Source organism: Cricetulus griseus (assembly GCF_003668045.3).
Source record: "Cricetulus griseus strain 17A/GY chromosome 1 unlocalized genomic scaffold, alternate assembly CriGri-PICRH-1.0 chr1_0, whole genome shotgun sequence".
NCBI classification, from domain to species: Eukaryota; Metazoa; Chordata; class Mammalia; order Rodentia; family Cricetidae; genus Cricetulus; species Cricetulus griseus.
In genome coordinates this window covers 19,154,729-19,226,817 of record NW_023276806.1, presented here as the reverse complement: position 1 = coordinate 19,226,817, position 72,089 = coordinate 19,154,729, and the positions used below count along the sequence as shown (strand labels likewise).

Here is a 72,089-nt window from a genome sequence, read left to right as displayed (position 1 = left end):
ATTTATTCCTTCTGTAACAACTTATATAATGTGGGGAAAGTTTTGTGATATGACTTTAACCAAGATGACATAAAAGAGGCTTAAGATAAATCCACTTTCTCATAATGACATCTGGCTTAGAAGATGTGGACAGCATCATCCCATTTGAAGACGGTCCATGATTTTATCAATGTAATCAACCTTTGAAAAATTTGAAATATATTTCTTGGTGAAATGAAATTAGACACTATTTCCTAATTTGTTAGACAGCCTCTGTCCTGCCTTCTTAAAACTCAGAGTGACATTGCAAAATGTCACGACAAATTTCAAACAGAAACTGTTATGAAATCTTACCTGTGAGATAATGATGAGTTTTACCTGAAGGCTTCTCATTCTTCTCTGCAATGGGGATGATATTGCACCATTTGAAATGCATCTATATTGGGATGACAAAACATGGCAAAATATTGGTTCCAGAGAGACTCTCAGTAATTGCTCTGACCCCAAAGATAAAAACATCAGTAGCACCTGACAGCCACTGGGCAGAAACTGTGCCTCCAAGCAAAAGCCACCTTTTTTTTTTAATGTCACCATTTCTCTCTATGTCCCTTCCTATGATCATTGTAGTGCCTCAATCTCACTTTTATAGTTCTAAATAATGTAAATGACCATCACCCACACTTAACATGAAGAATGAAAGTACAATTAGGCACTGATTTACTGCCTCCCTGAATGAACAAGAGCCAAGAATAACCTTGAGATATTCATAGTAGATGTAGGAATGTCATGGAGCTACTGAGACTGGAAACTAAAAAATGGAAAGGAGATTCTTATTTTATTCAATACAATCTGTTTCTTCTTGGCCTAAATGACTGGAGATTATCTAAAGACCATATTGATGTATACTTCTTAACAAGAAAATTTCAATTGTTCCTAAATTTTGATGCCAAATGAAAACTTACAGGTAGTGGATTTATTACATTTTTAATGGTCTGTATCTCCACTCAGAACATTCTATATCTTCACAGAAAAATATGAAAAATATTATTTTTAAAGAATCATATTTATTGTCAAAATATAGCAATATATCCATCTACCATGTTTGTAGAGTGAAATTCTTTCAGGCCATTCTAATATGGAACATAAGCTTAGAGACAGAAAATGTTGTGGTAGCCCCATTGTTTGTGTGGATAATTTAAAAATGCATGGTAAAAGCATTTATCAAATCATATTCATACTGTGACTTTACTAGACATCAACGCATCCACACACATATTCACTCACTTAAAATGAAGATTAATTTATAAATTAAGTCCAGTAAGAGATTAATAATGACTAACTGTACTATTGAGCCATCATAAAACTATGTTGTAAAAAGTTGGGTGAACATGCTCCCTTACAAAAGCTCTTCCTATGACTTTTCCTTTCTTCTAATGGGAAGCACTGTATTTTCTTTGGGCATATTTAAATATCACCATTCAACACTCCTGTGTGTTGAGGACAATTGTTGAATGGATCATTTTACAGATGCACTCCAAACCATGAGTGTTGACTTAGTAGTTTATAGAACTCCTAAGTGTGTGGTAGAAAAGCAGGTCACTGTTATATTAATGAGGGAAGGGTCTATTTTATCTTCGAGGTTACAGTTCATCATCAAAAGAAAAATACAGGGCAGGAACTTGAACCAGAATATATAAAGAATCATGCTTTTGGGTTGATCCCTCTAGTCTACTTGGCTATGTTTCTTCATCCCCAGACCCACATGTCCAAGGTGGGAAGGGCTCTCCTCCAACAATTAGTCATTAAGAAACTGGATCACAGACCTGGTCACATGTCAGCCTATTCTAGGCAATTCCTCAGTTGAAGTTTCTTCTCCCCAGGGTCCTTTACTTTGTATTAGCTTGAGAATTATAAAAAGCAAGAAGCCATGTAGTGAGAGCAGTTTTTTATGGAAAAATTGTGAACAATATTTCAGACAGGAGAGATTATATTTCAAACTGCCATGTTAGTCAGAACTGTGTTCATTTTAAAATTTTAAATGATTTCCATCATTTGCCTCTGTATTTTTGAAACTTGTTTGATGAAGTTACCTTTTCCATAGAAAGCTAAAACATATGTAAGAGGAATTATTTTATATTTACCATGAATCTTTGCTGATTTCATACTGAATGCTTTTCTTAGCCACACCCAGAGCAATTCTTATTTTTCTGCACACACCCAGCCATCCTAGTTAGGTGTTTTCCCTTCTGAGAACCTAGAACTTGTCTACTCTACCCATGCCTAGATCATGAGGCATTCTGTCAGTTCTCCAACTGAGACCCATTTGTCTGTTTCATCCACCAAGAATTTGAATTATTTAATAAGACTCTATTTTTCATAAACTCTAATTAAATCTTTGGTTCTCATATTCTCCCATAGATAAGCATCCCTTTGTTATTTCTACCTTCTCACCACCAGAGTGGACTCATCTCAAAATCATATGCTTTGTTCATTTATTGTCTGTATTTGTCACATGGATCCATATTATACCAAAGTGGCCATGGATAGGGGTCTTCAGTGTATTAAAAAATGGAAAATGAGTTTGAGTGAATATATAGTACTGTGTCTACCATGCCAAATAAACCATAAAAATAAATATTTGTAAGCACCATATGCTGGGATATTATGCACAAATGGACAGTGTCAAATCACTGTGTAGATTCCAAACTGCTCCCATACTTTTTATACTACATTTCTATATGACAAATGCTAATTATCACTTTTGTAGTCATAAGAAATGTGAATTAATAATAACACAATAACAGTATGCCTCCCAAACAATTTAAAATTTGTATCAACTGAAACACCTCACATTTATTAATTTAAATTGCCTAGCCTTAGGGTGATTTATTAATTCATATGCTGATTAAATAAAACAAGAGTTTTTATTAGCAGTGTGTTGAAAATAGATTAGAATCACACCAGCATTTGAATACCAGGTACTAGTAATAATTAGCTTGTCTAGGCAATAGGTATATTTGTCATGAAATGGAAACACTTTCAAATTATTAATGATTTTCACTGCAGTGTTTGATGAACATCATGTTGTTAGTTCCCCTTGAAAGCGATCTCAGTGATGACCACTTGCTGACTAGCCTGGTATTCCACTATTATTTGTGTTGGATAGGATTGAGGAGCTATCTGGTGCTAGGGAGATTTCCAGAGATCTGCAAGGATTACACTAACTGGCAATCTAAGCAATAGTGGAGAGGCTACCTTAAATGCCCTTCCCCAATAATGAAATTAATGACTACATTATATGCCATCCTAGAGCCTTCATCCAGTAGCTGATGGAAGCAGAAGCAGACACCTACAGCTAAACACTGAACTGAACTCCTGGAACCCAGTTACAGTGAGGGAGGAGTGATGAGCAAAGGGGTCAAGGCTGGGCTGGTGAAACACATAGAAATAGCTGACCTGAACAAGGGGGAGCTCATGGACTCCAGACTGATGGCTGAGAGACCATCATGGGACTGATCCAGATCCCTTGAACATGGGTGTCAGTGAGGAGACCTTGGTAGTAGATCAATATTTATCCGTGGTGTACAAATGGACTTTGAGAGCCCATTCCACATGGAGGGATGCTTTCTCAGCCTGGACACATGGGAGAGGACCTAGGTCCTGCCCTGGATGATTTGACAGATTTTGGGGATTCCCCTATGGAGGGCCTCACCCTTCCTGGGGAACCAGAGGGAGGATGGGGTGGGGAGCTGGGGAGATTGGTGGGGGTCAGGGGAGGGAAAGTGATCTGGGATTGACATGTGAAGCAGCTTGTTTCTAATTTAAATAAAAATTTATTTATTTATTTATTTATTTATTTATTTATTTATTTATTTTGGTTTTTTGAGACAGGTTTTCTCCATGGCTTTGGAGGCTGTCCTGGAACTAGCTTTTGTATACCAGGCTGGCCTCGAACTCGCAGAGATCCACCTGCCTCTGCCTCTTGAGTGCTGGGATTAAAGGAGTGTGATGCCAATGCCCGGCTAATAAAAATAAATTTAAAAAAGGTTAATCCTGTATGATGTGGAGGAGTTTGCTAATGCAAAATTGTATTTAACTTTACCCTGAATGATCTGCTTGGCTCACTTCTGGTAGTTTCTTCACTGTGCATCTCCTCTGTGTATGCAACCCTAGTCATATTCCATAGTCTAGTCTTATTAGTGTTCTCTACTAGGCCATAGCTAATGTGACATCATTTGTCTTGTAATTGAGATTGGTCAGGGACTATTTATCAAACTCTTTTAATATTTAGCTGTGCCTAATGTCAGGCTATAGGTTTGTATCTGTTTCTATCAGCTGCTGGATGGAGCCTCTGATGACAATTGGGCTAGGCACCAATCTTTGCAAATATGGTAATATCATTAGACATCATTTCATTGACTTTTTTTCTAGTCATTTTTTGTTCTATCCTAGATCTCTGTGCTATTCAACCTGTGCATCCTAGGCAATGGGAGTGGTGGGCTTACTCTCCTTGTAGGGTTCTTATGCTAGACAGGTCATTGGTTGGGCCTCAAACTCTAGGCCACTCTTACCCTAGCATATTCTATAGGCAGCATACAATATAGCTGGAAGGTCATGTGACTGGGTTGGTTTCTCACTGCCCCTATTTGAAGATTTACCTGTTCAAAGGAGATAGCCAGTTCAGACTATGTATCCACTCTTGCTAGGAGTCTTAGCTGGTGTTATCCTTATATTTTTGGGGGACATTCCCTTATTCCAAGTTTTATCTGACCCTTAAATCTCCCCCTTTCCAGTAGTGTTTTTTAGTTCTCTCCTCTGTTTCTCCCCCAGCCTGATCTCTCATGCTCCTATCTCCATAAGCCTGCAGTCCACCCATGAAATCTCTTCTATTTCTCCTTCCCATAGAGATCTGGTTGTTCCCTCTTGAGCCCTCCTTGTTACTTAGTCTCTGTGTCTGTGAATTGTAGCATAGCTATTCTATATTTTGCAGCAAATATCAACTTATGAGTGAGTACATGCCATGTTTGTCTTACTGGGTCTGGGTTTCCTCACTCAAGATGAATTTTTTTCTATTTCCTTCCATTTGACTTCAAATTTCATGATGTGATTTTCAAACAACTAAGTAATATTCAATTGAGTAAATGTACCACATTTTCTTTATCCATCCTTCAGTTGAGGGACATCTGATTGCTTCAAAATTCTGACTATTACAAATAAAGCTACTATGAACATAGTTGAGCAAGCATAATCAGAAAGGGAGAAGTCAAAGTATCATTATTCACAGATAATATGATAGTTTATGTAAGCAAACCCAAAAATCCTTCCATGGTATTCTTACAGCTGATAAACACCATTAGTCAAGTGGTTGGATACAAGATTAACTAAAAATATAAGTAACATTCCTATATACAAATGACAAATGGGCTGAGAAAGAAATTAAGGAATCAACAATCTTCACTATAGTCTCAAATAAGATAAACATCTTGTTTTAACTCTAACCAAGTAAGTGAAAGATATGTATGAAGTAAACTTCAAGTCTTTGAAGAAAGAAATTGGAGAAAGTATCAGAATATGGAAAATTCTCCCATGCTCATGGGTTGGTAAGATTAACATAAAATGTCCATGTTACCAAAAGCAATCTACAGATTCAATGCAATCCCCATTAACTCCACAAGACCATTTTTACAGAACTCGAAAGAACAATACTCAACTTCATATGGTAAACAAGAAACCCAGGACAGCTGAAACAGTCCAGAGCAATAAAAGAACTTAAGGAGGTAGCACTATCCCTGATTTCAGACTCTAGAACAAAGCTATAGTATAGGTAGGAGTTTAGTTGGGGGGTGGTAATGGAGGAAGGGAAGGAGAAGGGAACTGGGATTGTCATGTAATTCAATCTTGTTTGTAATTCAAATATATGAAAAATAAAATACTAAAGAAAATGGAAGGTATTGGCAGAAATATAGACAGATGGATCAAAGAGACAGAATCAAGGACCCAGACAAAAACCCACATACCATGGACACCTGATTTTTGATGAAGAGGCCAAAATTTATATAATGGAAAAATAATCTTGAAGGAATGGTTCTAGAATAACTTGGTATTAACATTTAACAAAAGTAAACAAATCCATATCTACTACACAGGACAAAAGTCAATTCCAGGTGGGTAAATTACCCCAACATGAATCCAGATATACTGAACCTGGTAGAAGAAAAAGTGGCAAATAGGTCTGACAATATTGGCACAGCAGACAACTTCCTGAACAGGTCACCAAATAGTGCAAACACTAAGATCTACACTTAATATGTGGGACTTGATGAAATTGCAAAGTTTCCATAAGACAAAGGCCACCATTACTAGAACCAAACAGTAGTGTGTAGAATGAGAAAAGACCTTCACTAACTCCACATCTGACAGAGGGCTGATTTCCAAAATATATAAAAAAACTCAAGAACTAGACATGAACAAACCAAATAATCCAATTAAAATGGGGTACAGATCTAAACAGATTAATTCTCAACAGAGGATTCTAAAATGGCCTAGAAGCACTTAAAGAAATGTTCAACAACCTTAATCTTCAGGGAAATTCAAATCACAATGATTCTGGGATCCATCTTACACATGTCAGAATGGCTAAGGTAAAAAAACACATTATAGGTCCTAGGAGAAAACTAGGGAGATTTCCAGGTATCTACAAGGATGACACGAACGGACAATGTAGGCAATAGTGGAGAGGATAACCTAAATGTCCTTCTCCTATAATGAGACTGATGACTATATGCCATCCTAGAGCCCTCATCCAGTGGCTGATGGAAGCACAGGCAAACACCCACAGATATACACTGAACTGAACTCTGGAACCCAGTTGCAGAGAGGGAGGAATGAGGATCAAAGGGGTCGGTACAAGGCTGGTGAAATCCACAGAAACAGCTGGCCTGAACAACGGGGTGCACAGGGACCCCAGACTGCTGTCTGAGAGGCCAGCATGGGACTGATCCAGACCCCTGAACATGGATGTCAATGAGGAGGCCTCAGCACTCTATGGGGCCCCTGGTAGTGGATCAGTATCTTTCCCTGGTGTAAGAAGGGACTTTGAAAGCACATTCAAAGTGAAGGGATGCTCTCTCGGCCTGGACACATCGGGGAGGGCCTAGGCCAGGCCAAGGATGATGCGGTGGACTTTGGGGAGCCGCCGTCAAGGGCCCTTTACTCCCAGGGAGTGGAGGGGTGATGGAGTGGGGAGCAGGTGGGGGGTTGGGGGGACGTGTTGAGGGAAGGGGAGGGAGAGGGAGAAGCGATTGACATGTGAAGCAAGCTTGTTACTAATTTGAACTAATTAAAAAAAAAAAAAAAACAGAAGTGACAGCTCATGCTGGAAAGGATGTACAGCAAAGGGTACCCTCCACCATTGCTGGTAGGAGTACAAACTGGTACTGAAATGTCGGAAATCAATATAATGGTTTCTCAGCAAGTTTGGAATCAATCTACTACAGGACCCAGCTATATTGCTCTTAGGCATATACTCAAAGGACTTTTAAATACATCATTTGCAATTTTACACTCTGAGAATGGCTGTTGAGTTTTGAAGACCTAATTTGAGTCAAAGCATTTGGTTCAGTAGATACAGAACTGTACATACAAGTATGTATACCTGAATCTGGATCCTCAGAACCCACGTAAAATTATCTATGGTATCATGTATCTGTAATTTTATATGGCATTAATTTGAACATATAACCATTTTACTTTCTATGTATAATAGACACATAATTTACAAGAAGGGTTTGCAAATCTCCGGAATTTATGAATTCATGCTGAATACTACTATACTTAAAATTTAACTGTGTATTGGGAGAACCAGATTAAGACAAAAGCATACAGAAATATCTCTCAGTTATCCATGATTTAACCAAAACACTTTGACATTCATAGTTACATAAAAAGTTTCTACTTTAAGACCTCAGTTAGAGATGGTTACCACACTATTTGTATAAGAAGGAATAGCATCAATTAAAAAATAATGACAATGTGACTAGTAAAAAAAATGCACATTTCTCTAGGTAATATAAACAAACTCCTTTAGTTCCAGCATCAGGAGGCAAAGGCAGGCAGATCTCTGTGAGTTCCAGGCTAACCTAATAAAAAGCAAGTTTTAGGACAGCTAGGGCTGTTAAACAGAGAAACCCTGTCTGAAAAATAAAAAAAAGCACCTTTATACAATGATATCCAATTCTTATCCATGAAATATGCAAATGTTACACATTTAGGAAAACATAATATTGTAGATGCAATTACATAAAGAATCTGGGAAAGGACAGGTTTTCCTAGATTTTTTGCAACATGCACACACTTACTAGTGTGCAAAGACTCTGAGCTTTTAGAGAAAGGTCACTTAGGAATGGAACAGAAAAAAATAATTGAAGATTCTTATCTTAAAATCTTGTTTGATGTAAAGGAGAAGATTTGATTTTCAGGTGTTGTGCACAGTTAGGTGGAAGAGGAAGAAAGCAAATTAAGTCCACAGGGAACTTGTGATGACATTGTGGCATTGGCTGAGGGACACTGCTCTTTTCTTGCAATCCTCCCCTGAACTGAACCATTTTTTACACCAGCTTTAGAAAGTTAATTGGGTACTGGTCATGAACACTAAGAAATCCAACTCTATTCGATTTTGAAAAGAAAAAAAAAATAAGTCCTGAAGAATTAGAGAATCAACCAAGGATACAAATCCATTAGCTAGTATTAAAAATTCATCAAAATTTTGGGGTTTGTTTTTGGAATTTTAAGGTAATATTTATGTAAATGTGTGCATTGTAAATATCATTAGCAATGACTTCAATGAAAATTAACTGAAGAGAAAAGATAAAAAAGATTTTTCCTCCCGAACTCTGTAAATTTTTGGCTGTATCATGTTGCTTAATTTTTCCCTTGAGATTTAGTCTGTTAAAGCATGTAATTTAAGTAGTCACCTGTGTCAAATGGGAAAAAAAAGTTAACAGAGCCTTGAATTCTTGGATTTTTGAAGTTACAGTAAAGTAATAGAAAATATCTTTGGCCAATAATGTGATGATATGCTGATAGAAAACCAAAGTAAATTATAAACAGAAGAAAAATACCTAATTTGGCACTTATAGTGAACAAAATCAGTGGCAACTTAAAAAGCAGGATAGAAATTACTGTTCTGACATTACTGTCTTCTCAGACATACAGACACAGACAAATAAAAAATTATGGAATCAAATCATGTCCAAATATCACTTGTTTTACAAAATGTTGAATATTAATCTCAAATGTGTGTGGTGAAAGAAGAAATCCAGAGTAATTGTTCAGCTTGTAACCTGGTCTTCAACTAACACTCATGCTTCTGAATCAACATTGTTCTCATCTTTTACTTAGACACCACTATTACGTAATATTATATTTCTTTATCTATGTAATGATATGTTGCAGAATGTTTGTTTAACTATGTAGAGATGTGTTTCATTTTCTTATACTACATTGATTGAACTATGAAAAGATGTGCTGCTGGGGCTATATGTAAGAAGGATGACAATATACCCTTTGAGCAAAGTTCCCAAGGATCTACCCTAAAGACATTTCTCAACTAGTTTCTCTTCTGAGTTTCTATCATCTATCAATAATGGCATCAAAATTATGTTTTCATCACTACATTAATCCACTGGCTAAGGCAGGTAAGGGACCTCATGATCAACTCCTCTAAAGCTCATGAATGGAAACACAGGAGCCTTTCCTAAGGATATTTCATGTTCAGAGCTGCCAAGATAAATAATGTAGTACCTGCTCCTTGAGAAAATTAAAGGCTTTCTCCAAGAGGTCTTAATTGAACAATCATGGGTGAAGTGGTTTCATGAAAAACATCTTTTATGGGAGAAGAAGAAGGGAGAGGAGGACATGAGAGAGTAGGAAGATATGGTAAGGGGAGAATGGGCATACCATAATAGAGGGAGCCATTGTAGGTTTAAAGAAAATTCTGGCACAGGTGAAATGACCAGAGATCTACAAGTTAGACCCCAACTAACAATTTAAGCAATAGTTGAGAGTCTACCTTAAGTGCCCTTCTCTGATAATGAGATTCATGACTACCTTATATACCATCCTAGAGTCTTCATACTATAACTGATGGAAGCAGAAGCAGAGACCCACAGCTAAACACTGAGTTGAACTCTGGAATCCAGTTGCAGAGAGGGAGGAGTGATGAGAATAGGGGTCAAGACCAGACAAGAAAAATCTACAGAAACAGCTGACCTGAACAAGGGGGAGCTCATAAATAATTTGAGGCTAGTCTGAAAATAAAGAGGAAGAAGAAGAGAAGGAGGGGGAGATACTTTAGTAAGCACAGTCATCTGTAGAGCTGTCAAAAGTTTGGGTATTATTATTGAATGGTTTAACAAGTATATTTGTAACTAAACACATCTCATTTTATAACAGCAGTTTTATAATTCTTTGTTTTCACTTGGTTTTTAATAAAGGCTTTGGGTTTTTTTAGCCCAGTTTTTTCCTAGATATTCTTTTTACTCTTTTTTATTTAAATTCTTAATTACTACTGATATTTACATATCTATTCCCCCATTCCCTCGCCCTCCCATCCTCCCATCTTCTCCACCAACACCTGAAACCCATCCTCCAACTCCTCCCCAGGGATAGCTAGGCCCTCCAAGGGGGACCTTCAAAGTCTGTCATATCATTTGTGGGAGGGCCTAGGCCCTCCTTATTGTATCTGGACTGCAGCAGTATCCCTCCATAGGGAATGAGCTCCCAAAGTCCACTTGTGGTTTAGGATTAAAGAGTGGGTACACTGTTAGAGGTCCCATAGACAGTCTTGGCCTCCAATCTGGCACCCACATTCAGAGGGTTTGGTTTGGTCCAATGCTGTTTTCCCAGCTTTATGACTAGGGTCTCCATGTTCTCACTAGGTCGTGTCAACTGTTGTCTGCAGGTTTCTGCTTTTTTAAGAATGGTAGAAGTTCATGGTAATTTGCAGTATGAACAAGAGTGATATTAAATTGTGATCCTAGAACTCAGTCCACATGTGGTTAAAACTGATTAAAAAGTTATCTTCTAAAAGTCCAGGTGAAATATTAGTAACTGAATATTTCCATGAATTCCATAAAGCCACAGGTAAACAAGCAAAGTTATGGGGAAATTTTAGTTGGAGATCAGAATTAGTAACATTTATATCTCTTTAACAGCCATTTTCAAGTTAAGTAGCAAATAACTTGAAGCAACTGGGACATGTTAATTCTAACGTTCACTAAGTTAGAAAAGCAAGGGGAAATTAGAGCAATTGGCTCTACCTTTACCAACAGAGAAAAGACTAGAACAGGTAATAAAACAGACATAACCTTGCAAAAGATAGAGGAAAAACACACTGCTTTTCTACAAGGGACAAGCAGCTTCTAGCTAATGCCTTTCTCTATGACCTAGAATTCATGGATACTTAGATAATCTATTTTGATCTCATGGGGCTGAAATCCTAAAGTACCCAGTAATCTTGGAAGACCAAATATCAAACTGTACCCAGGAAAGACAATACCCTTATGATCGAGGATTTGACAAATGGCTATGCCCATTGCACATTTAGAACCCCAGGAATCCCAGTCCCTATAGAAATTAGTACCATGCTTATTTTCCCCATACATTTAGATAATCCTGAAACCCTGGCTTGCTGGATCACTCTTGGAAAACTTTACCAGATTTTTTCCTCATAATGTTAAACTTCAGATCAAAAGAGGCTTCAGGGCTATTATGATATAGTGTGATGCTCTCCATTACAGATTGGGTTTTAATGGAGTCTTTTTGTCAAATTAATTGGGACACAGCTGCTAAAATAGTATAGTGTCATACAGGTGGCTCTTCCTTTTCTGTTGGTTTATCTATTATTAACACATGATTTCACATTGTTCCCTAATGGATCACTTACCAAAGCAATAAGATTGTATTTTCTGAAATGGCTTTATGAAACAGACCACAACAAATTTTCTATGCAGCACTAACCTTGAGAACTTTGTGTAGACAAAGAGTTAAGACAGTGCTAAGTGGAAAATACAGGTGATATTTATAAAAACAATTCTACTCCAATTGAATTTCAAGTATTTCCTATATAGCCATAATTACAAATTATGTAGCACCTGGCATTTTTAGTGACTTACTTTTCCTTTGCTAAGAAATTTCAGGGAAATAAATTCCTAGTGAATATATGAGGTGCTACCCTTGGCTACTGATGTGACATGACTTGACTGCAACTCAGCTTAAAGAAACATCTTCTTTTTCTTTTCAAGACAGGGTTTCTCTGTGTAGACTTGACTGGACTGGAACTCACTCTGTAGACGACACTGGTCTCAAACTCATAGAGATATTCCTGACTCTGTCTACTGAATTCTGAGGAAAAATTCTTTTGCCACCACTGTCTAGGCAAATAAATGTCTTGTATTATTAATAATTTTCATAAAGTATTCATAATATTTCACTTTTACAGATAACCAGAGATAATTCTGCCACTTGATTGGAATTTGGTTTGTGCAATAGCTCAGTAAGTAGTAAAACTACTTACATGAAATTTCTTGGACTCAATCTCCAGCATAGCAAAGAAGAAAAGTGTAAATCCACAAAGTCTAGTGCACATGTCATCTACTTACCAAGCTTCAAATAAACAGCAGCTAAATAGAATTATCATCTTCACACTGACATTGAATTTTTATCTGGTCTTCAATCCTTATTCAAGAAAATCATCTTTGTTTTGAAATTATAAAGAGAAAACTGCATTCCCTTCATATTCAATACAATAAAAATTATTATAGGACAAGTTTTATTATCAGAAGTTATTGTTAAAAAATATTGTTTGATTAGAGACCAGTCTGGTCTACAAGAGCTAGTTTCAGGACAGCCTCCAAAGCAACAGAGAAACCCTGCCTTGAACATCCCCCCAAAACCAAAAACCCCAAAAACATTGCTTGAGATTAATGAAGAAGGCTTAGAGTAAGAAAGAAAATTTTAATGTAGACAGTATTGGAAAATTCACCACAGCCTTTGGCTCACTCAGATCCATTGCACAGTATGTAAATACTTGTGGAAGTACTTCAACAATAATTGAACTACTAGATGCAATATTTTAAACCTTACATAATAGGAGTATTTGGACAATTTTGATTGTCATGTTACAGAATATGATTTTAAGCAATATTTTCAAATAAAGGATTTCTGTGACATGAATTCATAGAAATAATAGAAACACAAAAGTGAGATAAAAGTTTAATGCATTCAGATATCTTCTCTATTGCATTACTAAGAACTTTAATTCAAATATTCAGGATTTTCTCCAACATCTGAAACAATTCATTCACATTACATGACACTCTAAATTCCACCACATGCCAGTTATTTCTCAAAGTTCAATTCAACTGACAAGGATGACGCATATCAACGGTTTTGAAGTTAAAATGGAAAGTGAGGGATCATCTAAATGACATTTAATTATGATCTTACATTAGAAGTTATACAATGAAGGAAGGAAATACAGTAGAAAGCAGAGATTCATATTTTGGAAATTGAATCTCCAGAGACACTGTACCAACAAAAGCCATAGAAAACTTTGAGTAAGTCCACATTGTTGTTCTTGACCTCATTAATGAAGTCAGCTGATGATTTTCTTGATCAATTTGTATGCAAATGTAGCAGAAATAAGAATACAGATTTAAGCTAACCTGCCACTTTCACTGACTAAATTTTTTTCTTTCAACCTTCATTTATGTAACAAATGATGTTTACTGTTTTTCTCACAAGATAACCAATTGTACCTGTTCAACAAGAAAAGGAAAATGTAATTTTATAAAATTCAGTCTTATGAGAATTTTTGACAGAGTTCAACATTTTCTGAACACTTTCAGTAAAATTTGTTTTACTCCTAAAATATTCTCAAATATTCTGACACCTTATAATGTAAGTGTTCAAGAGTAGACTAAAGGGATAGAAAGATGGCTCAATGGCTAAGATCATTGGCTGCTCTTTCTGAGTACCTAAATTTAATTCCAAGTACCCACATTGCAACTCATTAGTTTCTATAACTCCAGTTTCATAGTTTCTATTACCCTCATTCAGCCTTCGTTTGCAGCAGACATTCATGTGGTGCAAAGGCAAATACGGAGGTAAAATTACTATACTAAAAAATACAAGTTTACGAAAAGAAAGAAAATGCTACAGGATTTAAACAAACAATAGACTACAAGACAACTAAAGGTAATTCATTTTCTGAGTTGGAAGGGAATCTCATCACAGCAGATTAAATGGGACAAATAGAGATATTTATTACAAATTGAAAATTGAACAAGTATTAATCATAACAACTGTGTCCAGTTGTGAGATAATAGATGAAGTGTCATGTTCAAGGACATAGTTTGCATAGGGTCTACACTTGCTTGATTTCAGTTGTTTATTCCATGAAGCCAAACATGACTATATATTGTGAAGTACCTTTTATCACAGTTTTCCAGGTGTTTTAAGAAGTGTTTGGGGAAAATAAATTTTGGTATTTCCATGTCATTACATTATTGAACTTGACAAATGAGGCCCACCTGAAACGGCTAAACCTAAGTGTCTGAGAAAGAAATATCTGTAAATTTTATGGCTGATAACTGAGCATATAAACAAAAGACTTGTGCAACTCCTATTTGAGAAATTCCTCTAGGATACAGGGAGTGACAAACCACTGAGTATGATGACTTGATGAAATGAGCACAACCTTATGTAAAAAACAAAACAAAATAAACATTTAATTTGGTTTGCATTTCAATAAACTAAAATAGATGACATGCTTGTTCTTCCAAATACCTTACTAAAATAGTGTTAATTAATGATGGAAACAGCAAGACTAAAGAATATCAGATCAGATGCTTGTTGCTTGACTTGGAACTTTTAAAAGATCTTAATTTTTAAAGTTCTTAATTTTTTGAAGACTTTGTCCACGTTTTAGACTGTATTTTATATTGTATTTTCTGACAGAACCATGAATGTGGTGATACCTCATTTTTGCTTTAACAAATAAAGCTTACCTGAAGATCATGGTGCTGAGCTAATCACTAGGTAGCCTTAGAGGATAGGCAGTGTTGGCACACACCTTTAATCCCAAAACTGGGAGGCAGAGACACCCTGGGCTATACAAAATTGAGGAGGTCTAAAAGAGGAACAGAACCATGTGGTGGCAGCTCATACCTTTAATCCCATAACTGAGTCACACACAGTTAATTCCACCACAGAGAAGTGGAGAAAGGAAAGGTATAGCTGGGCAGAGAGAGGAATATAAGATGGGAGGAGACAGGAGCTCATTCCATTCATTCTACACATTCATAGAGAGAGGATCACACATTCAGTTTGAGGATTCATAGGGACAGGATAAACCCTTGGTCTGAGGATTCCATAGAGATAAGGGCTAGTGGCTGGTTGCTTTGCTACTCTCATCTTTCAGCCTTAACCCAGGTATATCTGACTCTGGGCTTTTATTATTTAGACCAATTGAAATTTGCTCAACATCTGGCATCCAACTTTAGAGCACAAATTCACACACAAAAAAAATGCCATTTGCCTGTGGCTTTCTAGACATAGGGAAGAGCTACATGCAGCTGGATTCACTGCACCACTGGCTAGGGAAACGTGGTGACATTTTGTTTGCATTTTTATCAAATAAAGCTTGCCTGAAGATCAGAGTGTGGAGCTTACCGTTAGCTAGCCACTGAGGCCAGACAGTGGTAGCACAGACCATTACTCCCAACACTGGGAAGCAGAGCCTTAGCTGAGTTCTCCTTTTATTTTGGTAGCTGTGCCAAAAATTCTTATAAAAACAGCAAGGGATATAAAAGGTAATTTGCCTTTCATTTCCAGGATGCAGATTCTATTATTTTAGGGAACTCAAGGCATGCAACTTAAAGCATCATGTGCACAGTCAAGAGTACTGGGAGAATGAATGCATATACTCTTACTTGAACTTAGGAAGCTTTCTCTGATTTTATGAGGATCAAGATGCTTTGGCTAGGGAATGGTCTTACCCACGGTGGGTTAAGTGTTCCTACATATGTTAAAACCATGATAATTCCCCTAGACATGCCCACAGACTGGCAAAATGCACCTAGACAGTATTAAGACTCTCTTCTGGATTGATTTTAACACATGCCAAGGAGGTTAGAACTGACTAAAGCAGCACAGCTTTAAATTATGATGTGATATTTTAAGTTAAAAGTGTACATTCAGCATTTTATAGAATCATAAAAATCTGTAGCAAAAAGTTTTTAATTGATTAGTAAGTGATATTCATTTTGAAAATGGATAATTCATAGTTTTAGTGCTGACTACAGGTTAAAGATAACACGATGATTTAAAATATCTCGATACTTAGCATTATTTTTAAATTTCATGTCATCAGAAATCTTTCCATTATCTTTTAAAGAAAAACATATGTTATTGTTTTTTAGCATACTGAAAAGGACTTCGTATCCTATATCCTTTATGTTTACCTGTTAGTACATGTAGATGCACACACAATGCCAATGAAGCTTAAGACTACATAGCAATGTCTACAAGTAAAATATTATCCCCCTTTATAGTACACCATTCCTGTATTGAAATGCAATTTTACTAATATCCTGGATATATAATTTACCCATTTGGTATAAAATTATGATTTTAGTACATTAGGGCTGTGCAATCATCAAAAAAGCATAATTTATATATTTCTGACACTTTGATAATGTAAATACTGTACCCATTTACAGTATTTGCTTAGTCCTATACCTGTCCTTTAAAACCAGTGTTGTACTTTCTGTTCATTAATTTTTAATAATTTTAATGAATTACTTGAGAATAAATAATGTTTTTAAACAATTAGAGGTTCAAACTGTGTCAGTTAGTGTTAAATAATCATTTACTCTGTTTAGTTTTTGATAAGACTGTTCATGAATCCATCGTTGAACTCTTATACTTCTAATTTTTAAAAATATGTAACCATATAGATATATATTTTAATAAAATCTAGCTAGATCACAAATTAGAATTATATTAATCAGGAAAAATGCATGCATTTTCACTTAGCTATTACTAGCATCACTTCAAATTTTCCTCAGTTCAGAAACCCTCATTCAGAATTAATCCTTTAACTGTTTACATTTGGTTAAGAGCAAATATGTTAACATAAATCCTGTGATTTGTATGTTTATCCTGAGCATCAGGTATGATAAGCCTGAATGGCACAATTAACCCAGTTTGTCTTAAATATCACTTCAATTTTGTGTAATGTTGATGATTTCTGTATACACTAGCTAAATTTGTAATTTTATAAAATACAAGGAAAGTAGTTGGAATAAATTGTATTAAGAAAAATGCTAGTATTTTATAGGTCACTGTATGAAGATGTAGAACCATTTGTTTTTGAAATCACACACTGGGTGGATGATGGCTTTGGCAGAATGAGATCATTAGCTTGGAATCTTTCACTGCAGAGTGTGAGTAAGAGGAAATGTTTGTCATTCTCAGAGCTGAAGTGTTGTCAGCACTGGCGCAGATTGATGAGGCAATGCTCTAATACCTCATGATCATTTGTCCTGTTTTTCTCCATTATTGCTTCTTCAAGGAGCCTGTTTTCTTGTGTATTCCTCCTGTCATGCTCAGCTGAGGTATAATTGACTGGAAGACCACCTACACTTACTGCAGCATTCACACGCAAATGGATGGATGCTAGAAAAGTCATACATCCATTAAGCAGAGCATTAGTTTTGATGATGTTCATTTATCTATCAAATATATTTAGACATATGGGTTCTCTCAAGGTTTGTTTACTGAAATATGGTGCTTTACTCTTTGATAGAGGAAATAAAAGGTATTACTGCTGTCAATGGATTTAAAGGCTTTTATGCAGAAGTCTGAAGAATGAGAACTGGTATCGTTTTTTTCATTGTCTACATCATGACACTGTGAAGTAAAGTCTTCCATAAGCTATTTCCACATTGTGCTCATAAAGAAAACATATTCATACTCACTTATTAGTACACTTTCAATATTTACTTAATTCTCTTATTTATTTAATTCTTAATTCTCTTATCTTATTTAAAGGGAATTGTATACTAATTTAAGGTTGCATGTATTCTTATTGCATGTATTCCTTAAACAATAAAAATAAAAATAAGATAGAAAATAGATGGTGGCACATAAATGTAGCAGAGATTTTATAGTAATTGGGCAAGTAGTCTTGGAAGCTCTTAGGCAGTTAGAAGATTAAATAGTAAATTTAAGGCAAGAGATAGCAACAACAATGTGAGGATGGTATTGTTAATGATATTGTTTTCCTGATTTATTTATAAGTGTTATTTTTGTATATAGGAAGAGTACTATTTGTGCATGCATGTGTGTGTGTTAATTGAGTACCCTGCAATTTTGCTAGAAGTAATTATTAGCAATACAAATTTCCTTGTGGAGTATTTAGGGTCATTTCTTTCTGAAATAATATCATCTGCAAATAAGATAATTGGCCTCTTTCATTTTTTTAGTTGTATTTTCTTGATCTCAGCTGTTTTATTGCTCTAGCTGACATTTCAAGTGTTATACTGAATAAGTATGGAGATAACAGCCATCCTTGTCTTGTTCCTAATTTTAGTGGAAATGCTATGTGATTCTCTCTCTTTCAGTTTATGTTGGTTGTGGGCTTGATGCAAATTCTTTATTAGGTTGAGGTTTGTCTCTTGTATATGTAGTCTCCCAAGGATGATTTTTCATTAATTGACAATGGATTTGGTCAAAGAGTTTTTGCTACATCCAATAAGTTGATTGAAAGGGTTTTTTTTCTTTAGTCTGCTTATGTGGAGGGTTACATTTATCCATTACATGTACTGAGCATGGCTTCACTGTTGGGATGAAGCTAACGTGATCATTGTGGATACTCATTTTGATGTGTTCTTGAAGTTTCCAAGTATGCTATTGAGAAATTTAGAATCTATGTTTATAAAGAAATTGATCTGCACTTCTCATTTTTTGTTGGGTCTTTGTGTGGTTGTTGATATCATGATTAATAATGGGTTTATTAAAATAGTTTAACAATACTCATGAAGATTATATGCTATGAAATTATTTGAGAGTATTGGTTTTAGTTGTTTTTAAAGAGTATATTAAATAAAGTAAGCTGAACTTAGAAAGAAAATATTACTTATTGCCTTTCATTTATAGATCATATATATTGCATGGATCTATAAATTAGATATTTGTATTTATAACATGAAAGCAGAAAAAAAGGTGCCCTAGGGAAGGAAAGAAAAAAGAGTCATGGGAAGGAGAAAATAGGGAAATATAATGTGATTGTGGTCTATGTTTTAAAGAAATTATCAGTGAGTTTGACAGTTGTTATTATAATGGAATACAAGCCGATAGACAAAAAGGGTAGACAAAAAGAATATTATGCATTACAAATTACAGAACAGTGATCATTACTTTCTCCAGAAGCTACAACTGTCAGCTGACCACAACAATATTATACCTTAAATATATTACATAATTTGCACAATACACTATATGTATTCAGTGGTGTAAATTTTAAGATTTATCAAATCTTAATAAAATATTCAAATTTTGGAATTGTTTGGGTATTTTAGCAATTTCTCTAGTCAATAATTCATAGTAATATTTTCCCTAACAAATAAATATTTCCAATTTTCTGAAATTGATATATATATATATATATATATATATATATATATATATATGAAGAGAGAGAGAGAGATAGAGAGAGAGAGAGAGAAGTTCTCTCTTATATTTTCAAAATCAAAGACCATCTGGAAATAGAAAACAATAATCAGAAAATCTTTGTTAATGGAGTCCAATATATCTGAAACTAGAAGGTCTAGTAAACACATTGAAATTTAGATCATAAATGACTTTTCAGTCTTTGTCAATAGATTTGGCCTTTCTTGTCAGGAATTATGCTGATCAAAGAAGGAATTTAAAGCAATCAAAGATCAGTGATTTGTTTACCATAATCAAAGCAGCTTACTTCTGCAGTGTATGGGAACAAGCACAATGAACTCTACCTAAGGAGGAGGAGACAGAAAGTGCAATAGCCAAATTGGATGGAAGAAACCAAGAAAACAACACCCTCTTAGTCAATGTGATCAAAGTCCATATGAGCTCATAGAGGCTGAGGAAGCATCATTGGACCTCTATAGGTCTACACCAGGCCCTCCATATATATTATGCCAGTTTGAATGTTTTACAGGATTCTAAATTGTGCAAACAAATAATGTCCTTTCTTCCCTCTCTTTGGTTCATTTCGGCCTGTTTGTTGTGTCCAATTCTGATATGATAGATTTTGTTTAATCTTATGTCATATCATGTCATATCATTATCCCTTAGAAGCCTACTTGTTTTCTAATCATAGACAGAAAGATAGTGTATAGGGAAGAGATGGTGGGTGGGAAGTAACTAGAAAGAGTAAGGTTTGGGAAACCTTAATCAGGGTATATTATGTGAAGAAAAATATATTTTGATAAAGGGGAAAAGAATTTTTGAAATTTAGAATATTTGATGCTTCTTGGAGGAGAAAATGAACTAAAATAAATAAACATTATTTATTATGAGCTTCTAGGGAGAGCTGGTTGACAATAGTCGTGAGACATTGAAGAATAGGGGAATAAACAGCTGAAATTCAGCAGAGGGTTTGAAAGGTACTATGAGAGATGTCATCATCATTAACATACTGAAAGTCCGAATTACTGTACCATAGGTACTGTAGGCATCACACCATGTTTCAATATGCAAAAGCTAAAGCACAGAGAAAGTTGAAATACAAGTTACAGAGATAAGGCAGACCATGTGCAAAACTCAGGTCTGCATGCATTAAAATCTCACCATGTGCCATACAGAAAATATTTTAGTACAACCTTTAAACTACACTTATAACATCTTAATATACCTCTTTTTAATAGTATGGTCACCACAAATCTTTATCTAACTAAAAAGGAAAAATAACTTTTAACCACTATTGCTATACAGATGCAATGGATATGAATATTTAGTTGTGTAAAGCAACCATTATATGTGTCATTTTAATATACTGCTCTCTTGTTATTATTATATTAATATGCTAATTTAAGGTGTCATTATATTAAAAATTGGTTACATTATTAAAAATGTAAGTTCTAGTAACCAATGAGAAGACTTAGCAGGTTACTGTGCTTGCCACCAAGACTGAAGAACATTCAGCCTTTCCTGTAAATTTAATATGATCTCTATTATCTTCCAGTGTTGAAGTCCCTTGGTGTCTGAAAAAGATGGGTTCATGGATCAAGGGGAATATCTTAATCCACAAATGCTCAGTTCTTTTGTAAAAAAATGAATTTCCTCTTGACCTATACACATTTTTCTATATAATTAAAATCATCTCTGGATTGCTTACAATGTATAGCATAATATGAATGCCATATAATTGTTATGCTGCATTGCTTAATGGTTAGGAAAAACAAAATAGCATGTATGTATTTATATATTCATATGTATCTCCATATCTAATACATGTATATTCATGTTTAGTACATTCATGTGTATTAAATAAACAAAATTGAAAAAGCCTATCTACTACTGGTAAAAATCAAAGAATAGGTCCCATGTGTGTATTTCAAATAGGAACTATTTACCACTGGTTGTCACTTCCGTCACACTGCAATGTACACAATCCTTAAACTCTCTTTCAATAATTAATAGTGCATTGAATATACATCTTTACTCTAACACAAGGTTGTGTTTCAGGGACAAGTGCTGGTCTACAGACATAGCTGTATGATGCCTTAACAAGAGCCACAGTGGTATCTGCCATGTGGACTTCATGTCACACAACCAGGCATTTGGGTGCTTGGAAGGTAAAAGTACCACCCTAGAAAAGGACACTATAAAAATCCATGGATTGCTTCCCTTCATGCCCTTTTCAGGTAAGTTTTGTACTTGATCAGGTCCTGGAAAACAAATCTACCTGGGAGCTCTTACAGAGTTCTTGTCTGCTCTGTCGTTATTCAATAAATAATTTGTGTGCACAAGAGCAGCCCATTAGGATGCACTAATTTTTTAATTAACTAATTATCCTGTGATAAAAATGTTTGGAAAATCATTCTAGTTCTAAGATGTTAAAAGATGAAAAAATCCAGTGTGAGAGAGTGAGTATAAAAAACAAAACCATGTGCTATAATAATAATACCCTGAACCCAAAGCTTCCCCTGAAGCAAGCTCTGGATCTGGGCAGTGAATGCTACCGTCACTGTTCTAGGTACCCACTCAACCTCAGAACCAAGCAAGTGGGAAGAAAAGCCAAGTAGGGAACGGTGTATAATTCTGTGCTTTTGTTATCCATCCCCATATGTCCGTGCTGATGAGAGAGTCAGAGCAATCCATTCTGAAGCCTCTCCAGTTCCTTTCAAAGCATTTCCTACTTTGTTGACTACTGTTACTGAGTTCCTTGTTGCAGCAGCATCAGGGTGAACAGTTTCACATGCTTTCCTTTGCTTTGATTTCACTTATTTCCTTGAATGTTCCTCTAAGAGCTGTGATGTAAGGATAAAGTCCCAGGGCTGCTACTCACATGGGGAGAAGTTAGATCCAGATGGCCACTGAAACACTGCAACGTAAAGTGGGCTAGCCTGTTCTGTCAGAATCTCTCCTAAAGAGGAAAAAGAAAACACTAAGGTTCCACTGAGTTGTGGAGAGAACCAGTGCTTAGGCCACACTGTAGTGTGAGGCCCCAGCCTCACCTGTGGTGCTGACCACACCCATTTCGGTGTGGTCACAGGTGCCTACATGAGCTTGTAGTATTTGGTCTGGGGTCCTGGACAGGCTTGCTCTCTCTTGCTCTCTCTTGGTGGGGTCACAGAGAGCAGCCTTGGTGTGAATCCTCCAGCAGGGACTTTCGGGTCATCCGTTTCCTATGTAAGTGACTTCTCCCAGAATAAATTTAACCTATATTTAACCAAGTCCCATGTATCTTAATGTGTGCATCTACATAAACTGCCATTGTGAAAACTCACAACTATAAACACAGGGTCAGGCAGACGCTTTGCCCAATGGTCCCGGCATGTAAATCTCCTATCTTTACCATGCCCAATATGTTTTCTATTCATTTCCTTTCTTTGTCGTTTTAATTCTTTTATATCAGTTCTGTAGCATAGCAGAATTTTCCAAAGTTTCTTCTAGTCTCTGCCTTGCCTTGTATTTCTTCTGAATGCTTTCTCAGAACAAAGATTTTAAACGTTGATAAGGTCAAATTCAACATTCTTTTCATGTTTTGGGGTTGTTGACTCTTACTTTTTTTTCTGTTCATTAGGAAACAGCTGTATTTGTGCCATTGCATTTTACATTGAACCACAGATCACTTACGATTCCATTACATTCTTCTGAATTCATTTGCTTTGCTACATTGTATTTAATTAGGTTTTGTTTGTATTTTCATTAAGAATTCTCTGAATACATTAAAGTTTGATATTTCAGCTAAAATTTCAGACAATGCTTCATAATTCTCACTCATTCACATGCTGTCACCTATCTACCTACCATATATCTATCAATCTATAATCTAATTTTTATATTTAATAGCCTAAAGCTTTCATTTGCTTTATAGTAATGTTGAAGCAGATATTGGTCCACTTTATTTCAGGTTTCAAGAATTAATTTAAATAATATACAAAACTATTTTATGTATTTGATCAATTCATTGATTGTCAAAAATGTAACCACTATTTTGAATATAACTTCTCATATATTTCACAAACACTTTAAAACATAGAGAATGTAAATCTTTGTATTTTATGTAATTAATTGAGATGCCATCATCTATATCCTATTACATGTCTGAGCCACGATATAATACGTGTTTAAATCTCTACTTATATGTAGCAAGTTGTGGTGGCAGAACTTTGTAGTGCTGGTAGAAAGAGCACTCACAACAAAAATTTCTCTTTTGTACTTTTGTGAACCTTAAGCTTACATACTGAAGACGAGTTCTTCAACCTGTACAATACTTAGAAGCTACTCAGGTCATGAGTGGAAGTGAAACTGTTTTCCCTAGGAATCACTGGCTGGTTTATAACAAAAGAGTCTTTTAACTCAATATTCCTGGTAAAGATAGGAGAAGTACATGCAATTTTGTAAGAAGAAATTTATACTTTTTAATTTTCTTTTTTTGAGAAGTTTTTCTATCTACTTAGATTACATACTGATTTTAGGAGATTATTTTCCAAAGTGCATCTAAAAACATTTAGTACATTTGTTTAAATTAAATACTTTTTTGGGGGGAGGTACTGTGCTCATGAACAATAAATGTATTATTAAGAGAAAATATAGATGGTAATTCTCCAATTGTCAGAATCTGTTTTGGTGTTAATAAATGTGATGTCAGCTGTGAAAAATTGTAATGACTATTTGACTTGGTTTGTCTTTATATTTTCTTATTCCAATACTCTCATTTTCTCTCTTATATATTCAGATTTTGTTTTTTATCAATTAAGTGTGATTACTAAATTAGAGGTAAATACTCTGAGAATATTTTAAAAGTTTTAAAAAAGAAATATACTATATATTTTACTCAACATTATACTATTATACTATGGTCTCATTCATCATTGGTTTTGTTTTTCTTTTGGTGAAATATATTATATTGAAGTATTCATTAGTTTTCATTAACAGAATATCTTGCACTAATCTATTCAGTTTGTGTGAACAATGACAGCAAAGATAAAATCACACAAATCAATCATATCAGTTATACACATTTCCCTTTGTGACATTATATGCCTTGGGTTTCTGAGGACATTTTTATTCAAAATAGTCCTATTTGCAGGGGAAATATCAAACATGTATATCTTATTATTAAGTTTAGAAGATAACATCATAAATCTTCCAAATGATAACAGTAAATACATATTAGATCAGTGATTCACAGTGACAGGTGATTGCTGTTACATGCAAATAGACCAAAGGTAATAAGAGAACAGAATAAGCATATTTGTCTGTGTTGTTGAGCTTCTAAAATATAGATAATTGAATATTTGAGAAAATTCATTTTGTATAGAAGTGTGTCCAAAAGAGATACTATTTTCCTCCATTTGCACATTGCATATCTGTGATAGACTCAGAATTGTTCTTTATAACCAAGATAGGAAACAGTAATTTTGACAAATAGAATGAGACAGTTTTAATAATTTATTTTATGTATATTTTAGCTTTTCTTATATAAATGCCAATAATGCATGTATATTATGTGATGGAGATATGATACAATGATGCAATGTTTATTCAACATGCACAAAGTCCTGAGTTTGATTTTTAGAAGGAGGTACTTTAGAAAAAGAAAAATAAATGACACATATTTTAGATACATTATTTTTCAAAAAAAATTAATCATATACAGTAGGGCATATAACATATTTCCTTTGACAGTTGTTGGCAGACTAAATCATATACTGTTATTCTATCCTTGACTGGAATGATTGGTTCCACGTGCCAATTTATTGCTGAAGGAATATTAATTTAATCAGAGTTCAATCTTGCTGCTTATGTGAACCATGTGCATTTCATACCTGTGGTTAGCAACTACCATCATTTCATCTAAAGTGAACAGGTTCAACTACCATCAGTTCACCTAAAGTAAACAGGTTCAACTACCATCAGTTCATATAAAAAGCAGACAAGATCAACTACCATTAGTTTATCTAAAGTAAAATATAGGTGTGTGTTGCTGAATCAGTTAAGCCAAATCAAGTTCACTGATGAAGAAGTGAAATTTCCTGACTACTCAAGTAAAAGTTTACTTCTGTCTAAACTCTTATTTCTGCTCTGTAGCCTTGTTTTACAGTTGCTACCCATTGTCTATGACAGATATCTCTCTCTCTCTCTCTCTTTCTCTCTCTCTCTGTCTCTGTCTGTCTCTCTCTCTGTCTCTCTCTCTCTCACACACATACATGCACATGTATGTGTATATAAATATGTATAAAGGTTCTGTAGAAATCGAATACTGGGTTATTTATGGAACTGCCTGTGGGGGTGCAGGTCTGTTATCACCTGTAATTTGAGCACTTGGGAGATAGATAATAGACAATTAGAAGTTTTGAGATAACATTGTGAGGTTGAGGGCTATTTGAGTTATGTGAAATCCCATCTCAAAAAACAAATTAAGGGGCAAATATTACTCCATTGACAAAAGCAATATCATACAGTAACCTTGTAAATGGATACTTATGCCAATGTAAAGGCAGTGGAAGAATCAATTGTTTACAGGATCAATCTTACATGTGAAAGTAAGATAAGTCATCTTGACCTAAAATTCAGCTTTAAAAAGACGACTAATGAGCATGTTCATATGTCCAAAAATAAATGTTCTTCAACTACCATGTCATGCATTCTGTCCAGATAGAGTCCATGATGTAAAGGAAAAGTCAGTGAACCCTTATTTACTTGAAAGAGGCAGACATAGATATATGAAAGTATAAAAAGAAAAAAATGGTAAAGTTATTGATTCAAATATTTACTTAACCTTAATATTCAAGGAAGTTCAGAAGAAAGTGCTGTTGTGGCTGCCATCAGAGAGCAGCAGCCATGGCTGTGCACTAGCCCATGGCCATGGGCCTCAGTAAGGGCCACAAGGTGCCAAAGAACGTCAGCAAGCCGAGGCACAGCAGCACACCAAGTTCCTGCGGGATATGATCCTGGAGGTGTGCAGCTGTGCGCCCTCCACCATGGAGCTGCTCAAAGTGTCCAAGGACAAGCGCACACTCAAGTTCATCCAGAAGAGCGTGGGCATTCACACCTACGCCAAGAGGAAGTGGGAGGAGCTGAGCACCCTGCTGGAGACCATGAGAACGGCCGCGGCCAGACTGATGCCTCCCACCCTCAGTAAACGTTGCTGTCGGGCCACAAAAAGTAATATAAAAGCTATTCACAAAGGAAAGAAGCTTCATTCCTTTGCACACTCAAGAGTAGTGTGTTTGCATGCCATCAGAATGGTTGCAGTGTCATGATTAACAGACTATTATCAAATAATGAATTCTCCACTGTTTGACATATTTTACATGCAATGTAAACAAAATAATTGTAAATTCAAAATATAGTGTACACAGCACATATGAATGTCTTTATATTATTTATGCAATGCACACACAAACGTGTGTGTGGGTGTATGTATTTTGTCACATGAGCTAAACACACTTTCCACAGGAATCCATAGCAAACCAAACACACCAGTACCCAATACCAGAAATGAGAAACTTTTCCAGTGACACCCAACACAATATAGGCTATTGCTACTGCCCTTGTTTGCCTCTGGGATGCTGAAGACACAGAAAGCTTAGGGCTCAGGTGATGTAGGATATCTTTCTGCACTCTGTGAATTTGTTCTTATTGGTTGATAAATAATGCTGCTTTGTCCTCTGGCTAGGCAGAGGACAGGTGCCTGTCCTCTGGAGGCAGGTGAGAAATTCAAGCCGAGATACAGTGTCTAAGAGATACCAATAGCCACCCATGGAGTATCGTGCCAGAGCTCCACTCGTAAGCCATGGGCCACATGGTAACACATAGATTAACAGAAATGTGTAATTTTAAATGTAAGAGCCAGCTAGTATTAAGCCTGAGGCATTGGCCAAACATTTGTAATTAATATTAAGCATCAGAGTGGTTGTTTGGGAACTGTTGGGCAAAACCACCAGTTACAGTCAGGATTCAGATGCTTTAAGTTGTATTGAACCTGAAAGCCTCATTCCTGTCATCTAGCTTCCATTGAATTAGAAAATACTATTCAAGCGGCCAAAGGGAGGAAACAATTATGACTCTTACCCAACCATGATAGCTATGAACTGCATTTACCAACAAGGCAAGCTGTACATACACATTCAGTAGTGACATTCATATGCTTTTAGTAGCAAAAGCTATCTAAATAGCCTTAAGGATCACTCAATAGAAAGCAAACAGTGCTTTATACTAGAAATCTCATGAACACCCCAGGACTAGTAAGGTAATAGTTCTTAGAAAAGAATCTATTACAGCCTCATTTCTAGACCAGCATAATTCCTTAACTACATTTGAAAAGTTATTCCTCTATCTACAGATGGATGCAGCTATCCCCTCTCATTAGAGAGGCATCTTTACAGCAAAATGAGACAATTATAGAAATCCACAATTGACATAATACAAAGACCAATGAATTGAGGGGCACAAAATCACAATGGATACCTCTGCAGCACCACACCTCTGCTCAGAAAACATTGTGGAAGATGGTGTAGAGAGAGAGTAAAACCCAGAATACCAGGAAATGGCCACTTGAATAAGTCCTGGGAAAGGACAATATCAATAATGTCCTAATGTAGAATGTGGAAAATCACAACAGTGTGCATGCCTTAGAAAAAGAACGAAAGACAACTAAGGGCTGACATGAGAATTAGCCTTTCTCAGGGATGGGCTGCCTGACTAGCTATCCACTACAAAACTGGTCAGTCCAAAAATAAATATTAAAGAGAGTAAAAATGAACTCAGCAGGTTGTATTTGAATAATATCAGTTTGAGAGTTATGGGATACCTAGGAGATATTAGAGAGAAAAGAATGGGGGAAGGCATCTAATTACATCTTAAAGAAAATATGAAAGTAAGTTAGTAATATTAAATGCCCAGCACACAAACAAAACTTTGTCATGTGGGTAGAAATGTTCCTTCTATGGCTCGCCAAGATCATCCTCTTGATATTTAAACTAGTCTAGAGCCACATCTCTGGCTGGCACATTGTTGCTAGCAGGTAAGCTTTTTCTTTATCTTTCTGGAGCCAGCTGTTTTGACCAAACCTGAAAGTTGTGTTTCACTATGTCATGTGGTCATCTACTAAGGTCTGCTAGACCTACAGACATCTTTTCTGGTTTCTTCTTCTGTGTCACCTCTTCTGGGAATGTACAAATGACAATCATTCAAAAGAACAAAGAAATTAACACCTCCCAGCAAGATCTGGATATTACAAAAGTATGGTTACATAAACACTTGGGGATCAAATGAATCAGATATGTTGTGCATGAGACAGAACTGGGGGGAGTGAGGGAGAGAGAAAGAGAGTGTTTGCCTTCTTATGTGTATATAATATAGACAGATAGCTTTATAAATACCTAGAATTCAAGCAGTAGCCAACTCCTGATGAAGCGAAATGGGGAGGCATGAATCTCATCCAAAGACACCAAGGAATGTTCTTTGGAATAAGGTTTGTTAGCTGATGAACTAGCAGCTAGCATGCAAGTGCTTGATTATAATTATAATAATTGATTATAGTATACAAAGGGAATTTGTACAGGTCACCTAGGGTTTCCATTATATACTTACCTAATATTAATTTCCTTGATTATCATGCCACAGAAACAGCATTTGGGTAAAACATGAGATGAGGCTCTTTCCTGTCTAACATTTATCCAGTTCAATACAAGACACACCAAAGGCAAATGCTCTTCTCTAGAAGATTTTGTGGGGTGACATACATATACATAGAGCCCCCCTCCAAAAAATACATGTCTTCCTTCTTTTATCTCATTCCTTTAAATACTTCACTAAAAAGAAAATTGCTTAAGTGTTGAGATTGGAAAAACGTAGTTTGATTTTTTTTTAAGTTCAACAACTACAGATGTCATTTCCACTGTTCTTTTCCATTATCATTGTTTCCATAAACCTTAATAATTCTTACTGTATATGACAAGGAAAAGCCCTCAGCTTTCACAGTATTTCTTCCTATTCACCTTTCCTTTGGAAATAGTTCAAGAGCTGGGTTGAGCTGTGCACTATATACCAAATTACAAAGCCAATATGTTATTGCCTTCCTGAATGAACAGTAGAACACAATTTCCCCCTTATAATATCTGAGTGACATATTGTAAACTTTTGCACTCTAGAAACCAAAATATTTACAGATCAGACAGTAAAAAAGCATATAGTACATGCTAATTCCTTCTTTATGAATAGTTATTTCTGTTTTCACTATATAATGAAGTTACAGACTGTGGCCTTTTTTACAGAAGTACAGTAATTAGGAATCAATTATAGTTTACATTGAAACACTAGCTACTCTGCCACTGCGGGATAATTGGGAAGTAACTATATTGTCATTTTTATGTGCTTTGGCTACATTGAATCACAGCATTTGGCATCAACACACTGGCAAATTACACACACATTTGTTCCTATTAGGTCACAAAGTATGAAGTCAGTGTGAAGAAACTGCTCACTTAGAACGAACTCCAAAGATAATGTGTGAGTTCAACAACTGTGTGAAGACAGTGAGGCCTCCTCAATTAATTTCCATTCCCACTGTAATTAGTGAAACTTAATAGAATGTGGAGCAATAATAGAAAGTGGCTTTACATATCCTGCTGGTTTCTTGTTTGCATGCATGAATGTGTGTGTATGTTTGTGTGTGTGTGTGTGTGTGTGTGTGTGTGTGTGTGTGTGTGTTATTTAGCTACTAGCTACTAGAAGGAATTAGAATTCTTTAAAGAATAAGAGGTCTATTTAATCATAAAAATGCTTTGAGAATAATGTACCAGGAACACGTTGTAAACAGCAGTGGATTGGCTTCCACTGTCATTGGTAGGTTTTTTTCTTTCCTTTCTTTCCTTTCTTTCCTTTTCCTTTCCTTTCTTTCTTTCTTTCTTTCTTTCTTTCTTTCTTCTTTTTTCTTTCTTTGTTTTATTTTTTCCTCAAATGTTTGAAGAGAAATGAGTCTGTCTCACCTACTAAGTATCTTGGCTACAAACCCTGAAGAATTAGCAATGTAATTTTGTTTTGCTCCTTTTTATATATTGAAGTTGTATTTTAGAATTGATAGTGACAGCCAGATCCAAAGGTAAAAGACAAGGGAACCAGCAACCTAGGTGCAGTTTCTAATCAAAGTTTCCATGTTATAGGTGGAAATGCCATGCTTTCTTTCTGAGATCAGGGCCTAGGAACTTGCAAATGATGAGAACACAAATTCATGACATTGTTTTCACAGCCTATCACAGTTATTGGTAAATGAGAGGATATGAAATGTAGATTTACTGTTTTTTTTCCTCCCCATCATTATTTTCTATTTCCTTTTCCCTTCAATCTCACTTCATAATTTAGAGTACTATTAACACAGAGAAGATTTCAGACTCATTATAAATTACTACAGATATAGTAAGAGTATCTGTAAAAATACCACTTATAAATCCATCGTGAAGCAAATGCTCAGAGACGTGCAGGCCAGCATAAGAAGCCACCTTCTTTCTTCTGCTACTGAGAATGATCTGGCTTGAAGCAGCTCTGATCCAAGAGACACAGTCTAAGAAAAAGAGTCTTCCTTGGATGCCGGCTGCATTTTTATATGACCAGAGTTTTAAAAAATATATACTAATCTTCTTAAAGCATCTGGATGGATGTGAATGCTTCATGCAAAGTGTTGTTCAGATACAAATGGATCCCATTCTGTGCTTTTCAGTGAAGTATGTACTGTCCTCCACTGGGTGGAGGATTATATATAATAGCAAGAGTTGTGGTCCTTAAAATAAATTGAATGCATTGTTCCAGATCTGCATCCGACTAATACCAACCTTATTATCTTTATTCAGACCAACATAGCAAATGAGGCGGTACAAATACCCTATAAACATCAGGCTGTTCTGAAAGCCTGGGATATACTTGATCGCTGATTACACAGTCACTTAAGAGGGTGAATCTGAGAACAAAACAAAAGTAATTAAGTACAGGACGCTTGTGTTTTAATTATAAGCAAAGAAATTAAATAAAACAAAGCATTATCACTTTGAAGGGAAGACTATAACAGAAAGTATCTCAATTGTGACTCCATAAAGCATTACTTAGTAGTCAACTAACTCGCATCATTTAACAATGGGAAATGAAGACAGTGGGCACAAATGGGTTTTTCTCTTACTGCAGTGTAATTTGATTCTCTTGTTTTCATTTGTATAATGGGTAGATTGAATTTAACAATGATGAAAGAAGTAAAATTATTTAAATGCATTTGCTAGGAAAAATGAACCAAGTAAATTACACTTACTGATACCACTTTTTTTTTTCTGAAAATTTAAATGGGTGCAAATTGGCGACCTTAAACGTATAGAATTAAAATGACACCGTATTTTCTAAATGTAGTTGTGAAATGGAAAATAACAATTTATATTCAGAATCTTTAGCATGTTTTAAAAGTCCATATTTCTAGTTTTTCATTTGTTTCTCAGAGCAAAATTTAGAATCTACTGAGATTGTTTTTCTGAATTCCTTTGTACCTGATCCCACTTGTACTGAGTGCTAAGGAGAAACTGGTATATTATACTGAAACATGCAGGTATTGCTCTTTGAAAAATTTTAACCTAAAAATGGCAGTTTCATAAAATTTAGTCCAGTGTATTAACTAGTCTGAGTATTCCAGAGACATTTTATCATGGCAGTGCCATAAATAAGGAAGACGGTTACTATTACCATCGAGGGCATCTTCACGTGGAACTCTGAATTTTCAGCAATATATTATTTCCATTTTGTAATATAACTATGTATCACTGTCCCTGCATTTTCAAGTCAGTATATCTCTTCTCTTAGGGATGGATTTTAGGTGGCTCTGCAATGGTTGGTTGTGTGCTTGCTTTGAATAAATATCCTATGTGTAAATTATGCTGCCCACTGGAGAAGAATGCAAGGACTGCTTACCACTGGGACATGTGTGCCAGAGTAATGGAACAGAATAGATGCTCAGTGCTGGACATCAAGATCAGGAGAGGAACTCAACTCTAAACAGAACAGAATGGACCAGAAGACCATCTACCAGGTATCATTATACCTGTGATTGAGTAGTAACACTAAGCAGTTTAATTCATAATAATATGAAAACAATCTGCTTTGACCCATTGTCACTCATTAACTTGGACTACATTGGTCCTACCATGTGGATATCATACAAAGTAATAGATCTTAGATAAAATTAGATTAATGTTCTTACTTTTACAACACCATTTTACTTACTGAAATATTCCTTTATTCTTACTCTAACGGATAATTCATACTTGAGAGAAAATACATCATCAAGGATGAAGACCTATCATAAAAACACATTAGCAGATGAGGAATTATCATTTTATAAATTAGAAAATGAAAGTTTAATGACATGGAAAGTGTTTTACACAGAATAACAATGAAAATAGTAAAGCTAGAACTGAACTACCATTCAAATAGTGGTTTCTCAAGAAGGGTTATGTGCCATTCAATTAAGACTAGAAAATGAACAGGAAACAAATATCCAGATGAATATCTAAGATTTTCTAAGTGGAAATATCGTATTATTACTACTGCAGCTGGACCTACTCCATTCGTATGTTGGCATAGACTTTCTTATTCAGTTTACCTTCTTTGTTCTTATGGATCTTGGAATATTATGCCTTAATTTTTATTAAATTTTAGGATTTAAAACATGTCCTTCTTGATTTCTCCCTTCACCTAACTTTTATTCAGTTATGTTTTATGTATTTTCCATAATTTGCATATTTCCTGCCATTTATATTTTTGTTGGTATCTGCCTCTATTCTTTTGTGGTTAAATAGAATTTTGGATGTTATTTCAATCTTTAGTACTTGTGAAAACTCTCTTTGTGTTACGATATGTGGTCAATTTTGGACAAAGATCTAGTCTTTAGTGTTTGGGTAGACTGTTCTCTAAACACAAATTAGTTTGATGTATGATGTCATTTAACTAAAGTTAGCACCTAGGTAAAGACAATACATTTCTGAGTGTGGTGGTATCTACAACAGTAGCCTAATGCTCTCCTACTGCCATATTCTCTGTCTGTCTGTCTGTCTGTCTGTCTGTCTGTCTGTCTGTCTGTCTGTCTCTCTCTCTCTCTCTCTCTCTCTCTCTCTCTCTCTCTCTCTCTCTCTCTCTCTCCTTCCTGGTCCTTAAATATGTAAACTGAAGTATATATGGAGCTGCCTGCCACCAAGTCTGCCTGTAGTAGTGATGTTTCTGTAATATTGTGAACAGAAATATATTATATATTGTCTAATTTTTCTTATGAGACATTTAACTACAATAATGTGAAAAATAGCTAGTAAAAATAGTAAAACACTCACCCAAACTCCCATGTGTATAGTCATGTTCTACAATTATTTAATCATGCTAATTCATACTTCTTTCCTATATTGTCACTTTTCCAATTTCATTTTTTATTATCCAAGGAGTAATCCCTAAATCTCATCACATACTTTTGCTACTCTATAAAGCCCTCAATTATTCATATTAAATAAACATTTTTAAATGTGTGTTAATAGAATGTTAAAATAATAATAGGTGTTTCATTCCATGGATAACAGGCAAAGTGAAAATTGAGTTCTTAAATGGTTTATGTAATAAAAACCAGGAGTCAGATATACAGGAAAATGCAGAGATCAATGAGAAGGAGCAAGCCATTGCCACACCTCTCTTCCTTAGTGTCTCCCCAGATGAAAGTGATTTCCTGTTTCTCCCTGCTTATATCCTATTTCTTCCCACCTACCTCACTTCCTGTCTGTCTGTATAGATCTCCAGACCTCTATGGTTAGTTAGTGGGAAGATCCATTCTCTGACATTAAGACAGGCTTTATTTGTACAAGCAAGATATCACCACCACAGCAAAGTCAATAAAATTCAAGTGAAGCAGTAATTATTTGTAATTGGATTTAATAAATTACTTCAGAAATTCATGAACTTATGGTCATTAACTTTTATTTTATCATGGATTCTCTGTGTGAAGAGCTAAGTTCTGCTTAGATGGGTCTCCACACACATGTGATAGAGGTATTAATATAGTTGGAGTTTCTGTGTAAGTGTCACTGGGGAAGACCATGTTTCTAAGGTCTGAAAAATCATTGTTGGTGTGTGTGATGGTTAGGTTCAATGGCCAACTTGAGATCAAGAATCACCTCAGAGTTAGGCCTTTGAGAATACCAATTGTGTGTTATCTAGCTTAGGTTAATTGAAATGGTAGGAGCCAACCACTGTGGATAGGACTATCTCTCAGACTAAGATGGAGGACTGCAGAAGTGAAGTGTTAAGGTGATCATGGGCATTCATTGAACTCTGCTCCATCATTATCAATGTAATATAAATATTTACCCCAAATCGTCACTTTAACTTCCTTGTAACTTGGAATATCAAGAGAAAATAAAACCCTTTCTCTTTAGGTGACTTTGTTGTCAAATTTTATCAAGTGTTAGAAAAGTAACTCAGCAACAGGAAAAGAGACTAAGGCACTGCAATTCATTTATGTGTTGCACTGGTAGTATCAGCACACTTTGGCTTTTGCATAGACTCCACCTAGAGTTACTATCTATATCAGCTTCCTCTATATCAAAACCTGTTTTTAAAAGGCCATTGGAGACAAAAATATCTGACTAGATAAAATTGTACAGGGATATTTCATGTTGTGTTATCATTGGAGCCACAATCTCTGATGAATTCAGTTTGATAGAATCAACTCATGAGAACAGACAGGGTCACAAAAACAAGATTAGGACAAGTAAGGCCATTACAGTGCCCAGGTTTGTACTCATGTCCAAACATTTTGCATAGAGATTTATTATTATTATCATATGAAATATGTTATTTCATATGCAGTTATCTTCTACCCAAAGTCAGTATTTGATGTATATATACTTCATGTCCATTTTAGTGAGATTGACTCATATTTATTCTCCAAAAATTTAGGTATCAGTGTTTAAAGAGTGAATTAGTGTCATCAATGAAACTCGAAGTGAGAAGATTGAAAAAACACTGCCAGAAATTGATAATCAATTATAGAGCAAATTCTATGTTAAAAGCTATAGAAACAATGAACCCCAGTTAACACTATAACTAAATTCCATGTGGTAACAAAATATTTGTTCACAGGCTGAACAGGATTAACTTAGGCCAAAAAATACCATACTATAATAGAAATTGTTGCTTCCAGAACAGAGAAAACAACTAAAATGTTGTAGCAATATACTGAGTTTGCCAAACTCATCCCAGATGACAGTCAATATAACATACCCATATTACCACAGAGAGGGAGACACCATAAAGATACTACCTACAAAGACTGTGTGTAATGCAAGCCTGCTGATGTTTCCCATGTAAAATCTGGTAAAGATTCTCTAGATGAAGAAATGATGTGGCTGAGATTCTTAAATTAGGCACTACATAGAAAATATTATTGAGATTCCTAATAGAAAACTCCAACATTTGCTAAGTAGATAGAATCAAATTGTCAATAATATTGACTATTTCAGTGGGGGCGTATAATGGATGAGAAATAGGATTTCATTATTTTACTCTTAGTTGCAATCTATCCTTAAGTTTAAGAGTGTAATTAATTTAACTGTTAATCTGGGAAGAGGAATGCTAAATTTTACAAAACTTCTAATTCTTAAATTCCTTAATTTAACTTACATTGAACTATATTAAGCTTATTAACAGTGAGAGAAAATGTTCAATGGGATTCCATTTTTGCAGGCTAATTTGTAAGTACCAAAGTCTCAATTTAATTTTAAATTTATTAATCATTAAGTCAAAGCAACCTGGCCCACTACGAGGCAGGTTTTAGAGCATAAGTGCAATCACTTAGGGAATCTGTGTAATGTGGTAGCTGAAGTGAGGGCACTGAATTACTTGCCATGTACTTTATATTTAGTAAATCCCTGGAGAAAGGACTATGCTTAATTTAGCCAGATCCCCAGGTGTAACTGTGCTGGTGTCCAGGAGCTTACTAGATGACAGCCTGTAATTGCTGTAACCCAATAGATTCAGGAGCTGACACAGAATCTTTACCATGGAGATTCACAAAAAATAGTAATTTTTGGACTGCATAAATATTTTAGTACTTTTAAAAATAAATTTGTTTTACATCCCAGCCACAGTTTCCCCTCCTCCTTCCCATCCCTTCTCTTCTCCCAGTTCCTCCTCCCCCATATCTTCTCTCTTCCCAACACTGACTCCCCCCAATCATCTCCTCCTCCATTACTGTTTATGGAAGGAAAGTTCTCCCATGAGTACCAACAAAGCATGAGTTACCAAGGTACAGTAAGACTAATCACCCCCTCCATGGTCAAGGTGAACCAGTAAGAGGAATAGCTTGCCAAAAGCTTGCAAAAGAATCTGAGACAGACCAGTTGCCACTCTTAAGACTCCCATAACTGATGGACTAGGTCAGTCTCATGAAGGTTTCCCAGTTGCCTGCTCAGTCTCTGTGAGCCTCTATGAGCCCAGATAGTTTTAATTTCTATTAATATCAAATTATGAACATGTTACAATAAATCTTTCTGCCAATAGCCGCCTGAGCCCTACCGCCACATGAGTGGTCTCCACCAGCCACCTGCCAGAGTTAGGCCCAAATGAATACACAGAAACTTGTATTCGGTACAGTGCTGCTTGGCAATGACTAGGACTTCTCATTTGCTAGCTTAGTCTTAACTATCATAAATCTATATATTTTATAAGACTTATCTTATCAGACGCCTTATTGGCGTCCCTCCTTGCAAGTGGATCACATTGTGCCACTGGAGCAGGAGCGGAGGTGAAAAAAGAGGGCCCTTCCTGTTTCTCCGTTGTTTAAATATGAGTCTCCTTGCTATGTTACTTCCTGCCTGGATCAGCACTTCTCTACTACATTTCCCAGAATCCTCTTTGACTTCTAGTCCTGTCTAACTTCTGGTCACATTAGCCAAACAGTATTTTATTTAACAATCAATAAGACAAACATACACAGTCCATTCCCCATCATGAGCATATGTCTTCATTAACTTATGTAGATGCATTTTCTTTACATTGATTCCATATAATCTTCTTCTTTTTTCATTGTTCTCTATTTTTCTTTTGAAGACTTCTGTCTACATCAATGAAATTTATAAATTCCTTCTCACAGTGAACTTCTCACTTGCCCCTGGCAGTTTTTTTTTGTGTGAATATACATGAGGTAAGTTTTTAATTTGCACATTCACTGTACACCTTGTCAGATGGCTGCTGTTCCCAATAGTTCGGAGGATTCTGGTCTTTGTTTAAACAAAAGTAAAAGTAGCAGTCTTTGTTGCATAAATGTTCTGAAGTTATAGCTCAAAGGTCAGCAGATGAGGAGCAGTTTCCAATGGAGTTTGAGTCTGAGTATCTGAACTCAGAGTTGTTAGTTTGGGATTTTTAAACTCTTGATTTGCTGAGAGATTTTGTTAAGTAGTCATATTTTGTCCTTTTAGCTCACTATTTACTCTACTTACATTTTTTGTCATGGAATTCTTCAAATAAAATTCACTTTACCAGTATTTATTCTGTGTTTCTTGTTCTTTCTTCTCTCTGTTTCCTGTGGCCTCACACTCACAACCCCTTCTGTTTTCACGTCAGATGCGAACTTTTGCCTCCTCTGTCCCCTTTATCACTGCTTCTTCATTTCTTTTGGTCTCCTGTCTAGTGGAGTTTCCAGAAATATTTTATCTTTTTATATCTCTTAACGTTTTGAACTATTGTAGATTAATTAATTTAAGTATGTACATATATTGCCAATGTTGTTGAAGTATCTTTTTCATTTTAACATGTATAACAATTATATTAATACTTTTTTAAAAATTTTAGAGAAAAACAGTGCACATGACCTTTTTTACTGACTGTGGTGATCAGTTGCTAGATTATTCTAAAGAGACACTTTGTATTATTTTTTAAAAAAATCAAAAGGCAAATTTTTATATTTCTGAGAACATAACAGAATCTATACATTTATAAACATTATATTTTACTTAGACTTATAATAATCCAGAGTGCTATATTTAAAAATGTGGGAATCACAAACACTAAAGTTTTCCTATGTCTTAAAAAGTAGCTGAATATCTGTGTCAGGGTCTAACACTAGACTTAAATCCAACATGCATATTCATTTTGTGAATAGTAAAGTTTCTCCATATAAAAATAGAGATAAGAAAAGCATTACATAAGGTTCTACCTTTGCATAGGACATAGAAGTTGGTGTTTTTATATTATTAAACTGTTCACTTACAATCTAAACTGAATTTTTTTATTCAACAGTACTTTTATAGATTGATTTGCTATATGCTAGGCACTGTTTCTATACAGTAAATATAGTAGCAGTAACACACACAATAACACATTGAATTTCCTTCAGTGCTATTTATATTCTACTTAGTAAGACATGTTTTAAAAAAGCAGTACTTATATGACAATCCAATTATAATACCAACAGGTAAGGAAAACTAAAGAGGAAGGAGATGGTGACTATCAGAGTAATATGAAGATGGGAACTTTGACATGGATACTTAGAGAAGGTAAAATTAATGTTAATGATGATGCATACTGTATACAGAGACTCTACAAACACATGTGCTAGCCATAGCAACCATTTTTTCACAGATTACTGGGTATGTTTGGAAAAACACTTATACAATATTAACTTACACGCTAGGTGTATCATTTCAACGGCAAATAACATTACTGTGACAAACATGTTTCTATGCAGGGAAGTAACTTCTGGATCATGGAAAAAAGGATTATTCATCAATTTTGCATCATTTATACACACAAACCTCTATCTTATGGGCATAGATTGTTATAACTCTTAATTAAAATCTCTACTATAAAAACAAATCAAAGAAACTTAGACATCCTTGTCTGGAGGGCACATGACTCATTGCGTTTAAGGAGAACATTTACAATTTCTTCCGAGGCTTGGCAATTTCATCAACATAAATTCACATAAACTTATAACATTAAATTTTTATAGGGACTTTATTGACTTTAATGTTTATGAAATAGTAGGCATTTCAACTCCATATATTCAAATGTATTGATTTTTCTCAACCAGTACCATTGCTACAATGGCATTCCATTAAAAAATTACAGGCTAGAGTAGCTGTCTATTGGCAATTCCTATTGATCAGGCACAGAAATCTGAATATGTTGTGAACTAAAGTAGTTTATGCTTCAGGTTTATTTCTATTGGTTTCCTTTTAAATACAAAGAGGGATTTTTTTCTATCACTAAGAATTATTTCCAAATCACTCAGCATTTTTAGAAAAAAAATAACATGGCAAAATATTTTCTCTATTTAAGCTCAAAAGTTTTGTTCAAAGAAAATTAGTAATAATTCAAGTAAATAATGCCAATGGGGATACATGTCCTGTGTTAGTTGTGTCACAATTTATAAGATAAGCTAAATATATACATCAGATTGAGGATAGCTACATTATTCTATTATTGTGCCAGTCTCTGTCTACTTAACTGTATAGTATATATACAAGCAAAAGACAGCAACTGTATTGTAAAAGGGAATAAACCACAATTTTGCATGAGAAGACACATGCAAAAAATACTAAACACCAATGTTGGAGAATGTTGAGTGACAGCATTTTCCTGGAAGCATCATCCTTGAGCCTTGTTCCATAGCATTGTAACTACACCAGAACATTGCAGTAGTAGTCAGATATTGACACTAACTAGGCACAGTCAGCAAACAAGATCTGGGATTTCTGAAATGACTTGCCCCAGCTACAAGTGGCTTGGAAATATACTAGCCTGTATGTTGAAGTTATTTTCAAACATCACTGTTTATAAATTTCATTTAGGTGTTGGTAGTAACAAAGATTTTAACCATGTCACTAAGATGGAAATCCCTTAGGAAGCACTTGAGGGCTATTTTGAAAATGTTCTTTGTCCATGAGGAAACAATATGTTCCCAATGTCTATAAAAAATCCTTGAGATATGACAGACTCTGAAGACCCCCTATGGAAGGCCTCACGCTCCCTGGGGAGCAGAAAGTGTATGGGATACATAGGGTTTTAGTTGTGGGGGTGGCAGGGCAGGAGGGGAAGGAGAAGGAATTGGTATTGACATGTCAAACAATCTTGTTTCTAATTCAAAAAAATGGAAAAAAAGAATCATCGAAGAATTAAAGTAATTATATTTGGAGTTAGAGGAAAGAGTGTTTTCTTTTTATAGCTTCACAATAACTAACTTATGGTAGCTCAAAACATTTCTTTCAGATGCTTTATAATTAACTTACAACAATACAGTAAAATGTTTCCAAAATTTAAAATTAAAATTATCTTAATTAGTTACTTTTAAAGTATAATTACAACTTTCATGGTTTCTGAAAAAGAATAATAGCTTAATACTTTGGATATATATATATATATATATATATATATATATATATATATGACACTAGGAAATACCATTGCCTCCTCTTACAATTTTTATTTTAATCATTAATTGGAAAAATTTGTGAAAAGATATTTACAATTGAGCTTTCTATAAGCCAGTTACAGTTTTTCATTGAAATCTTAATAATTAACTTACATAAATACAGGGAAAATTTTCATTATAGATAAATATCAATTAGGAGGAGTTCTTAAACAATAAAAATGGAAATGCCTTAGGTAGACATAATGGTATAATAGGTAGCATGTATTACAGATATCAACAGAAGTATGTCATTTTGGTATTCTTCTTAGTAGTCAAGTCCCAGAATCAACCTATGCATCCATCAACAGATAAATGTATACAGAAAATTTGGTAAATATGCACAAATTACTCCCATTTGTCAGCAAAGAATAGTATTAATTGTGGGAAATGAGTGGAACTGAATAATATCATGTTAAGTGAAATAAGCAGGAACCATAAGAACAAATATTACATCTTCTTTCTCACATGTGGAATATTAAAAGCCATTAAAAAGACTGTTGGGGATTACGAAGGGGTCCATCAAGTATGAGGATAAAGAAAGTAGGGGTAATATTTGGAGTAGAAATGATGAGCATGTATTATATACTTACATGAAAACATCATAATGAAACTCATTATTTCATAGTAGCTAATGTACAGTAAATTATATATTGCAAAGTAGTATTAAATATATATGTACTTAATATATGCATATAATATATATATATGTGTGTGTGTGTGTGTGTGTGTGTGTGTGTGTGTGTGTGTGTGTATGGTCTGTGTGTGTGTGTTCCTAAATATAGCCCATTTGTTTTGTCCAATGCCACTGCATGTATGTTTGCAGGGATGACTATTTGCCACTGGACAACCAATTGCTATTATCTTTGCTGGGGAAGAACATCTCTTCTATCTCTTGCTCCCAGTTTTCTTGGGTTGCCTGTGGGTTAAGGCTTTGTGAAATGTTCCTCCGCTACTTTTGCATGTCCATTGGAATATTTAAAGAATTTTAAGAACCTGTTTGCTATTTTATTATTAACTACTATTGGTATTATTATTACACTTCACATAATTTACCTTCATAATATTATTTATTAGAATATATAATTGAACATGCCTACCAATTTATAGAACTTAGCATATGACACCACTTCTTTATAAAATGATAGAAGCACTACTATTATATTAGAGTTACAATAATTTGGTTTCATATTTTCTGCCTTTTGAATTGAAATTATCTAATCTCGTGTTATTTTCGATGTCTCACTGCCACATTACAATTTACATTGCAGAGTAGCTTTGGTTAATATTCTGAAATTAAGAAAATTGTATTTTTTTCTGAAGTACTTTAATTAAATTACAATATATTATTTTCCCTTGAGAATCAGTCAGACTAGAAATAGAGTGCATTTGAACCACATTTTAGTTTTTCTATCATCATAAGATAATAATGAAAATGATCTTGTTTATACTATATATATATATATATCATATGTATTATATATAATATAATACTTATATTAGAAGCAACAAACATGTTTTGGGGGCATCAATATCTGCTATATATTTTTAGAGACTTAACTTTCTTTGAAAAATATCTCCACATAATCATTTGTGGCCATTCTAAGAATGTGTGTTAAGCTTGCTAATAAATTTTCTTTGAAATCATGTAGTTTATAAACATTCTCTATGCTTTCTCTGCTATGAGGATATACTTTCTGTATTTCCTTTTGTAAAATGGTCCAGGAAACTAGATGTAAATTGAGAAGCAAACTAGATATGAGTTGCAGTGACAAAATAGTGGAACTATCCAATAATTACTTTTATAGTCAAAGCATTTCATTCTTTCATTTCTTTAAATATTGTTATTTATAGGGTGGTTGAAATGTATCAGTGAGTAAAGTCACTTGAAAGAAAAAGATATATGAATGATTATTACAGTGTGGATTTAATGATAAAAATACTCACTTCACACCATAATGTGTTCAGTAAATAGGGACAAACTTGTTTACTTTTTTGTCAGTGCAAATAACTTGGCACATAATTAATGTTCAGGTATACTAGACTTTCATTTATTAATATATTTTAAGGGTAGGTGTTATGTCATAGAATGCTATGATTCCCTGAATGTGATCAGTTTAATAAAACACTCATAATAAACATTAAATAGTGTGGTATTAAAGCTAATTGAACTAAATTGGTGGTATATAATCCCAGCAGTTGCACTAATTTGTGGTTCCCTGGAAATACCTAGCAATATTCTGAACTACAAAGTGAGACACTGTATCAAAGAGAGGATTTAGAAGGAAGGAAGGAAGGAAGGAAGGAAGGAAGAAAGGATGGAATGAGGGAAAGAAGGGAAAAGGAATACTACAAGAGCAAATGAAAGTTCAATGATCTCCCTATTTCTGCAGTTTCTAAGCTTAATTTGAAGCAAAAATGGACAAAAGCAACCACTTGCAACATGGACATGTGGGGCCATTCTCCATTAAGTTAATGCTGAAAACAAAAAATGGAATGAAGTAAGGAATACACTTGTAATTTAGAGGCCCTAGATCACCTTCTTGTCACATTACCATTGTACATAAGAACAAAAATTTTGCAACTATTGAAAATTTCAATATCTTCACCAAAAAGATTGGTATAAAGAAAAGTCCTTCTTTGAAGGGATCTAGTTAATCACTTTGGAAAATGTAACATTTACATTTTCTGATATGAATTGGATGTCAGTCATCATTCTAAATTGTTTCTCTGTGTGTTTAATTTTCTGCCCCACTAAAGACGTGGGAGTTAGATTTAACAATTTGTGCTTTGTTGACAAAGAAAATAAAAGAGTAAAACATAAAGTAGACAAATAATTTGATGAGAGTAATAAAGATCAGCCAAAGAAAACCAGAATTTGATTTCAACTTTTGAAATTCACAGCTTTAAGGAAGGTGACAAACTGTGCTTCATGACATAAACTAAGGACTCCACAAATGGTGTGGATAACATTTGTACAGAATACTTATGTGTGCTTGTGGTGACATTATTCGTGGATACATGTCTGGAATGAGTATAATCAATCATTTTCACCTCCGTTGAATGGAGAAATATAGACACATTTTAATCAAAATATTTATATTCTTTAGAATTTTTATAAGTACACATTCTTCAGAAATAACAGTAAAGAGAATTTTCTAATTTTAATAAAATTGAATTATAAGAACATATTATAATAATAGATTAACTAAAGATCAGTTAAGATGGTACACTTAAAAACAAAAGAGCCAATTACAGTGAATAATTTAGGATGTTGCCTAAGTCATTTTGAAGAAGGAGGCAAAACATTTCCCTAACTGTTTACTGGAGGCATTTAATTTATGCTGTAATAAAATTTATTTTACTGTGAGTCACCAAAATTCTTCCTCTGAATAGTTTCTTACTGAAATGAAGTATATAGATCATGGTCTGGTTCCATGTTCTCTGGACACTAGTGTTTGACACAAAAATAAAATGCTATTAATTTGGAAGCACAAAAAGTATTTGACAAAATAGCTTTCTTACTCCGAGTGAAACTCATTAAATCAGAGTATTCTAATCACATTTTGAAGGAACACAGAACACCTGTATTGCTACTAGAAAGGAAGCATTAAAACATGCAAAAAAGTCATCTATATAAAAACAACCTTTCCCAGAAAATGAAAAGTCCTTGTTGGGTGTTGGTTTGGGGAGCCTGTAAGTACAGTTCTTTACATGAAGCATTGATGGACCTCTTTCCTAGTATACATGGTTTTAACTGTTTAAACTTGGAATGCATTAAATATTCTAAGAAAGTGCATGTTTTCAAATTTAATAACTGAGATTTTCTAGCACACAGAAACAGAGACTACATAAATAGGAGAGCATATCTCTAAAGTTCCAAGACAGATCATTCCTAAAATCTCTTACTTTATTGAGAGTGACTCAGGGGTATTGCAACACCTACAGATAACACATTCTATTCTGGCTTTTTTTGAGTTAAACCTTTCTCATATATAGAACTGGCTTTGGCTTTGTCTAGCCAATTTCTAGCTGTTGCAAAGAGTAAAATACAGGAAAGTTGTCAAGGAAGCTGGAAATAAGTTAGTGCATCAGACATCTTACTCTTATAATAGTCTAGCAATAAACCTTAGAAAATTTAATGAATTTGTCTGAAACTCTTAGATCATCTGGGAAAACATTGCCACAGAATTACTGTTCAATTACTGAGATAATAAACATGATTAGTGATTAGAAATAAAAGTATTATCATTATTTTCTTGTGTTATCTTTACTGTGATTACACCTCAAATCATAGAAATCATGCTCTTCCAATATCCAGTGTTATGGAACAGCAAAATCAAGGTCACCCTTGAAGCTATTGGGAAGTGGAGATAGATAGATAGATAGATAGATAGATAGATAGATAGATAGATAGATAGATAGATGCATACATTCATACATACATACATACATACATACATACATACATACATACATACATACACAGATGATAGAAAGGTAGATAGATGGGGAAAGAGAGAGAGAAATCAAATGAATGAGTTGTTAAACAGGGAGAATGAGACTGTTTGCTGTGCTTGAGCCTGGGATAAATTTAAAAACTTTTACTTTTATTATTTTCATACGTTCTATACTGATATTTTCTCTACTTTCCCTCCTCCCAGGCCTCCCCCACATCACGTCTCTCCTAGATCCATTCTTTCTCCACTTCCCTGCCAAAAAAGGAGCAGGTCTTCCAGGGATGTGAACAGAAAATGGCATAACTAATGACGGTAAGACTAGACACAAATCTTCATATCAAGGCTGGATGAGACCACCCATTATGAGGAAAAATGGAATGAATTTTTGAAAGTTGGAAAATGAGGATGAGAGAGCCACAACTTTTTAGTTGGTGTGTTCTATTTTCCCCAGGCAGAACCTGGATCTGGTAGAATTGACCATTCAAGTGGTTGCTTCTGTGCTGTGAATCATCGAGCTGCTACGTGTTCATTTGAAGGCAGACAGAACATCTTGTTTGATAACCAGCTTCAAAGAAAGTGAATAGTTAATGACATGAAGATGCCATCTTTTCCAAAAAAAGGCAAGTATACTTAAGGTAGCACACACCTTGATGGACAGAGAGGCAAAGGTATGTTTACAGCTTAGAAATGAAATAGCATCTAGTCTCATGAATCAATAAATTGTTTTGAGGAGTACGGAGGGAGGTTTTTATTTTTTTTTATTTATTTTTTTTTGAGAAAGGGTTTCTCTGTGTAGCTTTGGTGGAGCCTATCCTGGCACTCGCTCTGGAGACCAGGCTGGCCTAGAACTCACAGAGATCCGTCTGCCTCTACCTCCCAAGTGCTGGGATTAAAGGCGTGCGCCACCAATGCCTGACAAGAGGGAGGTTTTAATATGCTGAAAAGAGTTAGTTTTTCTTCAAAATGGTATCCAATGGCATATTGACTTTCCTAATTTAGTCAGTTGGATCTAAAAATGTTTCCAACAGTGAAATTTTATGCCATGTTCACCTATTTATTAATTTAACCAATACAAGCTGTGCCCATTAATAAAAATACCAAAGTACACATTAGACCAAATGCTGCTTCTGACGGGCTTGCTCTTCTTACGAAAGTTCACAGTCCAGTGGGAGAAATACCTGCTCTAACAGAGAATTTCAATAAATGGAAAAAGTGAATGTTTTCCTAAGAGGGTTACCACAAGCCTCTTAAAAAATTGGTAAGAACCAAGTTGATTTTTTTAAAGATAAGAAGTAAATTTCATGTCCAACAACAAACAAAACCAAAAGAGCAATAGTAAAACCCTCAATACTGCCACAACAATTAGCATTATAAAGTCTCTTAAAACAATTTCTGTCCTACTACATTATTTCACAGCATAGAACTTCTATATCTGATATGTAGTGTGATATTATAATTTACTGTGGCTATATTTTTGTGTTGTGTCTTCCACATTACTCATTGCTTTAACTTCTGGATTCCAAGTGCATCATTTATTCCATTCGATCCAATCAATCCAATTCACTCCAGTTCGATTCAGTTAAGTGGTGACACTATTTACCTAGCAATGGCCTTAGTCACACAGATTTAGAGTTCCACTACAAGACTGACCACAGCTCAGAAACTAGTCACCAATCATGGTTCTCATCTTTGCTGGTTACTGGCCCTCTCTAAGCAATGTTTCTCAAGATCACCTACTTGAGTTGCTTGAAATTGGAGCATAAATAACAGGATTCAGGGAAACATTTTGCTTCACTACTATTTCTATACTTTCTTATAATCATTACTTATAGGGAGCATAAACTTTAAAAATATGGGCAAGAAACGAAAGGCCAAAAGTAGAAATGAACAATGTGAGATGTGTGGAAAATGTGTGCTTTCCATGTTCCTCCTTCTAAGACTTTCATGTGTTCAGCCTCTCAGAAATGGGTCATTTAAATGACAATAGGAATTCCTATCACTCAAATCATATCAAGTGTTTCAATATCAGGAACTTGGGACAAGTATACAATTTGTCAATAGTGATAGTGAGCTGCTTTAGTTTATTTAACATATGTAAAGTATTGAGGTAAATAGTTTACAAGCATTTACACATATTATCGTGAAATAGCAATTGAGTAAATTTCATCATTAATTCTTAGGAGAAAAGTGATAGCAGGACACCTATAAGGAAGACAGGAGGCTTTTAAACCAGGCAATCTGACTCAATTCTTAAAACCACTTCAATAGAAGATCTATGAATAAGCACAATTACTCTTTTCAGTCTGGTGGCAGTCTGTGGGGCTTCTGGCAGTGGAAACAGTGTTTATCCCTAGTGCATGAATGGGCTTTGAGAGCGCATTCCCTAGGGAGGTATATTCTCTTAGCTTAGATACACAGGGATGGGCCTATATCCTGCCCCAAATGATGCCAAGGACTATGATGATCCCCCATGCGAGGCCTCACCATCCCTGAGGAGTGGATTGGAGGGTGGGATGGAGGGATGAAGGGGGAATGGGAGGGCAGGAGGGGGAGGGAACTGGGATTTGTATGTAAAATAATATAGTTTTTAATTTAAATAAAAATTAATTAAAAAACAATTATTCTACTGTGGAAAAACTCTAAATTGGAGCATTAAGAAATTAGAGAGAACTTTCTTTGTGCCAGGACCTGTGATGAAATAAACTTCAAAGAAGAGTTAGAATACAGCATCCTAACAGAAAATTAGACTGAAGAAATGTTTAAAGAAAGAACAGTAACTGGTAATTAATATTGCCAGTTCCATTTCCATCTGCTCACTACCAATATCCAAAACCAAGAGCTGACAGGTGATGATGGGAATGATATCGGATTTATAAGGGCATGAGAATCCTAGAAGAGAGGAAAGAACTATGGTGTTTACCACAAATCATAGGGAACTAGAATGCAAAGGGGCTTTTAAAAGGAGGCAAATGAGATGTCATGAGGAGAGACACTGCATGCTGAGTATGTCTTCTCTCCACCCAATGTTTCTTTTAGATATAACTGATGTTTTTCTGTCTTGAACATTACACTTGGATTTGATCTTCTGGGTCTAGAAGTGATTATACTACTTTTCTTCAATATCAGAGCAATGTAAACATTTGTTATTAGATCAATGAAAATAAAGATTAAAAAGTTGTTATGTAATCTGATATCTCTTAACATTTCCAAAATTTTAGGGTTCTATAATGTAAAGAAAAATTTTTGAGCAGTTAACATGTGAAGTATTCAGAGAAGAGAACATCAGTAAAACATAAAAGTAAAAGTAAGTCCCCATTGAAACTCTCTGTGATTAGTTAATCAACTGCTTCACCAAAGTGAGTAGGGCAACAGATAAATGTTTGCAGGTTTTTGTTGAACATGATGTGAATGTGTTGAGTTGGATGGTTTTATGTGTAAACTTGACACAAACAGACATCAGGGAGAAGGAGTCTTAGTTTTGGGAATGCTTTCATGAGATCCAGCTGTAAGCCATTTTCTCAGTTAGTGCTCAATGGGAAAGGTTCCATCCCATTGTGGGTGGTGCCCTCCTTGGGATTGTGACCCTTGGTTTTTATAAGAAATCAGGATAAGCAGGTCAGGCGAAGCAAGCCAGTAAGTAGCTCCTCTCCATGAACTCTCCATCTGTTCCTGCCTCTAGGATCCTGAGCTGTTTGAGTTCCTGTCCTGAATTCCTGCAGTGATGAATAGCAATGTGGAGGTATAAACCAAATAAACCCTATATTCTCTAAGTTGGATTTCTTGACATGGTGTTTTGTCACAGAAATAGAAGCCCTAACTAAGAACAATTGGTACCAGTGAAATGGAGTATTGATGTGACTGACAAGACCATGCTTGGGGGAGTATTGTGGAAGCGATTTCCAATTTGGGGCTGGTAATACATCGAGTGTTAAGAGCTCTGTGGGATATTCTGTGGAATCTTTCAAGATAAGAATGTTGAAGGCAATGCAGAAGATGAATGCCTGACTCATGAAGTTTCAGAGTGAAGTTTCAAGACTCTCTGAGGGACATTTGTTATTTTGAATTAAAATTCTATGGTTAGCATCAATTGTTCCAGTAACATAGAGGTTTCCCTTTAGTAGTTCCAGTATCTTGTTAATCACAGCTAATTCTTCAGCCCCAGCCAACCAGAACTATAGAATTTTAATTCAAAATAATATTGAGTCCTGTTAGAGTCATTAAACTTCTCTTTGGAGCTAAGGAATTAGCAGTGATTAAGAGGAGACAGCATTGTTGAGGTAAAATCTTCAGAGAAGTGTTTTCTGAGAGCCCAGAGAAGCTGTGATCCAGAAGTGGCCATGGTTTTACTTCATGTTGATGTTACAGTTATAGAAACTCTGACTAAGACATATGTTGAAATAACGTGAAGAAGGAAAACCATCAGGAAGAAACACTGAAGGAATTAAAACAGTGAATCTTGTTTGGCACACTGAGTTCATCCATTTAAAATGAGACACATACATCTAAATAGTTACGTGTGTAGGCATAGATCTGGGCTGTTCTCCATCTTGGTCAGAATAGCTTCTTTTCAGTGAGGAATAGTCAATGGAGAGATACATAACAGGTCAAAGTACTGAGAGTTAGGGAGCATTACACAAGACACCAAGTTTCAAAAAGCAACACAGAAAAGGAGGGATGAAGAACATAAAATTGGGGAAATGGAGAAGCAAGTCATGAAACACTATATTCTTGCTATGACATGGCAATTGCTCTAGTGACCTCAGAGCAATGGTAGTTTCCTGCACAAAGTCAAGTCAACAAAATGTCCTTCATAGGGGGAGCAGATATTCTCCAGGTTCCACTCCTTACTAAGGATATATTGTCAGTTGATAGTTTCTTGAGGAAGGTTCTTAGCCACTGGTAGGTCTTCTATGTACCAGAGGAGGGTCTCATACTCATGTACACATGGGCAACACTACACAAATCTAGTGGGTCACTAGAAAATAAAAAAGACACGGGGTTGAGATGGTTGCATATTGGAAAGGATATGAAGTGTGAGGAGAAGAAATGGGAATAGATATGAGGATGTTTGATTATATACATGTATAAAAATTTCAATAATAATAATAATTGTAAAAAAGGAAGAAAAACAAGGTATGGTAATAGTGAAACTAAGAAAGATTCAAATGTGCCTCTGCTTTATAGATACTTCATTTGAGTTTGGCTTATACCAGTGGGAATTCTGGAGGGTATTCATATAATATTTTCATCCCAATTTTGGTGCAGATAACATCTTTGATGTGTTGTTGCCTTGGCAATGGTTGCTTAGGTTACATTTAAGGACCACTTTGTCAAAAAAACTGAATCTTCACTTGGACTTCTTCATGTGTCTAGTGGGTTTCCTGGTTAATATTACAAGGCCCAAAATCTGCTCCCTCACAAGGTTGTGATTTTTCTGAAGCTGCATCTCATAAATGATCAGGAAAATTGACATGTGTGCTAGGAATATAGTTCACTTGAACATTTTTCCAATACCTTAGATGCTTTTGAATCCCATGAATGTGTTCACACCTTATCATTAGGCAGGCAGAATTGAATAGGGTTCTCCCCATCCACAATCTGTAATCAAATAAACACTCATTTGAAAACTTTCCATCACAGTCATTGACATAATTGGCCTGATTTGATGAGGACACTAATTTACATAATCCTGTTTGGTTAGGAATACTGAATTATATGAAGGCATCTATGAATCTATATGGGTTAGATTGTATGCTGTGTAGCTATAGGTATGCTGGTATACACCTGTAATCAAGACAGGAAGCAGAAGAGGGTATCTTTCTGAGACTAACTAAAACCTGATTAGAAATGTGAAATTTTTAAAATTTAGTTTTTCTGAAAACGAATGAAAACTGCAATGATATGAAATCATTTAATATGTACATATGGAAAACTCTAAGAGTCAAATTCATACTAAGGGTATGTACCTCAGAATCTACCTATTGAGTCTACATTAGAAAAGCAGATTTAAATAAATCCAAAAAGCATTAAAATCAATAGATTGTTAATTGATTTGGCTTACGGATATCTTGTGTTTATCATTGGAAATGGTCTGTTAAAGGAGGAGCACATGTTAAAAGTTGATTGTTACTCTCTAACTTGGGTAACTAAAATTAGATCCTTGAACAGAGGTCACTAAAATCAGAAACTGAGGAGCAGTGTCTTATTCTGGAAAACATCTCTTAGATTCCCACAATCACATTTATTACCCTTCTTTAAATGCTTTTTGTATGAACTTATCATTAGAAATATTACTTCTTTGGGTAATTTTGTCATTAACTTTCCAAATTAAATTTTACTCAAATTTTACTTTTAAAATCTTAGCTAAGATTTTCAAGCTTTTTTAAAATAAAGATCACTGTTAATCTTAATTATTTTGTCAAAGTTCATTTGGAATTAAAACACATCAAAGTCTACAAGTTATATTTTTATTCTAACTTTTATGAATCCACATAGTCCTATCACATATTCTCTCAATTTTTCACTATAATCATAATTACAACTTGTTAGTCTCTTTTATGCTACAACAAAATACCATAAGCTGAATGCTGTATAAATCTAGAAATTTATTTCTCATAGTTCAAGTTGAGATTATCAGGAAAAACTTCTGGCAGATTTGTTGTTTGATAAATTATCTTTCTGGGATATCAATTACAATCTTTTCATGTTCTTTGCATGCTACAATGACAAAAAAGAGATCTCTAGGCTCTATTTAGTGACCATTAATCATATTCATGATTTCCAAATCTCATGTGATAATCACCTCACAATGGAGGTTATCTCTAAATACTAATATATAGATGGCTAAATTTTAATAAATTAACTTTGAGGGTCATACAGTTTATAGGTGATGCATTGTCCTTGTTTTCATATCACAGCAAATTATTCTGTAAATGAAACTGTTTCATTTTCTCCCCTGATATTTAATACACTTGCTGTTTTGAAATTATTTAATACTTTCTATCTCTACATGTTCTTCTCCACCTAATTTTAGTTTTTCAATAATGAAAACTAAATTTATTTTACTAGGCATATATTTCAGTTAAAAACCTAATACAGCAATATTCATAATTTAAATTAAACCTTGAAACTATGAAAGCCTCAGTTAAGCTGTAGTCAAATAAATCATAAAGAGTATTATACTGTGGTCACATATAAACAATATTTTCTTCTGTTACACCTGAGGTAAATATTGATGTTAAAAAAGGCAATTATTATCATTATTTTCAAAGTGTTTATAGCTTAGTAAAATAGAAAATAAAATATTGGATTGCTACACAAGAAGAATTATAATATCAACAGGATATAATTGTAAAAACACACACATATATGCATATATTTGTTTCAAGTATATCATGTCATTGCTATCAAAAATTTAGGTTTACTTCACTTGATTGACATACCGGGCTTCCAAAATACAAATATGTCTATTGACTTGCTAAATAATTTTTAATTTAGGAATGTATTATTTTTAATTCATAAGTGCAATATTTTTACTATTATTTTGATGTTGCATATTTATAATGCATACAAAGTATTAGAAATGTGCATTAAGAAAGTACTTCAAAAAATCATTTCTCATGACCTAGAGAGGTTCATCCCAGGAAGAAAAGCATAGGTTAGTGTACACAAGCAAGCCAGTGAGTTGATATCACATATTAAGAGATCAAAACCCATAGAGTTATTTCAATGAATAAATAGTGATTGGAATTTAATAATCATTCATGATGAAAATTCTGACACAATTAGGCATCTAGGAAATAAAAGTAACAGTATAATAACTGTTATTACTAAAAAATAATGGATGACATTTTACAGATGAAGAGGAACAGAAACTTTCTCTTAAATATTTAAAACAGGATAATAACATATACCCTTAATGTTTAAGAAATAAAAAATGCTAGAAATTGTGGTCAAAGCAAGCACATAACATAAAAGTTTAAATTGTCCTGTGTGTAAGATGATGGGACATTAGATGCAGCAAATTTTTAAAACATGTCCCAAAAGCTATATGAATAATAAATGAGTTCACCAATGTTATGAAATACAAAATCAATATACAAAGCCAGTAATGTTTACACTTGTCAACAGAAAAACATATAAAATTAAAGAATACAGTTTACTAACAAAATTGCATTGGATATATAATAATAAATATATAAATAATATAAAAATGATGTTTTGAAATAAATTTAGCACCAAAGATGAAAGATGTCTATAATAGAAATTACAAAGTACCCATAAAACTTTGTCAAGACCACAGAAAAGGACAGGCCCATTCTGAGTTCATGTGTGAGAGTAATAAATATTGTTGAAGTGCATATACTACAGAGTAAGTTGAATCATTATGAAAATGCCAATGGCTGTTTTCACAGGACTGAATTGTGGCATTTATATAGAATCATAAACAAGGACTGTATAAACCCATTATAAAGGGAAAACAATCACATCCTAAGAGATAAACGATACTTGAGAAGATCAAATAGACTATTGTTTCTAGAGGTGTACCAAAGTGTCAAATAGGTCAAGCCACTTGAAAGTGCAATCAAGTTATGTACATTCTAATGAGATATGTGGATCCCTAGTCTTCAAGTTACAGATAGTTGGGAGCGCTTAAGAGTATGTTGCAATATGAAGTCTCATCGTCGGCAGTTGCAGCAAGTGCTTTTAACAATTGAGCAATTTGCCCAGTGGGTTCTGTGGTACAAACCGAATCTCTATTTTTGAATATCTGAGAAGGGTTATTTAAATGAAAATGGCCCCATAGACTTATAGGGTGTGGTACTATTAGGAAATGTAACCTTATTGGAGGAAATATGTCACTGGGAGTAAGCTTTGAGGTTTCAAACGCTCAAGTCAGGACCAATGTCACTCTTTTCTTGCTTTCTGTGAATCCAGACAAGAACTCTGAGCTCCTTCTCCAGCAGCATATCTGTTTGTATGCCACTATGCTTCCCACTATAATGACAATGGACTAACCCCCTGAACCGTAAGCTAGTCCCAATAAAATGTTTTCCTGTGTAGAGTTGCCATACTCATGAGCAGCCCCAACAAGATGTTTTTTATATGTAAGAATTGCTGTGAGCATGGGGTATCTTCACAACAATAGGAATCTTAACTAAAGCACTGAGTTTGAGACTTTTAGCTCTTGATCTTTTCTAGCAAAATATTTGTCTATTTAGTTAACTTAAAAAAAAATAAGCCCTGTATCCATTCGTCAGTTGAGGGGCATCTAGGCTGCTTCCAGTTTCTGCCTATTACAAATAATGCTGCTATGAACATGGTTGAACAGATGTCCTTGTTATATGAATGTGCCTCTTTTGAGTATATGCCTAGGAGTGGAATTGCTGGATCTTGTGGTAGAGTCATTCCCATTTTTTTGAGGTGTCACCATACTGATTTCCAAAGTGACTGTACAAGTTGGCACTCCCACCTGCAGTGGAGGAGTGTTCCTCTTTCTCCGCATCCTTTTCAGCATAAACTGTCATTGGTGTTTTTCATTTTGTCATTCTGACAGGAGTAAGATGATATTTCAGAGTTGTTTTGATTTGCATTTCCCTGATGGATAAGGATGTTTAGCACTTATGTGTCTTTCAGCCATTTTAGGTTCCTCCATTGAGAAATCTCTATTTAGTTCTGTACCCCAAATTTTAATTGGATTATTTGGTGTTTTGGTGACTAGCTTCTTGAGTTCTTTGTATATTTTGAAGATCAGCCCTCTGTCGGATATGGGGTTGGTGAATATCTTTTCCCAGTCTGTGGATTGCCATTTTGTCTTGCTGACTGTGTCCTTTGCCTTACAGAAGCTTCTCAGTTTCAGGAGGTCCCATTTATTAATTGTTGACCTCAGTGTCTGTGCTACTCGTGTAATGTTCAGGAAGCGGTCTCCTGTACCGATTAATTCAAAGGTATTTCCCACTTTATCATCTAGAAGTTTCAGTGTGGCTGGGTTTATGTTGAGGTCTTTGATCCATTTTGACTTAAGTTTTGTGCAGGGTGAAAGACTTGGGTCTATCTGTAGTCTTCTATATGTTTGCATCCAGTTATGCCAGCAACATTTGTTGAAGATGCTCTCTTTGTTCCAGTGTATATATTTGGATTGTTTTTCAAAAATCAAGTGTTCATAGGTGTGTGGGTTAGTTTTAGGGTTTTCAACTCTATTCCATTGGTCTACCTGTCTATTTTTGTGCCAATACCAAGCTGTTTTCAGGACTATAGCTCTGTAATAGAGCTTAAAGTTAGGCATGGTGATGCCTCCAGAAGTACTTCCATTGTACAGGGTTGTTTTGGCTATCCTGGGTCTTTTGTTTTTCCATATAAAGTTGAGAATTGTTCTTTCAATTTCAGTGAAGAAATGTGTTGGGATTATGATGGGGATTGCATTGAATCTGTAAATTTCTTTTTGGCAAGATTGCCATTTTTACTATGTTGATCCTGCCTATCCAAGAGCATGGGAGATTTTTCCATTTTCAGGTATCTTCTTTAATTTCTTTCTTTAGAAACTCAAAATTCTTATGGTACAGGTTTTTCACTTTTTTGGTTAGTGTTACTCCAAGGTATGATACAGAAAATGTGGTACATTTACACAATGGAGTACTACTCAGCAGAAAAAAAACAATGTTATCTTGAAATTTGCAGGAAAATGGATGGAACATGAAGAAACCATTCTGAGCAAGGTAACCCAATCACAAAAAGACAAACATGATATGTACTCACTCATATGTGGACCTGCTTTATGATACATAGTATACATAGTAGTGACCATGCTTTATCAGAGCTGTTTTTAATGATGTTGCTCAGAATGGTTTCCTACCAGATGATGATTGAGAAGCTAATTTAAAAAAATGGTGCCAGGTACCACAAGAGTAACAGAACTGTGCTATTTTTCTGGGATTTTGATTTTTACTTTTTTTTTTAAATGAAGAGTGCTGGATGTCTCTACAATTTTGTTCAAATGACTTCAGAACCTGGAAAAGCTGTTGCTGCTATTGATGCATAACATACTGCCATTATTGGTCTCTCTCTCTCTCTCTCTCTCTATATATATATATATATATATATATATATATATATATTGATTTTTTACTTTTGGAATTTTTGGAATTTTTGGAAACTTTAGCTGTGCTGTCAACTTTGGATAAAAGTATCCCAGTTTACTGTGTTCAGTTGGCATTGTACAAAAATTAACAGCCATATTGGTCTAGAAATGTTGAACTTAATTTTTTTCCATTTGTACAGAGGTAACACACTGTATTAAATATGTAAGGTCTTAAAAAAAAAGAAGGGATTTTGAGAGCCCATCCCTTTAGAAGGGATGCTCTCTTGACCTGGACACATGGGGTAGGGCCTAGGCCTGGCCCAATCTGATGTGGTAGACTTTGGGGAGCCCCTTTTCAGGGCCTTACCCTGCCTGGGGAGTGGAGGTGGGATGGCTAGGGGCAGGTGGGATGTTGGGGGGAGGGGAGGGAGAGGGAGAAGGGATTGACATCTGAAGCAAGCTTGTTACTAATTTGAACTAATAAAATAAAATAAAATAAAAAAATAAGCCCTGGTCGGGTGTTGGTGGCACATACCTTTAATCCCAGCACTTGAGGGGCAGAGGCAGGCTCATCTCTGTGAGTACGAGGCGAGCCTGGTCTCCAGAGCAAGTGCCAAGATAGGCTCCAAAACTACACAGAGAAACCCTGTCTCGAAAAACAAAAAAATAAAAAAATAAAAATAAAAATAAAAAAGCCCCTTATTTTGAGGTTTTGGGATTAGCTCTAAGTAAATATTTTCCTTATTGCTGCTTTGTTATTCATAATTCTTTACTTTATGCTAATTTTGTTATTCTGTTCTTTCTTTGTTCTGGAAGTGTAAAGACAGCTTATTTGTGAGGTTGTTACTTTTTGATATTGATACATATTGCACAAGCTTCTGTCTTAATACTGAAGTTTCATCATCCAAACATGTTAGAATGTTGCATCACAATGCCTATTTATTTCAGTATTTATTCAGTTTTCTTATTGAAATTCCTTGCTCCATATGTTGTTCAAAAGTATGTTGCATGATATTCATGCATTGCAAGTTTTTCTTGATCATGGTTTCTAACATTTTCCCACTATAGTCAGAAAAGAAAAATATTTGGTGTTGTTTCAGTTTGAAAAAAAATGTTGAAATTAATTTTGCAACATACTTTACGATCTATCTTTGAGAACATTTCATTGCAGAAGAATGCATGTATGCAGCTATTGTGCAGACTTTCTTGGTACATGTGCTTTAGTTCACTTAACATTGAAATAAACATTAACTTTAGTGTCTTTGTTGGTTTAAAGTAAATAATATGATCATAGTTACAAGTGGTGTAATTCAATACTGCACTATTATTGTATTAGAGGATAACCATTTCTCAAAATATCTAGTAGTATGTTCTTCATTTTGAATTTGCCCATTTTGTGGCCAAATTTTCTTATACGTATTGTTGACTATCATTATATAGTAGTATGTTTGCCTCTTTTAATGTCTATTTACATTGTGTTAGTGTGGCTGATTATGCTCTTATGGGTTTCCAGTCTGGACTATGTTGTAGCACCCTTCCACATTCATACAAATGATACTTTTTTTTATAAGCAATATAAAGTTGAGTCATTTTTTCTAATTTATTCAAGTAATATTTCCTTAAAAACTGAATCAATTTTCCATATTTATATTGAATTTCACCTATTAAAAATACCATAGCCTTTATTCAACATGTTTTTAATTTATTTTTTATTTTTTGAATATAGATTCTTTTCTCATACCTGTCAGCCCTTTGCTTGCTGCTTCAGTCTCTCTGAGTTCATGTGAGCCTTGCTCAGTTAATTAGGAGGGCCTCATTTTCCTGCTGCCTTCCATCTCCACTGGCTCTTATACTCTTTCCACCTCCTCCTCTGTGAGGTTCCCTGGTTTCTGAGAGGAAGGATTTAATAGAGACATCCCATTTAGAGCTGTATGTTCCAAAGGCTCTGTGTAATGTCTAGCTGTGGGTCTCTATCTTACTATCTGCTGCAGGAGGAAGTTTCTCTAATCTGAGAGTATAGCAAAATATCATTTGGGGTTATTTTATTATTATTTATTTATTTTAGACCAGCAGCATTTGGTGTTAGATCTCTGGGCCACCTAGTTTCTGATTCTTATTTACCCAAGCAATGTCAGGTAGGGGCGCTGTCTCATTGCATTGGTGTATAGGCAAGTCAGACATTGGTTGGTTTCTCCATGTTCTGTGCCACCATTTTCCTAACATATTTTTCAGGGAGGGCAGACTGAGGTTCACATTTTGTGGCTGGGTTGCTGTTTATGTTTCTCTTTTGGTCGTATCCAGAGTATCTCTTGGGACCAAAGACACTAGTATGTAAGGGTGTAGGCTTCATGTAGTTAGAATTATTCTTGTTCAATGAGTAGTATGGGTGTTGTCCTCAGCAATGGGGTCCTGCTGTTAGTTTGCAGACAGCAACCAATTTTCTTGGCAGCAGCCTAACTGTTGGGAATTCCAATTAGACCCCTTTGGCTAACAACTCAATTGAATGCCACCAGTTTTAGTGCAGGAAGCCTCTTTTGGTAAAAAGATGGCCAGGTAGGAAATCTGTCTCCCCGTTTTTAGGCGACTTCATTAGAATCACCTTTGTTATTGTAGAAAGTTTGCATTGCACTAAGTTTCTATATTTTCATTCAAATACCCCTAATTCGTTATCTATTATAGTGTTCCTAACTAGATAAATGAACTACATTCTGGTTCTTAGCTTATTCTGTTTTGTATGTTTGTTATTCAAATTTTCTTTGGGATAACACAAGGCTCATACAATTATTTTGATTGTAACTAGATATTTTGAAATTATTATAGCCACTGCAGATCATACATAGATTCTGAGCCCTTGTGCTAGCGCCATGGCTATCTTCCTGCTGCCACTTTCTGACCATGATGGAGATGTACTAACTCCCTGAAACCATAAGCAAGCCCCTAATTAAGTGCTTCTTCTTTTATTTTAGGTTGCCTTTGTCATAAAATTTTGTATTATTGGCTATTTTAATAAATAGTTATCCTCAAATGCATTTACTACAGCAATGATAACCCTAAGATAGCAAGTTAAAGTAATAGGAAAGGAAAGATTAAAAACAAACAAGAAAATGGAAAACTATGCATTAATAAGATTCTTGGGTAATGTTCCATTCTCTCCTGAATTTTGAATTTTGGCTAGTGTAGTTCATAACTTTTTGTATACTATTGCTTAAAATATTAATGTATTATTCTGATTATAATTGTTTTGCATTTTAATCTTCAAACTAAAGACACATATGATACATACTCTGTATGTATGATACTAGAATATTTTGAACTTGTATCAGTATTTTTACCAATGAGTTCTATAAATTCCTGTTTTCTTCCTATCATTATTAATTTTCTCTCAGGTTTCCAAAACATATGACAGTAACCTCATAGGCCAGATCTGATAGAGATATATTTTTCCAACTTTGTTTGTTTGAATATATCTTTTTCCCCTCTTCAATTCTGCAGGATGGCTTTGCTGGTTATACTATCCTTAATTAAAATAATTTTCCTCAGATATTTAAGACTACCTCATGCTGCTACTTCTGTAATTTTTCTGCTGACAAGTCTGATGTTTTCTATTTCTATCATCTTAATAATCTTCATATATTATTCACCTGGGACAGCTGAAGTGTATAATGCTTTGGGAGAGATCGCAGTTAAATTTGACTACTGACATTTGACCTTTATATCCTGATAATTTTCTCTCGGGTTAGGAAGTTATATGTTATTATTACTTTAACAAGATTTCTAGATCTTCATTGCCATATTATTTATTTACCTTATTTCAGATATTATCCTCTATTATCTAAATTTCCTAAAAGTTTTATTTCTTTCTCTTTATTAATTTTCTTTTTATTTTTTCAAACCTTTTATTTTCTTCTCCATATGATAATGCTCCTATTATGTTTACTGTGTGTAATCTTTTGTTTATTGAGGGGTTGTTGTGGGATTTGGGATTTCATTCCTTTAGCCAATAACTTTTAGGCATCAAGTCCTAAGGTGAAGTCTTGTCTGCCTACATGACAGCGTAAAAGCTGAGGGAGAGGGTCTCACACTCTCTTGCTCTCGTGCTCTCTTGGGTGGCCTGAGAGGAGCAAGTGGCAGAGAAGCAGCCTACTGTTGGTTTTCTTCACCCCTAGGCAGAAGAACTAGACAAAGCCAGCTGGTTCGGTGGCAGCTTCTAATTGGTTCTGTATCAATGAGTGTTTTTACCTATGCTATACTTAAATAAATTCTTATGACTCTTTAACAGACTCTTGTGGCATCTTCTGGGGTACATTAGATCATGATTTTCCCAAATCTATGATACTTTTGATATTTAATGTTATATTGCCATTACAGAGTCAGGTATTTGTTACAGCTTCCTAATGTGGAAATTTTATGAAGACTGGTTGGTTTTTTAAATATCATCTTGTAAATATTTCCCCTCTTTTAAAACTAAGTGGATTGCCATAATCATGTGAAATATTCTCATCATGCTTGTATTTGAAGGCAGCTTGACCTTGGTTTGTTCCATATATGCTTCTACTTGCTACTCTGAAAGAAATATGATAATATGCTTGTATATAAAATGTACAGTTTGTTCACAAACCACCATCTGGGACTGGGATAAAACAACATGCTTCAGACATAAGCCAAATGCCTCATTCACATTTACCATGGAAGTGTAGCATGTAGGCACATACTGTAAGATTCTGCCTGGCTTTATACAGAATCACTGTAGATGGAACATCACAGTTCAATGTAACATCTGTGGCTTCTATTAAAGTTGTACCTTATTCTGAGCCCACAGTTAATCAAGGTTATCACACTTCTGTGTAATGATCAATGATTACACTGCTCAAGACCATTACCCACAGTCATAGGCAATGTTAGATAGATCAGAAGTCAGACATAGTAGAGCTCTGTGTCCAACTATCATACTGGGGCTGTTCTCAAGGCTCTGTTCTCAGACAGACCTGGTGTTCTTAGTTCTTGTGAGGTGGTTACTTATTTAAATAATGATTATACTGAGTTTGTTTGTGAGAAGAGATCATGGGAAGATATTACTCAGCTGCCATCTTATTTTAATCCTCAGTATATCTAGAAAATAAATAACATGTTTATTAAAAGTCACAGGTCAAAGAAGAAACAAAAAGGAGGATTTGAAGAAATTTAATATTCTGCTGCTAGTGATGTAAAATTCATGAAATATTTAAAAGAAAGATATGTCACTTTCTTTAAAAATTAAATATAATTCACATGATATTGTCTTCACAGTCCTACATATTTAACCAATAAAACTGAAAGCATGCATCTATAAAATGTCATTTTCCTTTCTAATAACCAAAACCTGAATAAAATTCATGCCCATCAAAAGATGAATTGATAAACATCATTTAATATATCCACTTATATAATGTGGATGAATGAATGACATAAATGGTCTCTGTATACATGTAGCAACACAAATGAAACTCAAAGCCATGTACAAAAGTAGATTAAAATGCTCTATGCTCTATTTATTCAAGTGCCTAGAAAACTAAAATCAATCTATACTGAAATAACAAAGATGAAATACTGTCTGAGGATTGAAGAAGCAGAGAGAGTTGGGTACATTTTGTGAAGAAGCATGAAGCACAGTATAAATTTCTGGTGTAATGGATGGATGTAGTTACTGTCTTTACCACAGATATATTTTCATGATTTTCCATGTTATCAAATTGTATCTTTAAATATTAATATTATTTCATAAAACAGTTGTCATATTGAAACACATACTTTTTTTCTCAAAAGATGGTTACCAGAGGAAATTACAAGGTATAATATCAGAGTGGTAGAAATGATTCAGATATTATGGCATACCTTTAACCAAACTGAATAGATTTTTACCCTCATTCCACAAGTGAAAGAAAACTAGGGATAGTTTATGAACAAGGCATTTACTGGTTCTGTGTGCATGTGGCATGTGAAATTGCCACTTTGTGTTGAATATATCGTTAAGAACAAAAGTAATAACATGAGTACATTTTGAAGATGATTTCTTTCTACATATGAGTAGTCATGATGGGTAGAGCATGTGTGTAGAGCTAGAGAGTGATAAAGTGCTAGACCTGGGAAGCACATTTCAAAGAAGCGTCTGAGATACTTTTTTCAAGGACAAAATAAGAATATAATGAGTTACAGAATAAAAAACGATCCTCCGTTTTAGTTGTGAGAAACAATGTTGGGTTGTGTATAATGAATGACAGTAGTCTAAAGGAGGGATAAATAGAACAAAAACTTCAATATAGAATGCTGGTGAATTTCAATCTCAATGCCTATGAAACAGCAGAGTGCATTCACATAGGAATTTTAATACAGTAGATCAGAACTGTACATATTAGATGTATATTCAGTAGCAAAAATATAAAAATTTGATGAATTTGTAAAATAATCTACAGAGAATCTGTGGGTTAAAGAAATATCTCAGTGTTAAGAGTTTTATATATTAATGTTTATAGGTGAAAGGGAGATACAAATCCAACGATCTATTTAGCTTTCCTACTGTTCCCAAGATTTTTGTCTCCATCTTGCTTTAAGTCCTTCTTTTTCTCCTCATATTCCAGAGAAGTCACTTCCTTTTTGCATATTCATTAATGTTTTTTCCAGATTCATTAATCCAGTTATATAGATTCAGGTATGAACTCAATTATGAAAAAAAATCATAGAATTAAACCTTTGAAAATAGATGAATAAATCTTTATGTGAATAATGGATTATAATTATTAAAAGAATTTACATTTAGTTACTTAGTTTGTGTTGTGTGCATATATGTTGTGAGTGTTTACTTGCATACATAAAGTGCACATGGAGCTGTCCACATACAATTTGATGGTGTCAGTTTTCTGTGGCCACAGTGTGTGTCTCAGGAATCAAACTCTTGTCATCATGTATAGAGGTGAGTGCCATCTCATCAGCCACACATTGGGTATTCTTGTCTTAAATTCATTATTCATAAAATTGATGTTAAGAATTTCAAGTTTAAGGCTAAATGAAATTTAATTATCTTATTTACTAGCATCTCAGTTTCCACATGTATTAATACAAGGATTTAAAAAACATTTCTTAAAGATTAAATCTACAAATCAAATTTGGCTAGCAAGTATATAAAATTGTGTAAATTTTATTATTTTCTCCTCCAAACTCTACTCTTCTACTTACTTTTTTTCTTCGATCAAACTCACTGGTTGGTGTTACACATTCCAACAGTCACAGTAAATACACACAGGAAATTTGTGTTATCTTGCTTAGCTGAATGTGCAATGAATACTGAATAACATCTTGGGGGCTGCATCATTAACCAAGGAGTATAGGTATCTATTTTTTTTTAGGTCAATACTTCCACTGTCATCAAGGTGAAGGAAGAAATATCCAAAGATGTGAATGTTCCTAAGTTTCCTTGTACTAGAATGGACATCGATTACTTCTGCTTACAGCTAGTTTTTCAGAAGTAAGAATACGATGCTACTGAACAGCAAGAAGCACATGGAGTCACTTAGACATCTGGTGGGCACTCGGCATCCCTGTTCTAACCAAAACATCATTGCACGCTTAGAACACAAATGTATGTTTAATTTATTGTCGCATTTATTCCCTACACTGTTTTACTATGAGGTTTTTGACCAACCATTTCCTACCTTTAACATTTCTGAAGCAATCTTCCTCATTTAAACAATTATCTTTGATCCAGTATCTATAGAATCGAAATCACAGATTTAAAAGATGTGCTTTCTTTATCCGACATTTCCTATACTAAAGACATGGTGGGTTTTCCAACACCAACGTTTCTTGAACTATAACTATTCCAACTGGCATCTTATGACAGAGTGTAGGGGAACCTGTAGCCATGCCTGCTTAGGGGCTGGCTACACCACGCCTGCTTAGGGGCTGGCTACACGTGTGCCTGACCACGCCTGCTTAGGGGCTGGCTACACGTGTGCCTGACCATGCCTGCTTAGGGGCTGGCTACACGTGTGCCTGACCATGCCTGCTTAGGGGCTGGCTACAGGTGTGCCTGACCATGCCTGCTTAGGGGCTGGCTACAGGTGTGTCTGACCATGCCTGCTTAGGGGCTGGCTACACGTGTGTCTGACCATGCCTGCTTAGGGGCTGGCTACACGTGTGCCTGACCATGCCTGCTTAGGGGCTGGCTACAGGTGTGCCTGACCATGCCTGCTTAGGGGCTGGCTACAGGTGTGTCTGACCATGCCTGCTTAGGGGCTGGCTACACGTGTGTCTGACCATGCCTGCTTAGGGGCTGGCTACACGTGTGCCTGACCATGCCTGCTTAGGGGCTGGCTACAGGTGTGCCTGACCATGCCTGCTTAGGGGCTGGCTACTCGTGTGCCTGACCATGCCTGTGAGGTCAGGGTGATGTAGGGAAAGTTTAAGAGTGAGTCAGCTCTGCTCTCATTTTCATTTTCGACTTGCTGTACGGACTGCTGCCACACCAGCTGGCTAGGTCTCTCTGTAAGTAAGGCTTTTCCCTATTAAATTCCCTTGTATTTTTACCTGGCTCCATATTGGTAATTTCCCACATTAATAGAGTTTTAACTGTAATTGTATGGAGTGATATAAAGCCTAGAGGGTAAAGAGTCAACACATTGTGGACAAGTTGGGCCCCAATCAAATGCCAGTCAGAAGTCGTGTGTTATAGGATAACTATGCTTTTGGTTTGTCAAGAGTCAGAGATCCCCAGGTTTTTACTGGAATTTTATGATTTGTTAGGCCACTTAAGAATCCAGGGTAACATTTCCTTATATTTTCTGTTGTTTCCTGAAGACTATAGAGCTTTGATCATCCCTGGTTTTGTTACATAGGCATATTCAAAAATACTAAATTTCTCTATACACTATCTCATTGTTGTGCATTGCATGGAGATTCCATTACATGGACATGTTGAGTCAAATGATTATTACCTGACATATTGTTTCCTATAGGTAGAGGTTGGATAATAGGAAAAATGTTCTGTCTTTCTTATATGATTGTTACCTTGTGCAATAATCCCATCTAGAAGTTCCAGTCACCTCAACATTTTCCAAGTGAATTAGGTAGAGGCGTTTGCATCAGGAACTCTGAATTAAAGCAAATATTACAACAAAAACTTTCCTACTAACCCATTAATTTAATAAGTAACATGGATTTTACAAGTTCAGACTTAGAAACTAGAGAAAGGATATATCAAATGAGATATAACTGTTTCATAGTATTCTGACTCTAGATGATTGCACTATATATACTTTATCCCCCTTAGTGAATCTGGAGTTATTGTTATGAATATATAGCTTTGGTATTTTGTTGAAATATATTTTTCTCACATCTACTGTGTTTGGAGTAATAATTCATTAGACCTTGACTAGAGTGAATCATAAAATCATAAAATCATAACTGGGTGATTTTGCATAGGTAAAAATTCTGTCTGGGAAGTGATGCATCCATTAGTCATTCACAGTAAAATTTTAGAATCTTTGTCAAAAATCAGGTGTTTGTATGTATGTGGGTCCATATCAGGGTTTCCATTTCAATTCGTTATTCTACTTGTCTATTTTTGTACCAATACCAAGTTGTTTTCAGGAAAATAGCTCTATAATAGAGCTTGAAGTCAGGAATGGTGTTACCTCCAGAAGTTCCTTTATTGTACAGGATTGCTTTAGCTATCCTGGGTCTTTGTTTCTGCATATAGAGTTGAGTATTGTTCTTTCAAGGTCTGTGAAGAATTGTGCCAATATTTTGATGAGGATTGCATTGATCCTGTGGATTGCTTTTGGCAAGATTGCCATTTTTACTATGTTGATCCAAGAGCATGGGAGACCTTTCCATTTTCTGGTTTCTTTTTTAATTTCTTTCTTTAAGTCTCAAAGTTCTTGCTATACACGTCTTTCACTTGTTTTATTACTGTTACCCCAAGATACTTTATGTTCTTTGTGGCTATTGTAAAGGGCGATGTTTCACTGATTTATTTCTCAGCCCATTCATCATCTTTATATAGTAGGGCTAATGATACATTTATGTTAATCTTCCATCGTGCCACTTTGGTAAAGGTGTTTATCAGCTGTAGGAGCTTCCTGATAGAGTTTTTTGGGTCAATTATGTAAACTATCATATCATCTGCAAACAGTGAAAGCTTGACTTCTTCCTTTCCAATTTGTATCCCCTTTGATCTCTTTTTGTTGTTTGATTGCTCTAGCTAGAATTTCAAGTACAATATTGAAGAGATATGGAGAGAGTGGACAGCCTTGTCTTGTTCCTGATTTTAGAGGAGTTGCATTGACTTTCTCTCCATTTAGTTTGTTGTTGGCTGCTGGCTTGCTGTATATTGCTTTTATTATGTTAAGGTATGTTCCTTTTATCCCTGATCTCTCCAAGACCTTTATCATGAAGATGTGTTGAATTTTGTCAAAGGCTTTTTCAGCATCTAGTGAGATGATCATGTGTTTTTTCTTTTGCAGTTCGTTTATATGGTGGATTACATTGATACATTTTTGTATTTTGAACCAACCCTGCATTCCTGGGATGAATCCTACTTGATCATGGTATATGATTTTCCTGATACATTCTTGGATTCGGTTTGTCAGTATTTTATTGAGTATTTTTGCATCAATGTTCTTGAGGGAGATTGATCTATAGTTCTCTTTCTTAGTTTTGTCTTTGTGTGGCTTGGGTACCAAGGTAATTTGTAGCCTCATAAAAGAGTTTGGCAATGAACCTTCTGCTTCTATTGTGTGGAACAATTTGAGGAATATTAGCACTTTTTTGAATTTCTGGTAGAATTCTTCATTGAAGCCATCTGGCTCTGGGCTTTTTTTGGTTGGGAGATTTTGATGACTTCTTCTATTTCATTAGGGACTATAGGTCTGTTTAAATTGCCTATCTGGTCTTGATTCAATTTTGGTAAGTGAAGTCGGTCCAGAAAATTGTCCATTTCCTTTAGATTTTCAAATTTTGAGGAATACAGGTTCTTGAAGTATGAACTGATGATTCTCTGGATTTCTTCTGTGTCTGTTGTTATGTCCCCCTTTTCATTTCTGATTTTGTTAATTTGCATGTTCTTTCTCTGCCTTTTGGTAAGTTTGGATAGAGGTTTGTCTGTCTCGTTGATTTTCTGGAAGAACCAATTCTTTGTTACATTGATTCTTTGAATTGCTTTCTTTGTTTCAACTTTATTGATTTCTTCCCTCAGTTTGATTATTTGTTTTAGAGCTTTCAGTTGTACTGTCAATTCTATGGTTTGACTATTCTCTAGTTTCTTCAAAACAATCCTCCACTCACAACATAATAGATCAATTTAAATAAACTTAAAAATATGAAAGCAATTCTACTCCTGATCTCAACTCTGTGTAGTTTTATATACTCTGCATTCTATATTTTTGATATTTATTATCAATCATGATCATATACTTATTAAGGGTCAAATATAGTATGCCAACACCAGTTTCCTCTACTTCACATATTGTGTTCATATTCTCTTTTCCTTAAATTTCAAAATTGGCACATATTATATATACACCTAAAACTCCGAGTTGAAGTAACATTTGAATAGAATTCTAAAGAATCAATGCAAAATAGAGTGTTTGAAAATTAAAAAAGCTAAATTTAAATGACTTTTAGAAATAGTATTTCATGTAATAAATCATTTCCTATGCTGTTATTTTCATTTAATATAAAATTTTATTGTAAATAAGTTATTTATTAAGTACTTTGATTGGAAAATAAGATTGAGTCTCTATAAGTCTCTAAACTCCATTCATCTGTATTCCTCCCCATGCCTTCACAGAGAGTTTGTTTGTGTCCACTTGATGATGGAACACAAAAATGAGGAGCTGATGTGCCAAGATTTCATTTTAAGCTGGAAATATTTAAAATGTCTCAGAAACCATGTGATAGCTTGCTTACTAGAGAGAAAAATGAGGCTGGTTCTTATAATACTCAAAACTTGATCAATAAATGGCTTATTACATGTCACAATAAGAGAGTTGGGTGTACTTATACATGAACATTAATGCAAAAACACTAGGAATGAGTATACAAATGTGGTCAGGGGAGTTAGAAAAGAATTAGAAGGTAGGGATATTGCAAATGGTTTTGAGAAGAGGATGTGGTTATCATTTTCTCCAAAGGATACATGATAAGGGGATTCTTGGGTGTGAATGCCCTTTGCAAGGCTCTCAGACAATTATATAAAATACTACTCTGTGTATTTTAATAGCCCTCTTGTCCTAGGCATGCAGTGCTTGCCTCAAGGTTTTATGGCAAAAAGTGGTCATGCAGATAAGAGAACAATTGTGAATGGATTAATGTCAGCTGCTTTTATTTTCCAAATGTTTCTTTGCTCCTCTCATTTAGAAAGCCAATATCAGACTAAAGATGCAACAGTGATCACTCCAAATGTGTTGTGTCCTAGACCAAGGGGTAATCACTTGCCTTGAGGTATACCCATTATGAAAAGCTTTACTGTGTTTCTTTTTAGAAAACCAAATTCTGTTTTTGAAAGTTACAAGGACACTTTGAAATGGGTCTAGTAAGGACCCTGAAAGTGATTCTTGAAAAATCTACTCTCTTTTTGGCCCCTTAGACACTGAATTTGGATGGGCCAGTTGTATGCTTCCTTTATTCCAAAGCCAGCAAGTGGAGCAAACGTATCTCAGATTTAAACTTTTAGAATAGCATTCTGTGTTTATAACTGCATAAGATAAAATATTTTTTCTTTATGAATTTATGTTCAATGTTTTGTTTTATTTGGGTCATAGTAATTTTGTTGTAGTAATGCAAAGTTGAATGATATATTGTCATTAGGGCAACAGAATATTCTATATACTTGTGCCAAACGTGCATAGTGGAAAAGACTTGCTTAGGGGATATGGAATAGAATAATAAATTGAACTAAAATTAGTATTTCTCACATTGCACATACGAATCAACAGTATATTTTCTTATTGTTTCTGCATTGCAGAGGTCTATTAGATTTAGTTCTTTTCCCATGATGAGATGATGTTGATTCCATCTTACTTGTGTTTGAAACTACTCCCAGATCATCTGTGCCTTTCATACTGGCAGATGAGTAAAATGAAAATAATAGTTCAGGTTGTGTTATCATAAAAGTATGCTCCTCATCACACACCAGTTTGTTGTAAAGTGTTAGGGCTATGGAGGAGTTCTGCATGTAGTGATATTAGTTAATAAGCCACTGAAATAACAAGGGGTATTTGAGAAAAATTAAGCTTTGTATCCTTTGAGAACAAGGTTTCAAACTATACATACAAGCAAATAATTCCATATTACACAGTCATCAAAATAGTGAACACAAAAATGAACGGTGGAAGAAACCAGTTGCAAATTTATTCAGCTGAAAATACAGACTTGGCTGCAGAAACGCTATTTCAATTTTTATCTTCTGTTTCTTTATTTTGTCTAAATTTATGTTATTTCTTTCTCCTTTTGTTGAGCTATTTTAGACAGGATATATTAATTTTTGAATATTTATTCTTAGCTATTGAATGGATATGACAGTGGGATTTAAATTGAACTAGAAGGGAAATAAACAGTTTTTACCACATACTATGCCATTAAAACTTGTGTACCATCTCATTTGTATGAAGGACATTCATATTTTTAGAAAGACACATGGTGTTATTAACTATTGTTCCAAATTCTAAGAATGAAAATAGCTTGTTAAGTAGAAAAATTGTTGAAATATAATAGATACAAATTTGGGATACACAGTATCCATTCTAACTTCCTTCTATGACACAATAGCTATAAATTTCCCTTTCTCCTATTTGAACATAGAATTACAAATATAATCTACTGCAAATACAATGTACTTCAGAAAAACTGCATTTGTAGCTAATTTTTGTGGGGCATGGGCAGATCTCAAGCATCTATTTTGTACATGACTACTATAGGAGTCAGTTTATGAGTCAGTAGCTTCCTAATGCTCAATATAGCTTTCTTGCCAATCAAAAATGAAACAGCAGCATTCTTGGCAGCTTAGTTCTGGAGGGTATTTTGGTAATAATTCTTGAAATATCAGGCCAAGACAGCTGTTTCTTCAGCTCCACTTGAATTTCTGCAAGTGTTTAATGATCTCCAGTAAGTTCATCTGCTAACAAAAAGTAAATGAATTCTATTCTCTGTAACTGAACTCTAAGTCATATATTAATTGAGTGTAATACTAATTACAAATAATCTCAAAGCAGAATAAAAGAGCACAGAATTGATGATGTTTTTAATTACAATACATTTTTAAATACCATGCTATAACCTTATATTGAACTTTAAAAATTGCTGACGCTTTCTTTTTTGTGACTAACAGAAAACCTACCATGAATAAAACAATGACATTCATGGGATAAGAGTGAGTAATTTTTGAATGCTTCCTCTGTGCCAAGCAGGAAACTAGACACATCAGTAGTATGAGATGGAAATACTTATATTTGTTATATAGATAAGACATTTGAAGGTCAAAGAACTTAAATTATGTGCCAAAGCCATAAAACAGAAAACTTAGACGTATTACACTGAAGGTCTATTTAACTTTTTGATTTTTTTTTTTGGTTTTTTCAAGACAGGGTTTCTCTGTGTAGCTTTGGAGCCTATCCTGGCACTCACTCTGGAGACCAGGCTGGCCTCAAACTCACAGAGATCTGCCTGCCTCTGCCTCCCAAGTGCTGGGATGAAAGGCATGTACCACCAAGGCCCAGTGGTCTTGGTATTTTAAGTCCATGGTATTCTCTCCCCAACCCATACATGCAAGCATTTAAAATTACAGAATAGTAATAATGAATGAATAAAACCAATCTGGCCAAATTGTTCCTCTTTTTTAAGCATTCAATTCTTTTTTATGTATATGCTTTTTTAATTTATTTATTAGTTCTAGTTAGCGAACAAGCTTGTTTCACATGTAAGTCCCTTCTCCCTCTCCCTCCCCTCATGCCCACTCCATCCACCCACCACAGGCAGGGAAGGGCCCTCAACAGGGGCTCTGCAAAGCCCACCAAATCTTCCTGTGCTGGTCCTTCCCCATGTGTCCAGGGCCAGAGTGTAACCCTTCACGTGGGATGGGCTCTCAAAGTCCCTTCTTGCACCAGGAAAAAATACTAATCTACCACCAGAGGCTCCCTGAAGTACAGAGGCCTCCTAAATGTCAATGGTCTTAAGTTACCCATAAAAAGATATAGGCTAACAGAATGGATACGAAGACAGATTTCATCCTTCTGCTGTTTACAAGAAACACACTTCAATTTCAAAGACAGGCGATACCTCAGAGTAA

The 72,089-nt window shown here is 34.9% G+C and overlaps 1 long non-coding RNA gene and 1 pseudogene across 1 annotated transcript; both read left to right on the top strand.

Moving 5' to 3' along the window:
* The first annotated feature begins 26,598 nt into the window (after positions 1–26,598).
* LOC100763087 lies at positions 26,599–27,109 on the top strand (annotated as a pseudogene).
* Positions 27,110–39,240: 12,131 nt separating this feature from the next.
* Positions 39,241–46,307, top strand: LOC103162408. Its single transcript, XR_003481181.2, has 3 exons — positions 39,241–39,323; positions 45,901–46,008; positions 46,148–46,307. It is a non-coding gene; the product is annotated as an uncharacterized LOC103162408 (long non-coding RNA).
* The last annotated feature ends 25,782 nt before the right edge of the window (positions 46,308–72,089 follow it).